Source organism: Triticum urartu, chromosome 4A (genome assembly GCF_056163025.1).
Source record: "Triticum urartu cultivar PI428250 chromosome 4A, HENAU_Tu73, whole genome shotgun sequence".
Classification (NCBI taxonomy): domain Eukaryota; kingdom Viridiplantae; phylum Streptophyta; class Magnoliopsida; order Poales; family Poaceae; genus Triticum; species Triticum urartu.
The window spans coordinates 545,664,856-545,736,944 of NC_141876.1; the positions used below are offsets into that span (position 1 = coordinate 545,664,856).

Below are 72,089 nucleotides of genomic sequence, written 5' to 3' on the forward strand. Positions count from 1 at the left end.
GCTCTGGTTTGTGAGAAGCATACACCCAAACCTGCACCAAATGGGGCAAAAAAATTACCACGGCTTGTTGATGCCGCTCCATGAATGCATGCCAAGTTTCATGAATTTCAGACGAGTTTTGGATTTACTAGAATTTAAAAACGAGGCATCTCAATGTTTTGCCGGCAAACAACGGTGCCCTGGTGTTTGAAATTCATTCTCATTTCTTGCATGGGACCTAAGCATGCACCCAAGGACATAGATTTGATTTGTCAACCAATTTATATGCACTGGAGCATGTGCATGTTGTTAAATTTTAATTATGCACATAAATGCATTGAAAACTCAATTAATGCATAAAAATGTCCAAACGAACCCCGAAAAATCACAAAAAATCACACAACACTCCTGTTGTTCTATGTTGATACGAGAAAAAAATTGAAAGCAATAAGAGGCAATGGATATCGTTTCGTCCCCAAAGGTGGGACGTTCCCTACCGAAAACTGTCATGCTTGTTGTGAGAAGCTCCGGTTTGTGAGAAGCATATACCCAAACCTGCCCCAAATGGGACACATTTTTTACCACGGCATGTTGATGCCGCTCCATGATAGCATGCCAAGTTTCATGAATTTCAGACGGGTTTTAGATTTACTAGAATTTAAAAACCAAGCATCTCAATGTTTTGTCGGCAATCAACGGTGCCCTGGTGTTTGAAATTCATTCCCATTTCTTGCATGGGACCTAAGCATGCACACAAGGACACAGATTTATTTTTTCATCCAATTTATATGCATTGGAGCATGTGCATGTAGTTCAAATTTGAATTATGCACATAAATGCATTGAAAACTCAGTTAATGCATAAAAATGTCCAAACGAACCTCGAAAAATCACAAAAATTCACACAACACTCCTGTTGTTCGATGTTGACATGAGAAAAAATTTGAAAGCAATAAGAGGCAATGGATATCGTTTCGTCCCCAAAGGTGGGACGTTCCCTACCGAAAACCATCATGCTTGTTGTGAGAAGCTCCGGTTTATGAGAAGCATGTACCCAAACCTACCCCAAATGGGACAAAAATTTTACCATGACATGTTGATGCCGCTCCATGATAGCATGCTAAGTTTCATGAATTTCAGACGGGTTTTGGATTTACTTGAATTTAGAAACCAGGCATGTCAATGTTTTGTCGGCAATCAACGGTGCCCTGGTGTTTGAAATTCATTCCCATTTCTTGCGTGGGACCTAAGCATGCACCCAAGGACATAGATTTGATTTTTCAACCAATTTATATGCACTGGAGCATGTGCATGTAGTTCAAATTAGAATTTTGCACCTAAGATGGCTAGAAAACCAATTTAATGTATAAAATGTTCAAACAAACCCTAAATAACTCCAATTCTTTTAAGACACACATATAGTTGCATGTTCACTCTAGATAAAAGGTCTAGCAATTCAAACACTATCCATTGCCGCTGTGACCCCATTATGTAATTCAAATCAAGATGAAAAATCAAGTAGATCGCACACAGTTTATTATCAGCAACCGTGTGAGATGCAACACAAAATATCCTGGAGCACCGTTGGTGTATAGTATGCCTATGGCTTACGCGAGAAGGTGTGTCGGCTACAGTCCACAGTCGGCATCTCAAGCACACTAGTTCGCTCCCCAAATATCAATTCATTGTTCAATCGTCGCCGGTGAAAGATGGGCATGTGGACCCGCGTCGTGAGGGAAACTTCAGTAGCCCACCCCGGCGAGAGCGCGGCCGCAGCCGCCATCCGCGTGCTAACAAGGTGCATGAGCGCGGCCGCAATCTGCGACCGGGCGGCAAAGGCAGCCCAAACGGCCGTTGTTGCTTCTCAGGTGGCGGCAGTAACATCTGCCTCGGGGATAGCAACTGGCGGGAGCGGCACAACAGTTGTCCGTTCCGCAGCGGCGGCCTTAGCCCTGATGGAGGCCGCCCACGACCATGTCGAGGCCGCCCATGCCCAGCTCCTGGCAGTCACCGCACAAATCGAACGAAGCTTCTCCGACAACGGTCGCCAACCCATGACCGAAGAGCTGGCAATCGCTGGGAGCGTTCGAGCAGCCGTCCGTTCCTTCGCCGCATACCTTGCGACGACGGAGCCCGTCCAAGCCCAGATCGCGTTCGCCCATGCCCAGCTCGTGGCAGCCTTTTCCAAAGAGATGGTGAGCGCGGATGGCGAGATGCTTGCCGAGTATGGTGCGATGGATGCCATGGAGCCCCTTCCCAAGGAGACCGTCGGGCGCGAGCTGGACATGGAGGCGGCGGCGGAGATCGGCGAGCACCAGCCATAGTAGTACTCTTTGTTTTGTTTAATGAAGAGCGTCGGTCTTTAATTTGTTAGAGTAATGTTTAGGTCAGCTAGCTCTGTTTAATTGCTGAACTTGCTCGATTAAGAAGTGTGGGTGCGTTGTAGTCTCCTTTGTGTATCCAAATTATGCAATGACGTGGATGACCACTGTAACCATGGAAATCCGAACCAAAATTTTTGACGTTCAAACTCATCACACACGGGTTAAGCTATCTGAATCATTTGTGATGTTCACATATCATACATAGTTCTGAATAAGGGACCGTGTCTGATGACACTTTGCGTGCCAGTTTTTTCGCTGAAGCGATTCCAAATTTTCGGCTTCTGCGGGAATATCTTGTTGGGGAACGTAGTAATTTCAAAAAAATTCCTACGCACACGCAAGATCATGGTGATGCATAGCAACGAGAGGGGAGAGTGTGATCTACATACCTTGTAGATCGACAACGGAAGCGTTTGGTTGATGTAGTCGTACGTCTTCACGGCCCGACCGATCAAGCACCGAAACTATGGCACCTCCGAGTTTTAGCACACGTTCAGCTCGATGACGATCCCCAGACTCTGATCCAGCAAAGTGTCAGGGAAGAGTTCCGTCAGCACGACGGCGTGGTGACGATCTTGATGTACTACTGCTGCAGGGCTTCGCCTAAGCACCGCTACAATATTATCGAGGACTATGGTGCTGGGGGCGCCGCACACGGCTAAGGAATAGATCACGTGGATCAACTTGTGTGTCTCTAGGGTGCCTCTGCCTCAGTATATAAAGGACCAAAAGGGGGGAGGCGGCCGGCCAAGGAGGGCGCGCCAGGAGAGTCCTACTCCCTCTGGGAGTAGGATTCTCCCCCCAATCCTAGTCGGAATAGGATTCGCGGAGGGGGGAAAAGAGAGAGAGAGAGGCCGGCCCCCTCTCCTTGTCCTATTCGGACCAAGGGAGGGGAGGGGCGCGCGGCCCATGTAGGGCTGCCTCTTCTCTTTTCCACTAAGGCCCATCATGGCCCATTTAGCTCCCGGGGGGTTCCGGTAACCTCCCGGTACTCCGGTAAAATCCCGATTTCACCCGGAACACTTCTGATATCCAAACATAGGCTTCCAATATATCAATATTTATGTCTCGACCATTTCGAGACTCCTCGTCATGTCCGTGATCACATCCGGGACTCCGAACAACCTTCGGTACATCAAAATGCATAAACTCATAATGTAACTGTCATCGTAACCTTAAGCGTGCGGACCCTACGGGTTCGAGAACAATGTAGACATGACCGAGACACGCCTCCGGTCAATAACCAATAGCGGGACCGGGATGCCCATATTGGCTCCTACATATTCTACGAAGATCTTTATCGGTCAGACCGCATAACAACATACGTTGTTCCCTTTGTCATCGGTATGTTACTTGCCCGAGATTCGATCGTCGGTATTCCAATACCTAGTTCAATCTCGTTACCGGCAAGTCTCTTTACTCATTCTGTAATACATCATCCCGCAACTAACTCATTAGTTGCAATGCTTGCAAGGCTTTAAGTGATGTGCACTACCGAGAGGGCCCAGAGATACCTCTCCGACAATCGGAGTGACAAATCCTAATCTCGAAATACGCCAACCCAACATTTACCTTTGGAGACACCTGTAGAGCTCCTTTATAATCACCCAGTTACGTTGTGACGTTTGGTAGCACACAAAGTGTTCCTCTGGCAAACGGGAGTTGCATAATCTCATAGTCATAGGAACATGTATAAGTCATGAAGAAAGCAATAGCAACATACTAAACGATCGGGTGCTAAGCTAATGGAATGGGTCATGTCAATCAGATCATTCACTTAATGATGTGATCCCGTTAATCAAATAACAACTCATTGTTCATGGTTTGGAAACATAACCATCTTTGATTAACGAGCTAGTCAAGTAGAGGCATACTAGTGACACTTTGTTTGTCTATGTATTCATACATGTATTATGTTTCCGATTAATACAATTCTAGCATGAAAAATAAACATTTATCATGATATAAGGAAATAAATAATAACTTTATTATTGCCTCTAGGGCATATTTCCTTCAGTCTCCCACTTGCACCAGAGTCAATAATCTAGATTACCCAGTAATGATTCTAACACCCATGGAGCCTTGGTGTTGATCATGTTTTGCTCGTGGAAGAGGCTTAGTCAACGGGTCTGCAATATTCAGATCCGTATGTATCTTGCAAATCTCTATGTCTCCCACCTGGACTAGATCCCGGATGGAATTGAAGCGTCTCTTGATGTGCTTGGTTCTCTTGTGAAATCTGGATTCCTTTGCCAAGGCAATTGCACCAGTATTGTCACAAAAGATTTTCATTGGACCCGATGCACTAGGTATGACACCTAGATCGGATATGAACTCCTTCATCTAGACTCCTTCATTTGCTGCTTCCGAAGCAGCTATGTACTCCGCTTCACATGTAGATCCCGCTACAACGCTTTGTTTAGAACTGCACCAACTGACAGCTCCACCGTTTAATGTAAACACGTATCCGGTTTGCGATTTAGAATCGTCCGGATCAGTGTCAAAGCTTGCATCAACGTAACCTCTTACGATGAGTTCTTTGTCACCTCCATATATGAGAAACATATCCTTAGTCCTTTTCAAGTATTTCAGGATGTTCTTGACCGCTGTCCAGTGATCCACTCCTAGATTACTTTGGTACCTCCCTGCTAGACTTATAGCAAGGCACACATCAGGTCTGGTACACAGCATTGCATACATGATAGATCCTATGGCTGATGCATAGGGAACATTTTTCATATTCTCTCTATCTTCTACAGTGGTCGGGCATTGAGTCTTACTCAACTTCACACCTTGTAACACAGGCAAGAATCCTTTCTTTGCTTGATCCATTTTGAACTTTTTCAAAATTTTGTCAAGGTACGAGGTTTGTGAAAGTCCAATTAAGCGTCTTGATCTATCTCTATATATCTTAATGCCTAATATGTAAGCAGCTTCACCGAGGTCTTTCATTGAAAAACTCTTATTCAAGTATCCCTTTATGCTATCCAGAAATTCTACATCATTTCCAATTAGTAATATGTCATCCACATATAATATCAGAAATGCTACAGAGCTCCCACTCACTTTCTTGTAAATACAGGCTTCTCCAAAAGTCTGTATAAAACCAAATGCTTTGATCACACTATCAAAACGTTTATTCCAACTCCGAGAGGCTTGCACCAGTCCATAAATGGATCGCTGGAGCTTGCACACTTTGTTAGCTCCCTTTGGATCGACAAAACCTTCTGGTTGCATCATATACAACTCTTCTTCCAGAAATCCATTCAGGAATGCAGTTTTGACATCCATCTGCCAAATTTCATAATCATAAAATGCGGCAATTGCTAACATGATTCGGACAGACTTAAGCATCGCTACGAGTGAGAAGGTCTCATCGTAGTCAATCCCTTGAACTTGCCGAAAACCTTTTGCGACAAGTCGAGCTTTGTAGACAGTAATATTACCGTCAGCGTCAGTCTTCTTCTTGAAGATCCATTTATTCTCAATTGCTTGCCGATCATCGGGCAAGTCAACCAAAGTCCATACTTTGTTCTCATATATGGATCCCATCTCAGATTTCATGGCTTCAAGCCACTTTGCGGAATCTGGGCTCACCATCGCTTCTTCATAGTTTGTAGGTTCATCATGATCTAGTAGCATGACTTCCAGAACAGGATTATCGTACCACTCTGGCGCGGATCTTACTCTGGTTGATCTACGAGGTTCAGTAGTATCTTGTTCTGAAGTTTCATGATCATCATCATTAGCTTCCTCGCTAACTGGTGTAGGTGTCGCAGAAACAGTTTTCTGTGATGTACTACTTTCCAATAAGGGAGTAGGTACAGTTACCTCATCAAGTTCTACTTTCCTCCCACTCACTACTTTCAAGAGAAACTCCTTCTCCAGAAAGTTTCTGAATTTAGCAACAAAAGTCTTGCCTTCGGATCTGTGATAGAAGGTGTATCCAATAGTCTCCTTTGGATATCCTCTGAAGACACATTTCTCCGATTTGGGTTCGAGCTTATCAGGTTGAAGCTTTTTCACATAAGCATCGCAGCCCCAAACTTTTAGAAACGACAACTTTGGTTTCTTGCCAAACCACAGTTCATAAGGCGTCGTCTCAACGGATTTTGATGGTGCCCTATTTAACGTGAATGCAGCTGTCTCTAGAGCGTATCCCCAAAACGATAGCGGTAAATCAGTAAGAGACATCATAGATCGCACCATATCTAGTAAAGTATGATTACGACATTCGGACACACCATTACGCTGTGGTGTTCCGGGTGGCGTGAGTTGCGAAACCATTCCACAATTTTTCAAATTTACACCAAACTCGTAACTCAAATATTCTCCTCCACGATCAGATCGTAGAAACTTTATTTTCTTGTTACGATGATTTTCAACTTCACTCTGAAATTCTTTGAACTTTTCAAACGTTTCAGACTTATGTTTCATTAAGTAGATATACCCATATCTGCTTAAGTCATCTGTGAAGGTGAGAAAATAACGATATCCGCCACGAGCCTCAATATTCATCGGACCACATACATCTGTATGTATGATTTCCAACAAATCTGTTGCTCTCTCCATAGTACCGGAGAACGGTGTTTTGGTCATCTTTCCCATGAGGCACGGTTCGCAAGTAACAAGTGATTCATAATCAAGTGGTTCCAAAAGTCCATCAGTATGGAGTTTCTTCATGCGCTTCACACCGATATGACCTAAACGGCAGTGCCACAAATATGTTGCACTATCATTATCAACTCTGCATCTTTTGGTTTCAACATTATGAATATGTGTGTTACTACCATCGAGATTCAACAAGAATAGACCACTCTTCAAGGGTGCATGACCATAAAAAATATTACTCATATAAATAGAACAACCATTATTCTCAGATTTTAATGAATAACCGTCTCGCATCAAACAAGATCCAGATATAATGTTCATGCTTAACGCTGGCACCAAATAAAAATTATTTAGGTCTAATATTAATCCCGAAGGTAGATGTAGAGGTAGCGTGCCGACTGCGATCACATCGACTTTGGACCGTTTCCCACGCGCATCATCACCTCGTCCTTAGCCAATCTTCGCTTGATCCGTAGTCCCTGTTTCGAGTTGCAAATATTAGCAACAGAACCAGTATCAAATACCCAGGTGCTACTGCGAGCATTGGTAAGGTACACATCAATAACATGTATATCACATATACCTTTGTTCACCTTGCCATCCTTCTTATCCGCCAAATACTTGGGGCAGTTCCGCTTCCAGTGACCAGTCTGCTTGCAATAGAAGCACTCAGTTTCAGGCTTAGGTCCAGGTTTGGGTTTCTTCTCTTGAGTAGCAACTTGCTTGCTGTTCTTTTTGAAGTTCCCCTTCTTCTTCCCTTTGCCCTTTTTCTTGAAACTAGTGGTCTTGTTGACCATCAACACTTGATGCTCCTTCTTGATTTCTACCTCCGTAGGTTTTAGCATTGCGAAGAGCTCGGGAGTAGTCTTGTTCATCCCTTGCATATTATAGTTCATCACGAAGCTCTTGTAGCTTGGTGGCAGTGATTGGAGAATTCTGTCAATGACGCAATCATCTGGAAGATTAACTCCCAATTGAATCAAGTGATTATTATACCCAGACATTTTGAGTACATGCTCACTGACAGAACTGTTCTCCTCCATCTTGCAGCTATAGAACTTATTGGAGACTTCATATCTCTCAATCCGGGCATTTGCTTGAAATATTAACTTCAACTCCTGGAACATCTCATATGCTCCATGACGTTCAAAACGTCGTTGAAGTCCCGATTCTAAGCCGTAAAGCATGGCACACTAAACTATCGAGTAGTCATCAGCTTTGCTCTGCCAGACGTTCATAACATCCGGCGTTGCTCCTGCAGCAGGCCTGGCACCCAGCGGTGCTTCCAGGATGTAATTCTTCTGTGCAGCAATGAGGATAATCCTCAAGTTACGGACCCAGTCCGTGTAATTGCTACCATCATCTTTCAACTTTGCTTTCTCAAGGAACGCATTTAAAATTCAACGGAACAACAGCACGAGCCATCTATCTACAAACAAGCATAAACAAGCAAGATACTTATCAGGTACTAAGTTTCATGATAAATTTAAGTTCAGTTAATTTACTTAAAGAACTCCCACTTAGATAGACATCCCTCTAATCCTCTAAGTGATTACATGATCCAAATCAACTAAACCATGTCCGATCATCACGTGAGATGGAGTAGTTTCATTGGTGAACATCATTATGTTGATCATATCTACTATATGATTCATGCTCGACCTTTCTCCGTGTTCCGAGGCCATATCTGTATATGCTTGGCTCGTCAAGTATAACCTGAGTATTCCGCGTGTGCAACTGTTTTGCACCCATTGTATTTGAACATAGAGCCTATCACACCCGATCATCACGTGGTGTCTCAGCACGAAGAACTTTCGCAACGGTGCATACTCAGGGAGAACACTTCTTGATAATTAGTGAGAGATCATCTTATAATGCTACCGTCAATCAAAGCAAGATAAGATGCATAAAAGATAAACATCACATGCAATCAATATAAGTGATATGATATGGCCATCATCATCTTGTGCTTGTGATCTTCATCTCCGAAGCACCGTCGTGATCACCATCGTCACCGGCGTGCCACCTTGATCTCCATCGTAGCATCGTTGTCGACTCGCCAAGCTTGTGCTTCCACGACTATCGCTACCGTTCAGTGATAAAGTAAAGCATTACATCGCGATTGCATTGCATACAATAAAGCGACAACCATATGGCTCCTGCCGGTTGCCGATAACTCGGTTACAAAACATGATCATCTCATACAATAAAATTCAGCATCATGTCTTGACCATATCACATCACAACATGCCCTGCAAAAACAAGTTAGACGTCCTCTACTTTGTTGTTGCAAGTTTTACGTGGCTGCTACGGGCTTAAGCAAGAACAAATCTTACCTACGCATCAAAACCACAACGATAGTTTGTCAAGTTGGTGCTGTTTTAACCTTCGCAAGGACCGGGCGTAGCCACACTTGGTTCAACTAAAGTTGGAGAAACTGTCACCCACAAGCCACCTCTGTGCAAAGCACGTCGGGAGAACCGGTCTCGCATAAGCATATGCGTAATGTCGGTCTGGGCCGCTTCATCCAACAATACCGCCGAACCAAAGCATGACATGCTGGTAAGCAGTATGACTTATATCGCCCACAACTCACTTGTGTTCTACTCGTGCATATAACATCAACATATAAAACCTAGGCTCGGATGCCACTGTTGGGGAACGTAGTAATTTCAAAAAAATTCCTACGCACACGCAAGATCATGGTGATGCATAGCAACGAGAGGGGAGAGTGTGATCTACATACCTTGTAGATCGACAACGGAAGCGTTTGGTTGATGTAGTCGTACGTCTTCACGGCCCGACCGATCAAGCACCGAAACTACAGCACCTCCGAGTTTTAGCACACGTTCAGCTCGATGACGATCCCCGGACTCCGATCCAGCAAAGTGTCAGGGAAGAGTTCCGTCAGCACAACGGCGTGGTGACGATCTTGATGTACTACTGCTGCAGGGCTTCGCCTAAGCACCGCTACAATATTATCGAGGACTATGGTGGCTGGGGGCGCCGCACACGGCTAAGGAATAGATCACGTGGATCAACTTGTGTGTCTCTAGGGTGCCTCTGCCTCAGTATATAAAGGAACAAAAGGGGGGAGGCGGCCGGCCAAGGAGGGCGCGCCAGGAGAGTCCTACTCCCTCTGGGAGTAGGATTCTCCCCCCAATCCTAGTTGGAATAGGATTCGCGGAGGGGGAAAAAGAGAGAGAGAGAGGCCGGCCCCCTCTCCTTGTCCTATTCGGACCAAGGGAGGGGAGGGGCGCACGGCCCATGTAGGGCTGCCTCTTCTCTTTTCCACTAAGGCCCATCATGGCCCATTTAGCTCCCGGGGGGTTCCGGTAACCTCCCGTTACTCCGGTAAAATCCCGATTTCACCCGGAACACTTCCGATATCCAAAAATAGGCTTCCAATATATCAATATTTATGTATCGACTATTTCGAGACTCCTCGTCATGTCCGTGATCACATCCGGGACTCCGAACAACCTTCGGTACATCAAAATGCATAAACTCATAATGTAACTGTCATCGTAACCTTAAGCGTGCGGACCCTACGGGTTCGAGAACAATGTAGACATGACCAAGACATGCCTCCGGTCAATAACCAATAGCGGGACCTGGATGCCCATATTGGCTCCTACATATTCTACGAAGATCTTTATCGGTCAGACCGCATAACAACATACGTTGTTCCCTTTGTCATCGGTATGTTACTTGCCCGAGATTCGATCGTCGGTATTCCAATACCTAGTTCAATCTCGTTACCGACAAGTCTCTTTACTCGTTCTGTAATACATCATCCCGCAACTAACTCATTAGTTGCAATGCTTGCAAGGCTTTAAGTGATGTGCATTACCGAGAGGGCCCAGAGATACCTCTCCGACAATCGGAGTGACAAATCCTAATCTCGAAATACGCCAACCCAACATTTACCTTTGGAGACACCTGTAGAGCTCCTTTATAATCACCCAGTTACGTTGTGACGTTTGGTAGCACACAAAGTGTTCCTCTGGCAAACGGGAGTTGCATAATCTCATAGTCATAGGAACATGTATAAGTCATGAAGAAAGCAATAGCAACATACTAAACGATCGGGTGCTAAGCTAATGGAATGGGTCATGTCAATCAGATCATTCACCTAATGATGTGATCCCGTTAATCAAATAACAACTCATTGTTCATGGTTTGGAAACATAACCATCTTTGATTAACGAGCTAGTCAAGTAGAGGCATACTAGTGACACTTTGTTTGTCTATGTATTCACACATGTATTATGTTTCCGGTTAATACAATTCTAGCATGAAAAATAAACATTTATCATGATATAAGGAAATAAATAATAACTTTATTATTGCCTCTAGGGCATATTTCCTTCATATCTACCTTCCCTTCCCGCCCCCTTACCAAAAGCCACATTTCCCCTGTTTCCACCTTCCTTTCCAAGTTGAAACCTTCAGTCCTTGCTTGTAGTGCCGCCTCCTCGTTGGCGACCCTCCTTCACGCTGCTCGGCCTCGTCTATCTAGGTAGGTAATCCACACCCGACCCCCATCCTCCTCCTCCTTCCACATTCCACATGCCCCGACCACCGGCGCGAGCGTGACACCTTCCACCCAAATCACCGACCCCTCCACCAAATAAGTGTCGCCCTAATCCATGGTGCACGCCGTATATCCAGGATCTCAAGGAGCATTTGGCAGCGATGAAGCAAATCGCAGCCACACGCGCGGATGAGGTCGCGATGGCTGCCATTCGTGCCGACCCCCGGATCTTGGAGGAGCACCTTGCCATTTGCTAGCTATGCCGATTAAGCATGCTCGGTTTACCCATTGCGCGTGCTACTCCTGCCTTTCCTTCACAAATTCTAGTGAATTATGCTATCTAATTTTACCATGCAATCTGTTGCTCTAGTGTATATGTTTTATATGTCGTGCAGTGTGGTGCTCACTTATTAACTGTTTTGTTAATTAGTTGTCATCTTCAGTTAATTGTTTGGTTCAATTCTGCAAATGTGATATTCAATTCTTCAGGCTGCAATTTTGTATTGTCTTCCATGTGAGAAATAAATCGAATTTATCTTTACAAAATACATGAGAAACGAATACAATTGCTATATTTCCAAGTTGTCAAGCATGCTTGGTTTGGTTATACATTGTGCAATGTGGTGCTCAGTTAACATTTGGTTCATTTGTGTAGTGGTGTTTAGTTAACTGTTTGGTTCAATTCTGCAATGCGATGTTCAATAGTTGTGGGTGCATTCTATTATTGTATACCATGTGAGGAATAAATTGAATTTGGCTATAGTAAATACATGAGAAACAAATACAATTGCTACAATTGGTTGTAGTTAACTGTTTGGTTAACTGTCTGATCTTCTATTAGGAGTATGTTATATTGTGCAATGTGGTGCTCAGTTAAAGTTTGGTTCATTTGTTGTGGTGTTTAGTTAACTGCTTGGTTCAATTCTACAATGCGATGTCCAATTGCCGCAGGTAGAATTTTGTATTGTTGTGCATGTGAGGAATAAATCGAATTTGGCTGCACTTAATACATGAGAAACATATACAAGTGCTATATTTCCTAGTTCTTAATCATGCTTGGTTTGGGTAAATGGGTTTTCCGTGTGGCTTGAATTAATATGATGAATCTGCATTGTGCTTATTTTTCATCAACATATTTTACTGATAGCATGCGAACCCTTACTTAACCTAGTGACTAATTACCTTATATGTGTTGCAGGGAAACAATGGGAAGCACTGAGGTTTACAATCGAGGTTAGCACGTGCATGGTCCGTTCTCTAATAGCACATTATTGTGCAATTGCAGGAACCATTCTAATATTTTGGTTGTTAACAATTTGGTCTCGCACATGTAGGTCCTGCTGTCATAGGTTTTGACCCACTGTTTGACCCTTTTTCATATGGGGAAATGAGTTGTCCATGAATATTAATCAAATCAAGAAACTCAGAAAGATTGTTAGGATAAAGAAATTAGCGACAAAAAACAACAAGGGTTCTCAGCTCCCTTCCTATCTGTGATGTGTAAATCAAATTCTCGTAGCAAAAGAACCCACCTAATGAGTCTACGTTTAGCATCTTTCTTTTCCATAAGATATTTAATAGCAGCATGATCGGTGTGAACAATTACTTTAGAATCAACTATGTAAGATCTGAATTTATCACAAGCAAACACAACAGCTAAAAATTCTTTTTCAGTAATAGCATAATTGCACTGTCTAAAGTTTTGCTAGCATAATGGATAACATTTAATTTCTTATCAACTCTTTGTCCTAGAAGAGCACCAACAAAAAATCACTAGCATCACACATAATTTCAAAAGGCAAGTTCCAATCAGGTGGTTGAACAATAGGTGCAGAAGTTAAGGCTTTCTTAAGTGTTTCAAAGGCTTCTACACAATCATCATAAAAAACAAATGGAACATCCTTTTGTAAAAGATTAGTAAGAGTCCTAGAAATTTTAGAGAAGTCTTTAATAAACCTCCTATAAAAACCATCATGACCAAGGAAACTATGAATATCTTTAATGTCTTTAGGACATGGCATTTCTCAATTGCATCAACCTTAGCTTTATCCACCGCAATACCTCATTCAGAAATTTTATGCCCCAAGACAATACCTTCATTCACGACAAAGTGGCACTTCTCCCAATTCAATACAAGATTAGTTTGTTCACATCTCTGCAAAACTCGATCAAGGTTGCTTAAGCAATCATCAAAAGAAGTTCCATAAATGGAAAAATCATCTATGAAAACCTCAACAATCTTTTCACAAAAGTCAGAGTGCATTGCATAAACCAAAAGGCATACGTCTATAAGCATAAGTTCCAAAAGGGCAAGTAAAGGTCGTTTTCTCTTGATCAGGCTGTGATATAGGTATTTGAGAGAAACGAGAATATCCATCAAGAAAGCAAAATTATGTGTGCTTAGATAGTCTTTCTAACATTTGATCAATGAAAGGCAGATGGTAATGATCTTTCCTAGTAGCTTTATTTAATTTTCTAAAATCAATTACCATTCTATAGCCAGTCACTATTGTTTGTGGAATAAGTTCATTTTTGTCATTAGGAACAACAGTAATACCTCCCTTTTTAGGAACACAATGAACATGACTTACCCATCTACTATCAGCTATGGGGTAGATTATACCTGCTTTCAGAAGCTTTAATATTTCAGTACGTACCACTTCCTTCATCTTAGGATTTAATCGTATTTGATGATCAACAACGGGCTTAGCATCAGGTTCCATATTGATCTTGTGTTGATAGATAGTGGGACTAATGCCCTTAAGATCATCAAGAGTATATCCAATAGATGCACGGTGCTTCCTCGAAGTTTTCAATAATCTTTTATCTTCATGCACTATAAGGTAAGTGTTGGGAAATGTTGCATGGAAAACAAAAAAATTCTACGCACACGCAAGATCTATCAAATAGGTGCGTAGCGACGAAAGGGGGAGTGTGTCTATGTACCCTCGTAGACCGTAAGCGGAAGCGTTTGACAACGTGGTTGATGTAGTCAAACTTCTTCGCGTTCCAACCGATCGAGCACCAAACGTACGGCACCTCTGCGTTCAACACGCGTTCAGCTCGATGACGTCCTTCGCCTTCTTGATCGAGCAAGACGACGAGGTAGTGGATGAGTTCTGGCAGTATGATGGCGTGGTGACGGTGATAGTGAAGCTATCTCTGCAGGGCTTCGCCTAAGCACTACGAAAATATGACCGGGTGTGTAAACGGTGGAGGGGGCACCGCACACGGCTAAGATAATATACTAGGTGTGCTAGGCGCCCCCCCTCCCATATATATATATATATATATATATATATATATATATATATATATATATATATATATATATATAGGACGGCAGTTTGGGACACCTAGGTGCCCAGGCTCCTCGCCTAGATGCCGTTGGATCACACTAGTTTTTGTTGATAAGATGTGTTTAAATTTTGCATGCATACCTGCATTACTATTTTCCTATTTGTTTGCATGGCATTACTGTTGCGGGAAGTAATAATGGTTGTCTAATTAATACGTGTCATTATTTATCCCTTCTTGATAGGAAATTGTAATTATTTATTTATCATAATTTTTGGCATGCATCATAGATGCAAGATAAATTAATTAGAAAAATACTACGCAACATTTTTACCACGTACACCAACACGTACACATTTTCATCGAGTATAACACCAACACATATATTTATTCTCGTTGGGTATAACACCAACACGTACATTTTTTTATTGGGTATAACAGCAACATGTGCATATTTTTATTAGGTATATACTCGTTAACTGGTATCGCGGTCTAATAAAATGTATATGTGGGTTTCTCGGGTACATTTACCACTTATTAAAAGGTGTGAAATTTATGGTTATATTCAAATAAAATTTACATCGAGTTATATATATTTATGTGAATATTTTCATTGGGTATAACACCAACGCGTACATATTCATGTGTATATTAACATCGAGGTATGTATATTCATGTGTATATTCACATTAAGGTATGTATATGTATGTGTATATTTCTATTGAATATAACACCAACACGTACTTATTAAAATCTATGACATTTATGTGTATATTTTTATCGAGTATAAAACTAAACGTACATATTTTCATTAGGTATAATACCCACTAACTGGTATCATGGTCAAAAAACATGTACACGTGGTTTTCTCTTTGTTACATGTGCGTATATACGCATTCAAGTGTGAGTGTTCAGATTATTTTTGTTTTGGAAAGAAATCATTAACTATTTAGGTTACTAGTGCATGCAAACAAAATATGAAAAGCCATTAATTGTCAATTGTATGCCATGCACTATTGGATATGAGTTACCATAACAGGCCTAGGTGCCCAGGCACCTAGGTGTCCTAAACAATTTACCTATATATATATAATATATATAGGTGGGGGGAGGGAGCAACTAGGAGGCGCCCCCAAGTAGGCCGAATCTTACTTGGGGTCTCTTCCCAAGTGCCCCCTCTCCTTATTTGGAGTGCGTGAGGAAGGAAGGAGGAGGTGGCGTCCCGCCCTTCCTTTCTGTCCTGAGGAGGGAAAGGCGGGAGGGGCCATCCCTCCCCTTTCCTTCCCCTAGGGCCGGCCAACCATGTGGAGAGGCGCACCAGCCCCCTAGTGGGCTGGTCTGTCCCCCCCCCCTTTGGCCCAATAGGCCCATACACTTACCGGGGGTGTCCGGAACCCCTTCCGCTGACCCGATGACTACCTGATGCACTCCGAAACTATTCTGGTGTCTGAATACCATCATCCTATATATCAAGCTTTACCTCTCGAACATTTTGAGACTCCTCATCATGTCTGTGATCTTATCCGGGACTTCAAACACATTCGGCCACCAAATCATATAACTCATATAACACTATCATCAATGAACATTAAGCGTGCGGACCCTACAGGTTCGAGAAATATGTAGACATGACCGGACACCTCTCCGGTCAATAACCAATAGCGGAACCTAGATGCACATATTGATTCCTACATATTCTACGAAGATCTTAATCGATCGAACTGTTATGACAACATACGTAATTCCCTTTGTCCATCGGTATGTTACTTGCCCCAGATTCGATCATCGGTATCTTCATACCTAGTTCAATCTCGTTACCGGCAAGTCTCTTTACTCGTTATGTAATACATCATCCTGCAACTAAATTCTTAGTTACTATGCTTGTAAGGCATCTTATGATGTGTATTACCGAGAGGGCCCAGAGATGCCTCTCTGATACTCGGAGTGACAAATCCTAATCTCGATCTATGCCAACTCAACAAACACCTTCGGAGATACCTATAGAGCATCTTTATGATCACCCAGTTACGTTGTGACGTTTGATAGCACACAAGGTATTCCTCCAGTATACGGGAGTTGCATAATCTCATACTCAAAGGAATATGTATTTGACATTAAGAAAGCAATAGCAATAAACTGAATGATCAATATGCTAAGATAATGGATGGGTCTTGTCCATCACATCATTTTCCTAATGATGTGATCCCGTTATCAAATGACAACTCATGTCCATGGTTAGGAAACCTTAACCATCTTTGATCAATGAGCTAGTCTAGTAGAGGCTCACTAGGGACACGGTATTTGTTTATGTATCCACACATGTATTTAAGTTTCCGGTCAATACAATTCTAGCATGAATAATAAAACTTTATCATGATTTAGGAAATATAATAATAACCATTTTATTATTGCCTCTAGGGCATATTTCCATCAGTTAGCACTAATAATAACAGGATATATCTTCTTTTGATCTAGATAAGCATATTTCAGAGTATCAGGTAATTGTTTTAATTCAAACACAGGATCACCCTTAGGTGGAGGAGGACCCCCTAGAGTTTCAACAAGAAAGTTATGTTTGAGAATATGTTGTTGTTCAAAGAACATCCTATCTATTTCATTTCTTTCATGCAAGTGCATATCATTTTCATGGTCAAGCAAATATTGTTCTAATAAATCAGTAGGAGGTATGGCAATAGAAGCAAGACCAATTATTTCATCCTTACTAGGCAATTCTTTATTACGAGGTAGCCTACGAAACTTAGAGAAATTAAACTCATAAGCCACATCACCAACATTAGCACTGACGGTTTCTTTCTTGCAATCTATCTTAGCACTAACAGTGTTCAAGAAAGGCCTACCAAAAATAACGAGACAAAAATCATCTTGTGGAGAACCAAGAACTAGAAAATCAGTAGGATATTTTATCTTTCCACACAAGACTTCAACATCTCTAACAATCCCAAGTGGTGTGATAGTATCTCTATTAGCAAGTTTAATAGTGACATCAATATCTTCTATTTCAGCAGGTGCAATATCATTCATAATTTCTTGGTATAGAGTAAAAGGAATGGCACTAACACTAGCACCCATATCACATAAGCCATGATAACAATGATCTAATATTTTAACTGAGACAATAGGCATGCCAACAACTGGTCTATTTTTGTCTTTAGTGTCGGGTTTGGCAATTCTAGCAGCTTCATCACAAAAGTAAATAACATGCCCATCAATATTATCAACCAAGAGATCTTTAACCATAGCAATACAATGTTCTACTTTAATTTGTTCAGAGGGTCTAGGTGCTCTAATATTACTTTTGTTAACCACGGTTGAGACTTTAGCATGCTCCTTTATCCTAACAGGGAAAGCTAGTTTTTCAATATAAGCAATAGGAACAACATGATCAACATTGTAAATGATAGTCTCATCCTTAACTATAGTTGGTTCTTTAATTTCTTCTTTAATAGGGGGATGATGTTTAAACCACTTCTCCTTAGGGAGATCAACATGAGTAGCAAATGATTCACAAAAGGAGGCTTCTATCTCAAAGTCAGGTCCATATTTAGTGCTAAACTTGTGAAAAGAATCGGTGTTCATAAAAGATTTAACACAATCAAACTCAAGCTTAATACCTGACTCTTTAACTTCATCGAGTTCCCAATCTTCAGAGTTGTGTTTAATACTTTCCAAAAGATCCCACCTGAAGTCAATAGTCTTCTTCATAAAAGAACCAGTACAAGAAGTATCGAGCATGGATTGATCATCACGAGAAAGCCGAGCATCAAAATTATGTATAATAATATCTCTCTAGAACTCATGATTGGGGCATGAATGTAACATTGATTTAAGCCTCCCCCAAGCTAGAGCGATACTTTCTCTTTCACGAGGCCAAAAATTATATGTGTGTGTGTGTAATTCCAATCCCGATGAACTAAATGCATCGGATAATTTTTTTTGGTGAAATTCCAATTCCAAGCTCCAATATCATCACATACCCTATACCATGTCAATGCTTTTCCCCCCAAAGAAAAAGTGAACCCTTCTTCTTAACTTCATCTCCATGTAAACCTGCAAGCTTAAATAATCTAGAAACTTCATCCACATAGATTAGGTGCACATCGGGATATTTCGTTCCATCTCCTGCATAAGGATTAGCTAGCAGTTGTTCTATCATACCCGAAGGAATCTCATAACTAATATTTTTAGTAGGTGAAGTAGGTTGAGGAGAAACTCTTTGTGTTTCCGGTCGAGGTGAAGATACCCCGAACAAACCCCTCAAAGGATGGTTTTCCATAGTAACAAGTGAAAGTAAATTTCAGCATGTAATATAAATTTTTCATTATCGATTTCCACTTACCAAGAGCGCTTCACTCCCCGGCAACGGCGCTAGAAAATAGTCTTGATGACCCACAAGTATAGGGGATCAATCCTAGTCCTTTCGATAAGTAAGAGTGTCGAACCCAACAAGGAGCAGAAGGAAATGACAAGCGGTTTTTAGCAAGGTAATTTCTGCAAGCACTGAAATTGTCAGTAATAGGTAGTTTGATAGCAAGATAATTTGTAACGAGCAAGTAACGGTAACGGTAAAAAAAGTGCAGCAAGGTAGCCCAATCCTTTTTGTAGCAAACGACAGGCCGGAACGGTCTCTTATAATAAGCAAAGCGTTCTTGAGGGCACACAGAAATTTCATCTAGTCACTTTCACCATGTTGGTTTGGTTCACGTTCGCTGCTTTGATAATTTGATATGTGGGTGGATTGTTCCTTGGGTGTTGTTCTTACTTGAACAAGCCTCCCACTTATGATTAACCCATCTCGCAAGCATCCACAACTACGAAAGAAGAATTAAGATAAAATCTAACCATAGCATTAAACAAATGGATCCAAATCAACCCCTTACGAAATAGCGCATAATTAAACTAGGGTTTAAACTTCTGTCACTCTAGCAACCCATCATCTAATAACTACTCCGCAATGCATTCCCTTAGTCCCAAAGATGGTGAAGTGTCATGTAGTCGACGTTCACATAACACCACTAAGGGAATCACAACATACACATCATCAAAATATCAAACGAATATCAAATTCACATGATTACTTGCAACATGACTTCTCACGTGGCCTCAAGAACAAGGGCAACTACTCACAAATAATATATGTTCTCAAGATCAGAGGAGTAATACATATCATAATGGATCTGATCATATAATCTTTCACCAAATAAACCGGCTAGCGTCAACTACAAGATGTAATCAACACTACTAGTCACCACACGTACCAATCTGAGGTTTCGATACAAAGATTGAACACAAGAGATGAACTAGGGTTTTAGATGATATGGTGATGTTGAAGATGTTGATGAAGATTGGCCTCCCAAAGATGAGAGGGTTGTTGGTGATGACGATGGCTTCGATTTCCCCCTCCCGGAGGGAAGTTCCCCCGGCGGAATCGCTCCGCGGGAGGGCAAAAGTGCTCCTGCCCAAGTTCCGCCTCGAGACGGCAGCGCTCCATCCAGAAAGTCCTCTCCTTATCTTTTATAGGTCAAAAGACCTTATGTACCAGAAGATGGGCACCAGAGGTGGCCTGGGCCCCCACTACCCACCAGGGCGCGCCTGGAGGGGGTGGCGCGCCGGCACCTGGGTGGCCTTCTCTGGTATTTCTTTATTCCAATATTTTGTATATATTCCAAAATAATTCTTCATGAAATTTCAGCTTGGAGATGTGCAAAATAGGTATCTCTGACGTAGCTTTTTCTGGTCTAGAATTCCAGTTGGCGGCATTCTCCCTCTTTGTGTAAACCTTGCATATTATCAGAGAAAAGGCATTAGAATCACTCCACAAAGTGTTATAATGAATAAAAACACTACAAATAACAGTAGGAAAACATGATGCAAAATGGACGTATCAGGTGCTGGCGGCTAGGGTTCTCTCTTCCCCTAGGTCCCTTCACGAAAGTGTCTTGTATAGACGTGGTGGAGCTATTGGTACTCCATACAGGCGCTCATGCGATGGAACACCGTCTTTTGGTCTACTCCGCCTAATGACTTGGGTTTCTTCATGGAAGTTGCTCCAATTGGCTTGATTTCAGTAATTCTCCTTGGTTTCCTTTCATATATGATATTTCCTACCAAACAATGGAGAAACAAATTTTCTTCCCTTTTGAAGGATTAGTGTTAGAAATATCCGAAGATTGATAGAAACCCGGTGAAAACCAAATAAGGCCATAAACCAATGGCGTGCAACCCCTCCCCCCCCCCCACACACACACACCCCATCTCCCCTTCTACCTCACTTCCCCGGTCGAGCAGCAGAAGGTCAGGCGGTCGCCTTATCCGCCACCGCCGCCAATGTGGTTCCTGATCTGCACCCTCATCACGTGGCGGGCGTGTCGGTTGCTTCCCACATTCACGCATGCCCAAAGAGGACAGAGCTCGCAGCGACTCAGCTGTGACGTACGGACGCCATGGAGCTCGCCAACAAGGTCCCCTCCCCTCTCTCGCCCCCTTCTCCTTTTTGATTCGATCTGGGTGTTGCACTGTTATTCCTCACACGGGCCTGATTTTCTTTTTTTTCATGTGGGTCATCATCAAGGGCGGCTCACGAGCTCGTCAAGGCCTCGAGCTTCTAGCTCGTCCTCTGACGCTCTCACAGTGAGTTCTGGCTCAACTCCCTAGTGGTGAAGATGGAGCAGCGAAACAGCTCCATCCAATGGTTGCTCAAGTGGGACAAGAAGCCTAGCCCTCCCCTATCCAACCTGCCATTGGAGTTCTGTGAGACCCTGGCTGTCATCAAAGCCGAGCGCGACAACCATGAGAGGGTCCTCGTCGACTTCAAGCGTGAGGGTCATGCCTACGTCCGGATCGATGTCTTCAATGATGGCGACCCAAGTACAAAACTCCATACGAGACATGCAATGTCTTTTCGACGGGCACCCCCGGCGAGTGTTGGCTCGACTCCCTGCTCACCTTCTTCGCCATCTACTATGTATGGAGAAAGAGAGAAAGGAGTTGGTTGATGCCCATGAGGTGTTAGATGTAATGCCACATAGAAAATGGAGGAGGAGAAGGACGAGGACAAGGAGGAAGACAAAGTCAATTCGCCCTCATGGCACTTTTTCTGCAACTCAACCTGACGGGTGGGCCCGACCAATTAGTGATGTCATCAAAGTCATTAGAATTTTCCATCCGTGTTTGTAGGCACTGTCAATTTTTTGGTGTCGTGGTTTTTGCAACGAATTGTAAAGTGTTGGTTTTTCGTTAATGATGCCGCTATTGTGATGGTTCTATGCATTTTACTCATGATACTAACATCACAACGAACACAAAATTAGTGTGCATCATCCCTCATATTACATTGTAGAGTAAGTCATGTATTCTCAAAAGAGAAAAAAGGAAATAAATAGTAGTAGATTCGCTAAAATCCGGTCTCGCAAATTTGATATAAGGGTTGCCTGTATAAAAATGTGGTAATGTGAGGCCTCCTGCGGAACAGATCATGTAAAATCGTCCCGTAAAACTGGACGATTCACGGTACCACAAATTTTACGGAGCTTTGCAAATTCATGATTTTCAACAATATAAACTTAACAAAATCACAATATAAATCAAACTTATAAATGGTTCGGAATGCAAATCACAATTCAATAATCATCTTCATTACAACAAATGTTTAAATTCAAATAATTAATACAACAAGAAATGGTCCACCAGGAAAATAGTTGTTCAAATCACACACAAATACATATAAAATTATTAAATAAAATGGGAGTCTATCTCCCATACAATTGTCATTGATGCTCAACAAGATCATTACGGAGCTGGTAGTGCATCGCATTGTTTTCAATCTTTTTATAGATCTCAAGAAATGCATTGATCTCATCCGGGTCCGTGGCAGGCTTCACATGGCTACCAACATTATCATAGTAAAACTAATTTTAAATCCCTCTCATCCTTAATAATCATGTTGTCTGGAATTACACATGCAGAGCTTGCAACACACCAAATACCCCTTCAATATCCTTTGGGCTTGCTCCTTGTGCTTGGGCAAAAAAAATATGCTTCTTGATTTTTCGGGTCACTTATGGTCTTGACAAATGTTGACCATGGAGGATAAATACCATCAGCAAGATAATACCCCATGGTATAATCATGTCCATTGACGATATAGTTGCAAGCCGGAGCTTTTCCACTAGCTACCTGAGCAAAAAGATGATATCGACGCAACATAGTGATATGATTGAAAGACCCTAGCAATCCAAAGAAACAATGCCAAATCCACAAAGTCGTGTGAAGCCACGGCTTCGAGCACAATAGTTGGTTTACGTTTGTGGCGGTGTATTACCTTGCCCAAGCCACCGGCCAGTTCTTCCACCTCCAATGCATGCAATCCACACTTCCAAGCATCGCTGGCCATCCTCTTGCTTCATTCATCGCCATCAACTTCTCTGTGCCCTCCTTATTTGGACCTTGAAGTTACTCTGGATCAATATCTTCCCAAACACCTGCATACATTTGAGGGTGGTATCTACACCTGCACACATTTGAGGGTGGTATCTTCTTCAATGCGAAGATACTCATTGATGTTGTCGTCCAGAATGACATGCAATCACTCGCATTGTCGCTGATATTTTTTGGTATGAACAAGCAAACCGGCAGCATTCCTCCAGCGAGTGAAGAAACAACAATTTTACTTGCAAGCTTCAACGGTGCGAACAAAAGAAGACGAGCCGGATATGTCGGTACGCCAGCAAGTAGTTGTGGCTGAGAGCTTGGTTGCATAGAATGCAAAACCGGACAACCATCAATTCGTGGCGTTTTATCTTCAGGCCCACTTCAAATTTGTCGACGAGATGCAACGACACTAACTGGTCAACATCGTCGTCCAAAATCATATCCTATATGTCGACAAATAATTCTACTGCAGAGAGTATAAATCAAGAGGCGCATGATCAAAAGAGGCGTCCCCATCCAATAATCTCAAGCACTATTTTCAGCGCACATGAACACGGCATGACAAATGCAAAGCTACTCAAAGCAACATCACAGAAAAAAAGATAAAGCTGGAAATAACGGGCAGAACGATTAACTGTGCATCACAATATTAACTTAAGAACATAGTTTTTCCGTGTACTGCGTACCGGAGCACAACATCTACGAACGCGAAAGGATTTAGCTATATAAATCATCATCGTCAGCTGCTGCAGCAGCGGAAGCAAAAGGGTCGGCCGCAGCGGCAGAGGAAGCGCCCGCAGCCTGCTGATCAGGGAAACGGAACTCGCTGCCGAATCCACGAGACTGCTGCAGAGTCTGGGCAAAGGCCTGGTACTTGCGGATGTCGGCGTCGCTCACGCTCCGGCGCGCATACTTCATCGACTCCTCGAAGTGGGCAGCCCTGATCTCAGCAACCTCATCAACATCGTCCTCCTCCATGGCTTCAGGGTTGTCCTTCCTCCGCCTATCCCTCTCGATGTCCTGGAAGGACAAGTTCCATTAGACCACAGGTATAAAACAAGAGGGTTGTATGCCAGAAAATTAAGAGATTCAAAAGGATTGATTTGCTAGTCCTACTGCACATCAATTAATAGAAATTACTGGTACCTTCTCGATGTTCTCCCTGATGGCATACTTGCAAGCACGCTGGCAAATTTCAGTGATATCAGCACCGCTGAACCCTTGAGTGTACTTGGCAAGAGCACTCAGATCAATATCCTTGGCCAAAGGAGACTTTCTGAGGCAAGCTTTGAAGATCTGGTGCCTTGACTCGACATCAGGAAGAGGGATGTAAATAAGCTGATCAAGACGCCCTGGCCTAAGCAGGGCAGGGTCTATGATGTCTGGCCTGTTGGTAGCACCAATGATGAAGACGGTTTTCTTAGCATTCATGCCATCCATCTCAGTCAGCAGCTGGTTCAGCACTCTATCAGCAGCACCTCCAGCATCCCCACTGCTGCTTCCTCTCTGTAATATGGTCATTGTTATCAGCCATTATGAAATACAAAGAAAAAACTCACACAAATTCACACACACACACACACACACACACAGAGAATGACTGACCTGGGTAGCAATAGAGTCAAGCTCATCAAAGAAGAGCACACATGGTGCTGACCCCCTAGCCTTGTCGAAAATCTCACGCACATTGGCCTCACTCTCACCAAACCACATGGTAAGCAGCTCAGGCCCCTTGATACTGATGAAGTTAGCCTGGCACTCATTTGCAATTGCCTTGGCCAATAAGGTTTTACCACAACCAGGAGGGCCATAGAACAAAACACCCTTGGAAGGAGACATGCCAAACTTCTCAAATTTCTCCGGATGCTCCACAGGGTATTGAACAGTCTGCAAGAATTTCATTTTTGTTATACAACCTACAGCTAGAACACAGCAAATTTAAGAATAGAGATAAACATAACAGCAGCAAAATACCTCCTGCAACTCCCTTTTGACATTCTCCAGCCCACCAATATCTTCCCAAGAAACATTGGGAACTTCAACAACCTGATTTTCAGAAGATAAAAGGTGAGCTCTACAAAACATGCATATACAAAACAAAATTGTCAAATAAAGTCAAAGAGATGCTCACAGTTTCACGGAGAGCAGACGGGTTGCTTGTCGTCAGGGCGGTCTTGAAATGGTCATTTGTCACAGCCATAGAGTTGAGTATCTCAGCATCTATTGTCTCGTCCTCAAGATCAATAATATCCATCTTCTCACGAATGCATTGGAGAGCAGCCTCGGTGCAAAGAGCAGCAAGATCAGCACCAACATACCCATGAGTATCCCTTGAAATATGTTCCAGTTCCACCTGCAATACAATTAGCAATGTCAATCAAGAAACGATTTCATCAAATTGAGCAATCACCCAGAAAGATATTGCATTCAAGGATTATTAATGAAGATCACTTACATCTTCAGCCAACTTCATGTTTTTGGTGTGAATCCTGAGAACCTCAAGGCGCCCAACTTCATCAGGGACTCCAATGTCGATCTCGCGGTCAAACCTACCAAATCTTCTGAGGGCAGGATCAATACTGTTTGGGCGGTTTGTAGCACCCATGACAATAACATGTGCACGGGATTTAAGCCCATCCATAAGAGTCAACAGCTGTGAAACAATACGCCTTTCAACTTCTCCATTGGTCTTCTCTCTCTTCGGGGCTATTGAATCAATCTCATCAATGAAGATGATTGATGGTGCATTCTTCTCTGCTTCTTCAAATGCCTTCCTGAGATTGCTCTCGCTTTCTCCTGCTAACTTGGACATAATTTCTGGGCCATTAATCAGAAAGAAGAACGCACCCGTCTCATTGGCAACAGCCCTTGCAATAAGGGTCTTCCCAGAGCCAGGTGGTCCAAACAGCAATATGCCCTTTGGAGGCTTCACGCCGATAGACTTGAAAAGTTGAGGGTGACGCAGTGGGAGTTCAACCAGTTCTCTGATCTGGGCCATTTGCTTCCTGACTCCACCTACATCATCGTAGCCAACATCATCAAGCCTCTCCTCATCCTCCCTCTTAACAGGCTCACCATCACAGAAGATCTCAGTGTCTGGTGCAACAATGCAATACTCTGCCGGGTCAGTCTCAATAACCTTGAACTCCACACTTCTCATACCACCCCTCACAAGGAAAAGGTCTCCCTTTCTCAAAGGACGGTAAGCTTCAAGGAAGTATGCTGAAAAGCATAAGACAAAGACAATATTAGTGAAAGGTTCTTGGATGCAACGAAGTAAGGATAGCAGATTGTAGACAGTAGATCATCCCAACAAAACAAAGGCATACCATGGATTCTTATATTCTAGTTTAAGTGTAGCATAAGGTACAGTGAATTAATGTATCATGATAATAGTTCAGTGGATAGCAGATTGTAGATCATCCCAACAAAATATGGCAAGGCATTTCAAGGTTTCTTATCGGTAGCAGCGTCAAAAAAGTGTAGCATAGGTACAATGGATTTCTTTATTTCAATGAAGATAGTTCAGGGTAGACACAAATACTATATCATGGGGAAAAACACTATCCGTTTACACTTATAAACAAAGGTGTTGGCTTTAAAAGACTGTATAAACAAAGTTGTGAACAGCACACCAGAAAAACCCAGATGATATGCTAAGCACTGGAGGTTAACTAACTTAGGTCATGACAAAAGATAGGGAGAATATTAAAGTGATAAAGAAATCTCACGTTTCAAGAACGCGTCAAACAAGTTTCCAGTAATGCCTTCTACTGTGTCATCGATAGGAAGTGTGTGCACCCGCTTCCCGTATTTGACATCAGGGCATTGGTGAACAGACACCACGTCACCAAGTCGCACTCTCAAGTTCTTCCTGACGGTCTTGTTCATTCTGATCTTTGGCTCCTCACAAGTGTCATCTGCAAGCACAATGCAGATTGTGTCCTTCCTTTTCTTACCCTGTAAGACAGTGATCCTAAATGTCAGGAGGCATGAATGAAGAACTAGTAGCTCGCTGCTAAAATAATAATAATTATCATATAGCGCCAATACAGAGAAGCATCCAAACTTCAAACATGTTCCAATCTACTCCCTCCGTTCCGAATTACTTGTCGCAGGTATGGATGTATCTAGATGTGTTTTAGTTCTAGATACATCCATTTCTGCGACGAGTAATTTGGAATGGAGGGAGTACATCTTGCCCCACAGAATCATAGAAGGTTATGATTATAAAAATACCAACTGCAGTACACATTGCGGTGTCCATGGTAAACAAAAATACACATCAATCAATATATTACCATATTCCAAACAGGGGGTACCTCAATTACATCACGCAATGGTACTGTAGTGCTTAGGAAATACTAGTGCATAAAGGAGAAAGCTTTTAACTCCCAGGAGTCCACAGTTATTAACTCCAAATCCATTGGTATTAATTAAGCAACCTAATCGCATCAACCAGCTAAGATACATACTAGATATATGCAGCTATCCAGACCCCAGTAAGTAAAGCAGTGTGGCCAACCACACCTTAAACTCTGTCTGGCCAGTAGAGAAGCAGCTAAGTAAATAATACACTAAGAGGAAGTGATTAGAAACAACCGAGGCCCTGGGATGTGGCGCGTACCTTAAGAAGGACCGTGTCGCCGCGGAAGAGCTGGAGCTTCTCCATGGTGTCGGGGTGGAGGGCGACGACGGAGTTGTCATCGTTGGTGGCCTCGTCGACGACGAGGCGGTTAGGGGACTTCTTCCGCTCTAGAATCGCCGTCGAGTAGTCCTTCTTCGACTTGCTGCGGCCGCCCCAACAACAAAAACGAAAAATCAGCAAAACAATCGGCCAGATCGGAAAGCGCAGGAGAACCGAGGAGCCCTAGATCGGCGCGGGATCTTACGGATCGGAGGAGGAGGCCTCGCCCTGCGGCGTCGGGGCGGCCATGCGGGCGGATCCGGGGTTCGCCGGCGCCGCTAGGTCTCTCGGCGGGGCTGCTGCTGCGGGGGGTTGCGGATATCCTTCGTTCCGCCTTGGGAAGTGAAGGAGGTGGGCGAGAGAGAGGGGATTACTTCGCCATTATTTATAGCTTCTTTCGTGCGCGGAGGGGTTTGGGATTTTCTCCCCTCGGCGACTCGGGCTCCGGTGCGGGAGTTGTACACGGACGCCATGACGTGCGGGTCCGGGACGCCCGGGGCCCGCCTGGCGGGCTCTGTGACGGCTCCGGGCCTGGGTCGCGCGGGCCGCGCCGGAAGGCTCTGGAAGGCGTGGTCGTCTCGTGTGTGCGCGAGGAAACAGTGGTTGGTTGGGTGATGGCGATCGGATGGATGGGAGGGAGATGATCTCGGTTGACAAGTTTGGTAATCTTGAGAGCATCTCCAAGATGATGTATAATAACTCCCGCAAAAAAAGAAAGAGATAATGTATAATAAGGCATTCAAAAGAAGTTTTATTAGGGCATCTGAAATTTTTTCTCTCGCAAGAGATGATGTAAAACTGGTGCTCACAAAACTGTCGTTTGGTGTATTTGAAGTTTCTTATTTTTGCGAAAAGGATTAGATATATTATAAAGATTCAGCGGAGGTACAAAACACCTCAAACATAATAAAAAATAGTCCATGAACCACCGAACGACCATTGTTGCCGCCAGAACGAGCCGCCGACATGTCGCTGTCGCCGCTCTCATACTGGGGCCAGCCTGACCTTGTCGATGACAGCCGGGAAGTTTTTCAGCTATGAATAATATCAAACACATTTGAAATGAATCCAAAACACAAATAGTAATACTTAATTATTACATGGTCAATCAATCTTTAACATAAAAAGTCTACACCAACTTCATCAAACTTAACACAAAGTTCATCACACGTGACATGAAACATATAGATGAAACTAGTGGTTTTGTTGTCCATTCTATACCCACCACTCATTGATGAGATCTCTTTGAAGATCTCCATGCTTATCCAAATCTTGAATGGCATGGTACACTTCTATTGGAGATATGCCCTAGAGGCAATCATGTATGATGATATTTTCTAATGTGTTTATCCATGGCTTGATAATTTACAAGTATTCGCAAAGTGTTTTTACTTGGTTTTCACCAGACTCATACCGCTTCTCGATTATTTATAACGCTAATCCTTCAAAAGAGAATAAATTTCTTTTTTTCATTGTTTGGTAGGAAGGAGACCAAGAATCACGCCAAATCAAGTCAAATGGAGCAACTTTCATGTTGAAGGCCAAGCCATTAAGCAAGACAGAACAAAAGATGACCTTCCATGCGAGCGCACCCGCTCGCATGGATGGTCGTATGAGGCACTAGTAGCTCCACCACATCTATACAAGACACTTCCGTGAAGGGAGAGAGGACATCAGAGAACCCTAGCCGCCGCCACCGCAACCAGAACAGAGAGAGAAGGGATCCGGAGAACCACCAAAGATCTTCTTAGTTTTGGTCCTTTCATCTCCACCATCATTTTCACCCTTCACTATTGTAAGAGGAATTCCAAGTTGTAAGAACGACTTGTAAACTCTATTCATACTCATCTGGAGTCAAGGTTGTTTGAATCATTCATTTCATTGTGGATCTTCCTTTTGTTATTGATATGGTTCATGTTGGTTCATTATCATTCATTTCATTGTGGATCTTCCTTGTTGTTATTGATATGGTTCACGTTGGTTCATTATCCAAGATGATTGGTTATTCTCTTATGATGCATGAGTAGTTCCCCCTAGGCGTGGGAGATGTAGGTGAGTGGTAGGATTCATTTGTGCTTGATCTATATGACGTCATTTATGTTTGTAATCTTATGATCTATCTAGTAAGTTGTTATACTGTGGTGAACTCTATGTGTTTTGTCCAGTTTAAGGGCACACGCACCATTATCTCAAGACCTACACAGCTAACACATATTGTTTAGGAAATCTGCGACCTCTGACGTGATAGGTGGAGACATCTATGAGGACCGAAGACAATATGAGATAACAGTGATCCATTAAACTTAATGCTTGGTTCCGGTCTAAGGACCTTAATCGTGGAGACGACCACTCTATGGCAATGGCGAAGAAGGACCCTAGAATGGAACGTAATCCCGTGAGGAGGAGTTCCATGACCTTAGGGTGATTCACATATTGAATAAACAAATCAAACAATATAATCATGATACAAGGTAACTGGCACACTTGATATACAACATGAACTGAATTCTCTCCATGCCTAACCTTTCCATTGCAGGAAACACAACTTTAGTTTTCATTTTATTTATGTTCTTTACTTTAAAGTGTTATTACTCTCGTTGATATGAACTCATCCTATTTACTACTCTGGTTTATTTGTTATCTTGGGACAGTAACAGTGTTTGCAGATCACAAACAAAATACTTCACATAAGAATTGTGACAACGTGTGTGTGATGGATATGCTACTTATAAATACTCTCATTTTCTCTTATTGGGGCGATAACTAATTGGGATGCTTCCACAAAAGTGCTACACCACCCCGTGTGTCTTGCAGGCCATCAAGCATTTTCTCGCACCGTTGTTAGGGAGCTAAGCACAGATTATTTGTTTCATAACTATTTTGCAGATGTTGTTATTGTAGATGCTTCCTATTTCCTGTTTTCCTTAGGAGCAACAAGCTTCATTAACAGAAAAATACAAAAAGAATAAGACTATTGAGCTTAACACTTTGTTTTGTGGAAATGTTGACTACTCAGCCACCAAAAAAATCTATGAGAGCACTATGTCTCCATTCATGGGCTCAAGAACACCCATAGTTTATCCTACCAACTATGCAATTGCGTATTCAATTGACTATGATGTTATTGTTGGGAAACGTTGCATGGAAAACAAAACAAAATTCCATGCACAATCAAGATCTATCCATGGAGATGCATAGCAACGACAGGGGAGAGTGTGTCTACGTACCCTCGTAGACCGTAAACGGAAGCGTTTATTAACGCGGTTGATGTAGTCGAACTTCTTCACGGTCCAACCAATCGAGTACCAGACGTACGACACCTCCGCGTTCAGCGCACGTTCAGCTTGGTGACGTCCTCGCCTTCTTGATCCAGTAAGACGCCGAAGCAGTGGATGAGTTCCAGCAGCACGATGGCGTGGTGACGGTGATGGTGATGCTACCTCCGCAGGGCTTCGCCTAAGCACTCCGAAAAAATGACCGAGGGACGAAACTATGGAGAGGCGTGATACGTCTCCATCGTATCTACTTTTCCAAACTCTTTTGCCCTTGTTTTGGACTCTAATTTGCATGATTTGAATGGAACTAACTCGGACTGACGATGTTTTCAGCAGAATTGCCATGGTGTTATTTTTGTGCAGAAATAGAAGTTCTCAGAATGACCTGAAACTTCACGGAGATCATTTTTGGAATAAATAAAAAATATTGGCGAAAGAAACAACCGAAGGGGACCCACACCCTGTCCACAAGGGTGGAGGGCGCGCCCTCTATCCTTGTGGGTCCCACAGACCTCCACCGACCTCAACTCCAACTCCATATATTTATGTTCGGGGAGAAAAAAATCAAAGAGAAGGATTCATCATGTTTTACGATATGGAGCCAACGCCACCGCCTGTTCTTCCTCGGGAGGGCAGATCTGGAGTCCATTTTGGGTTCCGGAGAGGGGGAATCGTCGCCATCGTCATCATCAACCATCCTCCATCACCAATTTCATGATGCTCACCGCCGTGCATGAGTAATCCCATCGGTAGGCTTGCTGGACGGTGACGGGTTGGATGAGATTTACCATGTAATCGAGTTAGTTTTGTTAGGGTTTGATTCCTAGTATCCACTATGTTCTAAGATTGATGTTGCTATGACTTTGTTATGCCTAATGCTTGTCACTAGGGTACGAGTGCCATGATTTCAGATCTGAACCTATTATGTTTTTATGAATATATTTGTGTTCTTGATCCTATCTTGCAAGTTATAGTCACCTACTACGTGTTATGATCCGACAACCTTGGAGTGACAATAGTCGAGACACTTCCCGGCGATGACCGTAGTTTGAGGAGTTCATGTATTCACTAAGTGCTAATTCTTTGGCCCGGTACTCTATTAAAAGGAGGCCTCAATATCCCTTAGTTTCCAATAGGACCCCGCTGCCACGAGATGGTAGAACAAAAGATGTCATGCAAGTTCTTTTCCATAAGCACGTATGACTATATTCGAAATACATGCCTACATTATATTGATGAATTGGATCTAGTTCTGTGTCACACTATGTTGTAACTGTTGAATGATGAATGCCATCCGACATAATTATCCATCATTGATCCATTGCCTACGAGCTCATTTCATATTGATCTTTGCTAAGTTACTTTTCCGTTGCCATTGTTACGATTACTACAAAACTGCTACTGTTACTTTTGCCATCGTTACCGTTACTTCCATACTACTTTGCTACTAAATATTTTGTTGTAGATATTAAGTCTTTCAGGTGTGGTTAAATTGACAAGTCAGCTGCTAATATTCGAGAATAATTTTTGATTCCCCTTATGTCGAATCAATAAATTTGGGTTGAATACTCTACCCTCGAAAACTGTTGTGATCCCCTATACTTGTGGGTTATCAAGACCTTTTTATGGCGACGTTGCCGGGGAGCATAGCTCTATTCTCTGAGTCACTTTGGATTTAATCTATTGATAACTATGAGGAATTTGAAAGATCAAAGAACCAAGATTTTCCCCTCAACTATGAGGGAGGGTAAGGAACTGCCATCTAGCTCTGCACTTGATTCACCTTCTATTTTTTGAGTAAACTTGCGACACCTACACCTGCTACTGATTCTGATATGTCGCATGTTATTAATGATGCCACTCCTACTATGCATGATGCTTATGATGAAAATACTTCTCTGCTTGATAATACTGTGCCACTTGGTGCATTTCTTGATGAACAACTTGCTAGGGTTAGAGAGAATGAAATTACTGAAACTGATGATACTATTGAAACTGAAGATTATGATTCTCCCCCTAGATATGAATTGCTTGTTGTACCTGGGGGTTAGATTATTAATGAGGAAACTGCTAGAGACTTTCTTGCTTGTAATTAATGATAGAGATGATTTTAACAAACTGCTAGCTGAAAGGAAAGTCTTTGAATGTTAGAATGCATTATGACCCTGTGTTTGCTACTTCACCAATATTTGTTACTGATAAGGATTATGAATTCTCTGTCGATCCTGAGTTAATTACTTTGGTAGAATCTGATCCTTTCTATGGTTATGAATCTGAAACTGTTGTGGCACATCTTACTAAATTGAATGATATAGCCACCCTATTTGCTCATGAGGAAAAAATTCACTATTACTATATTCTTAAGTTGTTTCCTTTCTCTTTAAAGGGTGATGCTAAGTTATGGTTTAATTCTCTTGCTCCTGGTTGTGTGCGTAGTCCCCAGGATATGATATACTACTTCTCTCAAAAATATTTTCCTGCTCATAAGAAACAAGCTGCCCTACGGGAAATAACTTTGTGCAAATTGAAGAAGAGAGTCTCCCACAAGCTTGGGGGAGGCTTCTCCAATTACTTAATGCTTTGCTGATCATCCTATCAAGAAAAATGAAATACTTGATATCTTTTATAATGGATTAACTGATGCTTTCAGAGACCACCTGGATAGTTGTGATGGTTGTGTTTTGCTACCTCTTGAGCATGCGTTGGTTTTCCCTTGAAGAGGAAAGGGTGATGCAGCAAAGTAGCGTAAGTATTTCCCTCAGTTTTGAGAACCAAGGTATCAATCCAGAAGGAGATAACGCACAAGTCACCTAGTACCTGCACAAATAATCAAGAACCTTGCAACCAACACGATAAAGAGGTTGTCAATCCCTTCACAGTCACTCACAAAAGTGAGATCTAATAAAGATAGTAGAGTAAATATTTTTGGTATTTTTGTTGTATAGATTGGAAAGTAAAGATTGCAAAATAGTAAACGAGATGCGATGTAAATAAAAGAGATGCAATATAATAAGAAAGAGACCCGGGGGCCATAGGTTTCACTAGAGGCTTCTCTCAAGATAGCATGTATTACGGTGGGTGAACAAATTACTGTCGAGCAATTGATAGAAAAGCGCATAGTTATGAAGATATCTTAGGCAATGATCATGAATATAGGCATCACGTCCGTGTCAAGTAGATCGAAACGATTCTGCATCTACTACTATTACTCCACACATCGACCTCTATCTAGCATGCATCTAGAGTATTAAGTTCATAAGAACATAGTAAAGCATTAAGCAAGATGACACGATGTAGAGGGATAAACTCAAACAATATGATATAAACCCCATCTTGTTATCCTCGATGGAAACAATACAATACGTGCCTTGCTGCCCCTACTTTCATTGGGAAAGGACACTGCAAGATTGAACCCAAAGCTAAGCACTTCTCCCATTGCAAGAAAGATCAATCCAGTAGGCCAAACTAAACCAATAATTCAAAGAGACTTGCAAAGATATCAAATCATGCATATAAGAATTCAGAGAAGAACCAAATAATATTCATAGATAATCTTGTTCATAAACCCACAATTCATCGGATCTCGGCAAACACACCGCAAAAGAGTATTACATCAAATAGATCTCCAAGAACATCAAGGAGAACTTTGTATTGAGAATCAAAGAGAGAGAAGAAAGCCATCTAGCTAATAACTATGGACCCGAAGGTCTGTGGTAAACTACTCACACTTCATCGGAGAGGCAATGGTGTTGATGTAGAAGCCCTCCGTGATCGATTCCCCCTCCGGCAGATCGCGGGAAGAGGCCCCAAGATTGTGACGCCCCGGATTCAATCGTACACTAATCATACACGCAAACGTGTACGATCAAGATCAGGGACTCATGGGAAGATATCACAACACAACTCTACAAATAAAATAAGTCATACAAGCATCATATTAAAGCCAGGGGCCTCGAGGGCTCGAGTACAAGAGCTCGATCATAGACGAGTCAGCGGAAGCAACAATATCTGAGTACAGACATAAGTTAAACAAGTTTGCCTTAAGAAGGCTAGCACAAACTGGGTACAAATCGAAAGAGGCACAGGCCTCCTGCCTGGGATCCTCCTAAACTACTCCTGGTCGTCGTCAGCGGCCTGCACGTAGTAGTAGGCACCTCCAGTGTAGCAGGAGTCGTCGTCAACGGTGGCGTCTTGCTCCTGGACTCCAACGTCTGGTCGCAACAATCGGGTATAGAAGGGGGAAAAGGGGGATCAAAGCAACCGTGAGTACTCATCCAAAGTACTCGCAAGCAAGGAGCTACACTACATATGCATGCATTGGTATCAAATGGAAAAGGGGTATCATATGTGGACTGAACTGCAGAATGCCGGAATAAGAGGGGGATAGCTAGTCCTATCGAAGACTACGCTTCTGGCCACCTCCATCTTGCAGCACGTAGAAGAGAGTGTTGGGGAACGTAGTAATTTCAAAAAAATTCCTACGCACACGCAAGATCATGGTGATGCATAGCAATGAGAGGGGAGAGTGTTGTCTACGTACCCTCGTAGACCGTTCACGGAAGCGTTATATCAATGCGGTTGATGTAGTCGTACGTCTTCACGTCCGACCGATCCAAGTACCGAAAGCACGGCAGCTCCGAGTTCTGCACACGTTCGGCTCGGTGACGTCCTCGCCTTCTCGATCCAGCAAGAGGGGCGAAGTAGTAGATGAGTTCCGGCAGCACGACGGTGTGGTGACGGTGTTGGTGAAGAACAATCTCCGCAGGGCTTCGCCTAAGCACTACGAAAACTATGACGGAGGATAAACTAGAGGGGACGGGGTTGCCGGCACACGGCTTGGTGTTTCTTGATGTGTCTTGGGTGCTAGCCCTACCCCTCTATTTATATGTTGAGCCTTGGGGTCGAAACTTGGAGTAAAAGCCTCCACAAAGTCGGTTTCACCCGAAAAGCAAGAGTCCTCGGACTCCAGGGCCAGACGCCAGGGACCCTGGCGTCTGGCCCCTGGACTCCGCAAAACTTCCTTTTGCGCTTTCCAAAAACCTTGTGGGCTTTCCCCTTTGGCCCAAATAAAGTGTTCTCGTACCCAAACATTTCGGGAAACATCTGGAACCCCTTCCGGTGATTTCCGGAACCCTTCCGGTGACCAAACACTATTATCCCATATATCAAACTTTATCTCCGGACCATTCCGGAGTTCCTCGTCATGTCCGTGATCTCAGACTCCGAACAACATTCGGTCATCAACATACATAACTCATATAGTACTATATCGTTAACGAACATTAAGCGTGCGGACCCTACGGGTTCGAGAACTATGTAGACATGACCGAGACACCTCTCTGGTCAATAACCAATAGCGGGACCTGGATGCCCATATTGGCTCCTATATATTCTACGAAGATCTTTATCGGTCAGACCGCATAACAACATACATTGTTCCCTTTGTCATCGGTATGTTACTTACCCGAGATTTGATCGTTGGTATCTCAATACCTAGTTCAATCTCGTTACCGGCAAGTCTCTTTACTCGTTCCATAATACATCATCCCGCAACTAACTCATTAGTTGCAATGCTTGCAAGGCTTATAGTGATGTGCATTGCCGAGTGGGCCCAAAGATACCTCTCCAACAATCGGAGTGACAAATCCTAATCTCGAAATACGCCAACCCAACAAGTACCTTTGGAGACACCTGTAGAGCACCTTTATAATCACCCAGTTACGTTGTGACGTTTGGTGGCACACAAAGTGTTCCTCCGGTAAACGGGAGTTGCATAATCTCATAGTCATAGGAACATGTATAAGTCATGAAGAAAGCAATAGCAACAAACTAAACGATCGAGTGCTAAGCTAACGGAATGGGTCAAGTCAATCACATCATTCTCCTAATGATGTGATCCCGTTAATCAAATGACAACTCATGTCTATGGTTAGGAAACTTAACCATCTTTGATCAACGAGCTAGTTAAGTAGAGGCATACTAGTGACACTCTGTTTGTCTATGTATTCACACATGTATTATGTTTCCGATTAATACAATTCTAGCATGAATAATAAACATTTATCATGAAATAAGGAAATAAATAATAACTTCATTATTGCCTCTAGGGCATATTTCCTTCAGTCTCCCACTTGCACTAGAGTCAATAATCTAGATTACACAGTAATGATTCTAACACACATGGAGCCTTGGTGCTGATCATGTTTTGCTCGTGGAAGAGGCTTGGTCTACGGGTCTGCAACATTCAGATCCGTATGTATCTTGCAAATTTCTATGTCTCCCACCTGGACTAAATCCTGGATGGAATTGAAGCGTCTCTTGATGTGCTTGGTTCTCTTGTGAAATCTGGATTCCTTTGCCAAGGCAATTGCACCAGTATTGTCACAAAAGATTTTCATTGGACCCGATGCACTAGGTATGACCCCTAGATCGGATATGAACTCCTTCATCCAGACTCCTTCATTTGCTGCTTCCGAAGCAGCCATGTACTCCGCTTCACACGTAGATCCCGCCACGACGCTTTGTTTAGAACTGCACCAATTGACAGCTCCACCGTTTAATATAAACACGTATCCGGTTTGCGATTTAGAATCGTCCGGATCAGTGTCAAAGCTTGCATCAACGTAACCATTTACGTTGACCTCTTTGTCACCTCCATAAACGAGAAACATATCCTTAGTCCTTTTCAGGTATTTCAGGATGTTCTTGACCGCTGTCCAGTGATCCACTCCTGGATTACTTTGGTACCTCCCTGCTAGACTTATAGCAAGGCACACATCAGGTCCGGTACACAACATTGCATACATGATAGAGCCTATGGCTGAAGCATAGGGAACATCTTTCATCTTCTCTCTATCTTCTGCAGTGGTCGGGCATTGAGTCTTACTCAACTTCACACCTTGTAACACAGGCAAGAACCCTTTCTTTGCTTGATCCATTTTGAACTTTTTCAAAACTTTGTCAAGGTATGTGCTTTGTGAAAGTCCAATTAGGCGTCTTGATCTATCTCTATAGATCTTGATGCCCAATATGTAAGCAGCTTCACCGAGGTCTTTCATAGAAAAACTTTTATTCAAGTATCCCTTTATGCTATCCAGAAATTCTATGTCATTTCCAATTAGTAATATGTCATCCACATATAATATCAGAAATGCTACAGAGCTCCCACTCACTTTCTTGTAAATACAGGCTTCTCCAAAAGTCTGTACAAAACCAAATGCTTTGATCACACTATCAAAGCGTTTATTCCAACTCCGAGAGGCTTGCACCAATCCATAAATGGATCGCTGGAGCTTGCACACTTTGTTAGCTCCCTTTGGATCGACAAAACCTTCCGGTTGCATCATATACAACTCTTCTTCCAGAAATCCATTCAGGAATGCAGTTTTGACATCCATCTACCAAATTTCATAATCATAAAATGCGGCAATCGCTAACATGATTCAGACAGACTTAAGCATCGCTACAGGTGAGAAGGTCTCATCGTAGTCAATCCCTTGAACTTGTCGAAAACCTTTCGCAACAAGTCGAGCTTTGTAGACAGTAACATTACCGTCAGCGTCAGTCTTCTTCTTGAAGATCCATTTATTCTCAATTGCTAGCCGATCAACGGGCAAGTCAACCAAAGTCCACACTTTGTTCTCATACATGGATCCCATCTCAGATTTCATGGCTTCTAGCCATTTTGCGGAATCTGGGCTCACCATCGCTTCTTCATAGTTCGTAGGTTCATCATGATCTAGTAGCATGACTTCCAGAACAGGATTACCGTACCACTCTGGTGCGGATCTTACTCTGGTTGATCTACGAGGTTCAGTAATAACTTGATCTGAAGTTCCATGATCATCATCATTAACTTCCTCACTAATTGGTGTAGGTGTCACAGAAACCGGTTTCTGTGATGAACTACTTTCCAATAAGGGAGCAGGTACAGTTACCTCATCAAGTTCTACTTTCCTCCCACTCACTTCTTTCGAGAGAAACTCCTTCTCTAGAAAGGATCCATTCTTAGCAACGAATGTCTTGCCTTCAGATCTATGATAGAAGGTGTACCCAACATTCTCCTTTGGGTATCCTATGAAGACACATTTCTCCGATTTGGGTTCGAGCTTATCAGCTTGAAGCTTTTTCACATAAGCATCGCAGCCCCAAACTTTAAGAAACGACAACTTTGGTTTCTTGCCAAACCACAGTTCATAAGGCGTCGTCTCAACGGATTTCGATGGTGCCCTATTTAACGTGAATGCGGCCGTCACTAAAGCATAACCCCAAAACGATAGCGGTAAATCAGTAAGATACATCATAGATCGCACCATATCTAGTAAGGTACGATTACGACGTTCGGACACACCATTACGCTGTGGTGTTCCGGGTGGCATGAGTTGCGAAACTATTCCGCTTTGTTTCAAATGTACACCAAATTCGTAACTCAAATATTCTCCTCCACGATCAGATCGTAGAAAAATTATTTTCTTGTTACGATGATTTTCAACTTCACTCTGAAATTCTTTAAACTTTTCAAATGTTTTAGATTTATGTTTCATTAAGTAGATATACCCATATCTGCTTAAATCATCTGTGAAGGTGAGAAAATAACGATATCCGCCACGAGCCTCAACATTCATTGGACCACATACATCTGTATGTGTGATTTCCAACAAATCTGTTGCTCTCTCCATAGTACCGGAGAACAACGTTTTAGTCATCTTGCCCATGCGGCACGGTTCGCAAGTACCAAGTGATTCATAATCAAGTGATTCCAAAAGTCCATCAGTATGGAGTTTCTTCATGCGCTTTACACCGATATGACCTAAACGGCAGTGCCACAAATAAGTTGCACTATCATTATCAACTCTGCATCTTTTGGCTTCAACATTATGAATATGTGTATCACTACTATCAAGATTCATCAAAAAATAGACCACTCTTCAAGGGTGCATGACCATAAAAGATATTACTCATATAAATAGAACAACCATTATTCTCTGATTTAAATGAATAACCATCTCGCATCAAACAAGATCCAGATATAATGTTCATGCTCAATGCTGGCACCAAATAACAATTATTTAGGTCTAAAACTAATCCCGAAGGTAGATGTAGAGGTAGCGTGCCGACCGCGATCACATCGACTTTGGAACCATTTCCCACGCGCATCGTCACCTCGTCCTTGGCCAGTGTTCGCTTAATCCGTAGTCCCTGTTTCGAGTTGCAAATATTAGCAATAGAACCAGTATGAAATACCCAGGTGCTACTGCGAGCTCTAGTAAGGTACACATCAATAACATGTATATCACATATACCTTTGTTCACCTTGCCATCCTTCTTATCCGCCAAATACTTGGGGCAGTTCCGCTTCCAGTGTCCAGTCTGCTTGCAGTACAAGCACTCAGTTTCAGGCTTAGGTCCAGATTTGGGTTTCTTCTCGTGAGCAGCAACTTGTTTGCTGTTCTTCTTGAAGTTCCACTTTTTCTTCCCTTTGCCCTTTTTCTTGAAACTGGCGGTCTTATTGACCATCAACACTTGATGCTCCTTCTTGATTTCTACCTCCGTAGCCTTTAGCATTGCGAAGAGCTCGGGAATCGTCTTATCCATCCCTTGCATGTTATAGTTCATCACGAAGCTCTTGTAGCTTGGTGGCAGTGGTTGAAGAGCTCTGTCAATGACACTATCACCAGGAAGATTAACTCCTAGTTGAGTCAAGTGATTATGATACCCAGACATTTTGAGTATATGTTCACTGATAGAACTATTCTCCTCCATCTTGCAGCTATAGAACTTATTGGAGACTTCATATCTCTCAATCCGGGCATTTGCTTGAAATATTAACTTCAACTCCTGGAACATCTCATATGCTCCATGACGTTCAAAACGTCATTGAAGACCCGGTTCTAAGCTGTAAAGCATGGCACACTGAACTATCGAGTAGTCATCAGCTTTGCTCTGCCAGACGTTCATAACATCTAGTGTTGCTCCTGCAGCAGGCTTGGCACTTAGCGGTGCTTCCAGGACGTAATTCTTCTGTGCAGCAATGAGGATAATCCTCAAGTTACGGATCCAATCCGTGTAATTTCTACCATCATCTTTCAACTTTGCTTTCTCAAGGAACGCATTAAAATTCAATGGAACAACATCACGAGCCATCTATCTACAATCAACATAGACAAGCAAAATACTATCAGGTACTAAGTTCATGATAAATTTAAGTTCAACTAATCATATTACTTAAGAACTCCCACTTAGAAAGACATCCCTCTAATCTTCTAAGTGATCACGTGATCCAAATCAACTAAACCATAACCGATCATCACGTGAAATGGAGTAGCTTTCAATGGTGAACATCAATATGTTGATCATATCTACTATATGATTCACGCTCGACCTTTCGGTCTCAGTGTTCCGAGGCCATATCTGCGTATGCTAGGCTCGTCAAGTTTAACCTGAGTATTCTGTGTGTGCAAAAACTGGCTTGCACCCGTTGTAGATGGACGTAGAGCTTATCACACCCGATCATCACGTGGTGTCTGGGCACGACGAACTTTGGCAATGGTGCATACTCAGGGAGAACACTTTTATCTTGAAATTTAGTGAGAGATCACCTTATAATGCTACCGTCAATCAAAGCAAGATAAGATGCATAAAAGATAAACATCACATGCAATCAATATAAGTGATATGATATGGCCATCATCATCTTGTACTTGTGATCTCCATCTCCGAAGTACCGTCATGATCACCATTGTCACCGGCGCGACACCTTGATCTCCATCGTAGCATCGTTGTCATCTCGCCAATCTTATGCTTCCACGACTATCGCTACCGCTTAGTGATAAAGTAAAGCATTACAACGTGATTGCATTACATAAAATAAAGAGACAACTATATGGCTCATGCCAGTTGCCGATAACTCAAAACATGATCATCTCATACAATAAAATTTAGCATCATGTCTTGACCATATCACATCACAACATGCCCTGCAAAAACAAGTTAGACGCCCTCTACTTTGTTGTTGCAAGTTTTACGTGGCTGCTACGGGCTTAGCAAGAACCGTTCTTACCTACGCATCAAAACCACAACGATAGTTTGTCAAGTTGGTGCTGTTTTAACCTTCGCAAGGACCGGGCGTAGCCACACTCGATTCAACTAAAGTTGGATAAACTGACACCCGCCAGCCACCTGTGTGCAAAGCACGTCGGTAGAACCACTCTCGCGTAAGCGTACGCGTAATGTCGGTCCGGGTCGCTTCATCCAACAATACTGCTGAACCAAAGTATGACATGCTGGTAAGCAGTATGACTTATATCGCCCACAACTCACTCGTGTTCTACTCGTGCATATAACATCAACGCATAAAACCTGGCTCGGATGCCACTGTTGGGGAACGTAGTAATTTCAAAAAAATTCCTACGCACATGCAAGATCATGGTGATGCATAGGATTGAGAGGGGAGAGTGTTGTCTACGTACCCTCGTAGACCGCTCGCGGAAGCGTTATATCAACACGGTTGATGTAGTCGTACGTCTTCACGTCCGACTGATCCAAGTACCGAAAGCACGGCACCTCCGAGTTCTGCACACGTTCGGCTCGGTGACGTCCTCGCCTTCTCGATCTAGCAAGAGGGGCGAAGTAGTAGATGAGTTCCGGCAGCACGACATCGTGGTGACGGTGTTGGTGAAGAACAATCTCCGCAGGGCTTCGCCTAAGCACTACGAAAACTATGACGGAGGATAAACTAGAGGGGACGGGGTTGCGGGCACACGGCTTGGTGTTTCTTGATGTGTCTTGGGTGCTAGACCTACCCCTCTATTTATATGTTGAGCCTTGGGGTCGAAACTTGGAGTAAAAGCCTCCACAAAGTCGGTTTCACCCGAAAAGCAAGAGTCCTTCTCGGACTCCAGGGCCAGACGCCAGGGTTCCCGGTGTCTGGACCCAGACGCCAGGGACCCTGGCGTCTGGCCCCTGGACTCCGCAAAACTTTCTTTTGTGCTTTCCAAAAACCTTGTGGGCTTTCCCCTTTGGCCCAAATAAAGTGTTCTCATACCCAAACATTTCGGGAAACATCCGGAACCCCTTCCGGTGATTTCCGGAACCCTTCCGGTGACCAAACACTATTATCCCATATATCAAACTTTATCTCCGGACCATTCCGGAGTTCCTCGTCATGTCCGTGATCTCATCCCGGACTCCGAACAACATTCGGTCATCAACATACATAACTCATATAGTACTATATCGTTAACGAACATTAAGCGTGCGGACCCTACGGGTTCGAGAACTATGTAGACATGACCGAGACACCTCTCTGGTCAATAACCAATAGCGGGACCTGGATGCCCATATTGGCTCCTACATATTCTACGAAGATCTTTATCGGTCAGACCGCATAACAACATACATTGTTCCCTTTGTCATCGGTATGTTACTTACCCGAGATTTGATCGTTGGTATCTCAATACCTAGTTCAATCTCGTTACCGGCAAGTCTCTTTACTCGTTCCATAATACATCATCCCGCAACTAACTCATTAGTTGCAATGCTTGCAAGGCTTATAGTGATGTGCATTGCCGAGTGGGCCCAAAGATACCTCTCCAACAATCGGAGTGACAAATCCTAATCTCGAAATACGCCAACCCAACAAGTACCTTTGGAGACACCTGTAGAGCACCTTTATAATCACCCAGTTACGTTGTGACGTTTGGTGGCACACAAAGTGTTCCTCCGGTAAACGGGAGTTGCATAATCTCATAGTCATAGGAACATGTATAAGTCATGAAGAAAGCAATAGCAACAAACTAAACGATCGAGTGCTAAGCTAACGGAATGGGTCAAGTCAATCACATCATTCTCCTAATGATGTGATCCCGTTAATCAAATGACAACTCATGTCTATGGTTAGGAAACTTAACCATCTTTGATCAACGAGCTAGTCAAGTAGAGGCATACTAGTGACACTCTGTTTGTCTACGTATTCACACATGTATTATGTTTTCGGTTAATACAATTCTAGCATGAATAATAAACATTTATCATGAAATAAGGAAATAAATAATAACTTTCTTATTGCCTTTAGGGCATATTTCCTTCAGAGAGTAGATGGTAAGTTCTCCAAGTAACATCGCATAGCATATCCCTACCCGGCGATCCTCCCCTCGTCGCCCTGTTAGAGAGCGATCACCGGGTTGTATCTGGCATTTGGAAGGGTGTGTTTTATTAAGTAACCGGTTCTAGTTGTCATAAGGTCAAGGTACAACTCCAAGTCGTCCTATTACCGAAGATCACAGCTATTCGAATAGATTAACTTCCTTGCAGGGGTGCACCACATTTCCCAACACGCTTGATCCCCTTTAGCCGGACACACCTTCCTGGGTCATGCCCGGCCTCGGAAGATCAACACATCGCAGCCCCACCTAGGCACAACAGAGAGGTCAGCACGCTAGTCTAAATCCTATGGCGCAGGGGTCTGGGCCCATCGCCCATTGCACACCTACACGTTGCGTACGCGGCCGGTAAGCAGACCTAGCCTCCCTAATACAAGAGCAAGCGTTCCAGTCCAATTCGGCGCGCGCTGCTCAGTCACTGACGTCACGAAGGCTTCGGCTGATACCACGACGTCGAGTGCCCATAACTGTTCCCGCGTAGTTGGTTAGTGCGAATAGGCCAGTGGCCAAACTCAGATCAAATACTAAGATATCGTTAAGCGTGTTAATTTAATTAACCACGGACGCCAACCAGGGCCAGGCCCACCTCTCTCCTGGGTGGTCTCAACCTGCCCTGTCGCTCTGCCACAAAGTAACAGTCGGAGGGCCGTCGGGAACCCAGGTCCACCACTACCTAGATGGAACCACCTGCCCCTTCAGCCCCCACATCGGAATCACTTGCGGGTACTCTATGAGTCGACCCGACTTTAGTCACCACAAGTATCATACATTATGTATAAAAAAATAAACCCGTGATCACCTCCCGAGTGATCACGACCCGATAGTATAGCATGGCAGACGGACAAGAATGTAGGGCCACTGATGGAATACTAGCATCCTATACTAAGCATTTAGGATTGCATGTAAAGGTAACAACAGTAGTAGCAAGGACAGGCTATGCATCAGAATAGGATTAACAAAAGGCAGTAACATGCTACACTACTCTAATGCAAGCAGCAGAGAGAAGAATAGGCGATATCTGGTGATCAAGGGGAGGGGGGCTTGCCTGGTTGCTCTGGCAAGAATGAGGGGTCATCTTCGATGTAGTCGAACACACGGACATCGACAGCGGTCTCAAGGTCTACCGAAAAGAAGTAACGGAGGGGGAACACAAATAAATGATAGAGCAATCAAAGCAACACAAAGCATAACATGGCAATACGCGATGCTAGGGGTGACCTAACACAGTATTAGGCGATACCGGCGAAGGGGGGAAAACATCCGAGAAAGTATTCCTGGTGTTTCGTGTTTTCAGACAAACGGACAAGAGGGAGAAGGTTGCAAGTCCGCTATGCTAGGGACGCATGGCGAACGAACGGACTGCGTATTCTGATTCATCTCATCATTCTGAGCAACTTTCATGCATAAAGTATTTTCATCCGAGTTACGGATTATTTTCTATGAATTTCCAAAGTTTTAGCAATAATCTGAAATTTTTGGATTTATTTTAAATTCGAGTTGACCAAGTAAACTTGACTGGTCAAATGTAAAATAGTGCAGGGGGGTCCCACATGGCATAGACTATAACTAAACAAATAAATAAAAACTAACCTAATTAAATGGGCCCACATGTCATCTACTACTAGAGAAATTTAGCACTAGTTAATTCTAGCTACACCTAGTGATACTAATCTAAGCAGTACTAATCTAAGCAAGGGACGGCTACACACTCACACACACACACAGACACACACACACACACTGCACACATTCAGGCGCGCACACACTGCACACACTCAGGCGCGCACACACACGGGAGCAGCGTAGAGCAGTGGCAATGTCCGCAACACAGCAGCGGTATCCAGTGGCAGCGGCAACACGACGCAGCGGGAGGTAGCAACTCGCAGTGCAGTAAACAGCAGCAGTACGCCGCAGTAAGAAGCAGGCGGGGACATGCTACCAGGGCTCGGCAGTGGGCGCGCGCGGCCTGGCGGCAGTACCAGCAGTACAACGGCGGCGGAGCAGCACGAAGCAGCAGCGGGCAACAACGGTTGTGGGCGCGAGGAGCGTTGAGTGGAGGCGGATGCGGGCGGCCGGAGGCTAGCGCGGGGAGCGGCGGTCAGAGGCGGTAGCGGCCAAAGCAAGCAGCAGCATCAGTGCTGGTACCAGCGGGCAGCAGACGCGGCGCGCGGTGAGCGCGACCCATCGGAAGGCAAGGCGCGGGCGACACGCGAGGAACACGGGCATGGCGTGGCCAAGGAGTGACCCAGGGCAGCTAGGACGCAGCGGGAGCGCGACCACGTGCGGTGAGTGTGCGGGGAGCAGAGCTTCGGCTACGGCGACAACTGACGGGCACGGGAGCGGTGGTAAACTATACAGGTCGAAAGGATAAGCGAGGGAATCGACAGAGGGGCTCACCCCGGTGCTCGTGGATGACGTTGGGAGGTCGGGGGAGCTCGGGAGGCGGCAAATCTGACGACGAACGGCGGCGGCCGTGGCGGGGAAGACGGCTCGATCCACGCGTATGGTGCGGCTCCGGTTGAACGGACACACGGGGATGACGGAGTCGACAACGAGGAAGTCCATGGACAACCTCCCGGTCACCGGGGAGGCCAATGGCCGCCGGGACGGCGACGACGCATCGACGACACCTCGAACACGAGGTTCACAGGAGAAGCGCGAGTGGGAGAGGGGAATATCAGGGCTAGGGTTCGTCAACGAGGTCGGGGTAACACTTATACACCTCCAGGAGCGCTCGGATGATAGACACGAGGCAATTCGGGTATGGACGGCGTGTGCGCGCGAGCACAGAGCCATGGCGTCCCTGCCTCGGCCTTCCTCCTATAGGTGAAGTAGGAGAGACCGGTGGTGGGCCGCGTAGTGCTACTGTAGCACTGGGCCTATACTGCATAGTGGTCATTGCCTCCTTTTTTGTATAGACTGTTTTGTATTTCTTTCCTGTTTTTCATTATTTTTATAGTAAATGAATTTAGTTATAAGTGGAATTTTGCACATAATTACTAGGTAGGATTTTGAAGCAGCATACAAGGTCTCAATTTATTTGGAAAAGTTTCACCATTTCTTTAAATTGTAACGGGTAAATTAAATGCTACTTGTCCAAATTTAAATAGGTTAATGGCATTGTAGGTGCTCAAATAATGTTGGATCATACATGACAATTAGTTTGTGAATATTTGCAACCCAATGATTTTTTTTATTTTTTTGAAACTATTATTTGACTTGTTATTTGAATTTGTATTTGAACTCAGTTTGAAGCAAGTTGGGTTTAGCAAAATTTTAATTATGATGACCTGGCATCATTAACATGGGTTTACTGTAGCTTAACTATCGGGGTGTCACAAATCTCCTCCACTACAAGAAATCTCGTCCCGAGATTTAAGAGCTGAAGTAAGAGGGGAAGTCCTGGTCACGAAATTGTAGCGAATCTTCTCGATCTTGGTTGCTCTTCCCGAAGAGGTTGACCCCTAGCGTCGATGTCTTCATTCCTATGCATCAATGCATCATGATCAAGTTGTCGTCCTATCTTCGGGGTCTTCATCGTACTTACGGAAAAGATAAGGGGGTGAAACTCGGGAAGAACGGAGCTCAACACATGTTAGGTACCTAGGGGCTATCTCAGTGAACGAGGCATAGAGGCATATCTCGAGTTGAAATTCAAGAAAGTCATCGGGAGCAAGGTAAGAAGGTGCAATACAAAGTTTCAAGCACACAAGCAATCGTTCGTTGCCTGAAACGAAGTGTGGAAGCAGTTCATAGCAATGGGAATAAGTATTGCGTTTGATACCAAAATAGATCACTAGGCAGGTGGCTCGTGAATTACATACGAAGTCAAGCGCGAGGAATAACTTTGGAAACTGGGGGGTGTACAATAGAGTCAGGTTTTGATCCTGTGGAACTGTTGGTTACGGGCCCACCATGTGGGTTAAAAGTAGAAGGAGCGATGCCATCTTGCACGGTCATGATAGCAAGGCATGTCAGAGGGTAGCTTGTCAGTTATGTCGGCAACAACGTCGGTACCAAGGGCGAGGAGCAAAGAGAACCATTTTCCTGCTCATTGAACGAGGCAGACCAATAGGCAAAGTTCTCGTCCATCGATGGTTATCAGAATGTCATCAACAAAAGTAACAGGGTCTTACTGATACAGTGTTACAACGAGGTGCTTACCTAACCAGGAAATTATCACTGCTAAGCTAAGTAGATTACAAGAAAGGGTAAACAAAACAATGGAAAGGAAAAGGTGTTTAAACACATATTTCAGGGGTATATCCTTCCCAAGGACAAGCAAGCATGAAATCGATGACATGATTTAAAGTAGAAAACCCTTTAGGTAAGGGGAGGGAAATTTCATGACATTACCCATACAACGATGTTTGGATAATTGATAAAGAAAATTTAGCATTTCGTCAACTGTTCTTATGGAAGATCGGAGTACCACGTACTTGCTTCAAGATAGCATTGACATGGTCATCATGTAAGGGTCAGATTTTGGATACACAAAGGATCCATCAGGAACAACTTATAGAATAAGTCTTACGATTTCCTCATGGAAGAATCGCTAAGCTTGCTAAAAAGGGAACTATAACAATAGGTCCTCCGGCCAGGGGTGATAGGCATGACATCACCTTACCGATATATAAGGACCAACGTTATAACTCTTGGAAATAAGTCCCAACCATCATATCTGACAGAGGTTCAGTTCTGATTGGTGTCAGGATACCTCAGACAAATGATGCCTGAGAAGGAAGGGGTGCAACACAATTTGACGGGATGGAGTTGCAAGATTCCTGGGAAATGAACTATGGAAGCAAGTTCCGAATCATGAGTTCATCATTTAACCAAGGAGAGGACGAGGAGGTGGCTGATGGACTCAGCAACAATTCATTGGGATTTCCAAAAGATGGATTTCCACAATTATGTGAACAAGGAGATAACATTTGTCGGATCAAATGATAAAATGAGGTATGCTCAAGGAAAACACACACTATTAAACATTGGTTGAAAAGCGCACCCGAGATATGGGCTTAGGTAGTACGATCAATGTTAGAACGGTGATTTGATAACCAATGGTCTAAGAATGAAATATCGACCATTAACTTGAAAGCAATAGGGTTGCTAGAAGTTTTGAAGTCGCACATCATAGTTCAATTGTCGGTTTTCCGGTTAGAAACAACACGGGGACCAAGGAGCGAACGGATATGGCAAGGAGTATCACTTGTATCAAGAATTCTTAAGAGGTGGTGAAATTCTCACGACATTCTTGACATAAAAGATGGTAATACTCGAAGGTAAAGAACAAATGCTGGATAGCAAGGATCTCAAGGTATATCACGAAACACGAACAAGTTTGTGTTGAACGGAAGGCAATAAAGTGGTTGATGATAACACAAATCATCGAGGGCAAGGATGGTACTTCTCATCATGAATTCAATTGATATCCTGGAAGAATTCAAAATGTTGATGATGATCACGACAAATTTTCTCGAGAGGCTCCACGGAGGGGAAAATGAACAACGACTACATCAAGAAAAAGGACTAATGCAGCAAAAGACTATTGGAACCATAGATACGACACCAACTCGGAATCAAGCTTGCTGTTCGAGGTGAAATGATAAGACAAGGAAGATCGATGTAAGCTTAGCTCATTGCCGAAAGTGGTGCTCCGGGGATAAGGACCAGGTAGCACAGTTAAAATCAGCACGATACTGATATAGCCGATCAGGCTAGAAATGACATGATCGAGTACAAACTCGTAAGTAAAGAAGATTACTAATAATTGCTTAATTGCGATGCGGACTCGATTCAGCCATCGGTGTCCTCAGTTGACAAACAACCCAAAACCCATGAAGTGGCAAAATACAGGGTAAGGTAGTACTTCATCAAAAGTTCATAAGATGTAGTGCAGTGGCATGATATCCTCGAGATACCAGGGGTAATACTCGAAGGTAGATCATAATAGAGGTTGGGCATGCGTATTGACCTGGAGAAGACAAGACTTGTCCAAGAAATAGGACCAAATAAGAAGAACCATGGTCTGAACCACGGTTGCGAAGGATCAATTCACTGATACCAGATGATATTATATCAACTAAATAGTTACTATTACAAGAAGCTTCCATGGTAAGTTCCACATCGGGTCCATGGGCATGAACACAAAGGTTCAAGGTCGACTTCCACTTCTCTAATGCATAACCTTCCATTCACTTCTCACTTTCGATGAAGTCGTAGTGTTGAAATTCTATCTGGCAAAACACAAGAAGAGTATGACTCATGAAGACCCTCGGGTTCACACGGTTTAGGGAAGGCATAGGTTCAACCCATATGGGCTTCTTAGAAACATATACCACAAGTTTCAAGAGTAAAAATCTCCAGCTCAAAAGAAGAGCATGGTTGACAAAAGTAGGGGATACAATATACCAAAGGCATTATGTATCTGATGAAAGGCTCACAAGGTTAATGAATATGAAGGACAGTGTCGGACAAAATACGACAAAGGGTCTGGCGGTCCACAAGGGATCTGATGTGAGCATCGATACTCAACCAGAGGAAGAAAGAATGCAAGGAGATCAGATTAAAGAAACAACTGACTAACTCAAAGCTCAAATGCAAAGGAATTATTAATTCCAAGACAAGGGGTCCGAAGCAATGCTCTGATTAGGGATGGATAAGATGAATAGCCTTAGGGGTACAATCGACGCCAATTTGATTGGTTGAGATCCAGCTCATGTTTAATATGGCGTCTAAGCTGGAAGAAAGAATCCTAAGATTCTTCTGAGGATTGCAAGCAATCGCAACATATTGAATCAATGGACTCAAAATTATAATGACAATGGATGTCAACAAGATTACTAGACTTATGGGATTAATCGTAATGCTTGTAAGCAAGAATTTCAAAAGAAATAGGTTGTTGAGGATCTTCGAAAGATCAAATGGCAATTCGAAGACTTCTATGGAATACATTGTTCAACTAGGGATGAGCAGATACTCGATAAGTACGAGAATTTATCTGTAGGGGTATTCAGGTGGTAAAGAAATGCAAGGCGGTAGGCACAAAGGATTCTCAGACTTTCGGAGAATTTTTCAGGGTATCAAGTAATCTCAAGGGCAACTGGGGATGAAGATATGAACGACAAGTGTAAGTAGTTATCCACAAGGATTTATTGATGAAAGGGAATTGCAAAAGCGATGGCACAAGTCTCGAGAGAACATCATAGAGTATCTTCAGAATCTTCTGGTGCAGCAGGCGATCATCTGGAATGAGGGGCTCTCCGGGAGAAAGTATTATCGAGAACCTAAAGTTAGATTTAGTAAAACCATTTTAACCTGAATAAAAGAGAGATCAGAGTCCCAGAGTATAGACGAGGAATAAAAGATCCTACTACCACCCAAATGGCGACGTGGGCCCATAAGACACATAGCCATGTTAGTAAAAGTTTTGCAATGTCTAGACTCGACTTCGGCCAAGGAGTGTGGAAGGGGGATTCCTACAGGCAGTCGGCTCTGATACCAACTTGTGACGCCTCCAATTCAATCGTACACTAATCATACACGCAGACGTGTACGATCAAGATCAGAGACTCACGGGAAGATATCACAACACAACTCTACAAATAAAATAAGTCATACAAGCATCATATTACAAGCCAGGGGCCTTGAGGGCTCCAATACAAGAGCTCGATCATAGACGAGTCAGCGGAAGCAACAATATCTGAGTACGGACATAAGTTAAACAAGTTTGCCTTAAGAAGGCCAGCACAAACTGGGATACAAATCGAAAGAGGCACATGCCTCCTGCCTGGGATCCTCCTAAACTACTCCTGGTCGTCGTGAGCGGCCTGCACGTAGTAGTAGGCACCTCCAGTGTAGCAGGAGTCGTCGTCAATGGTGGCGTCTTGCTCCTGGACTCCAACGTCTGGTTGCAACAATCGGGTATAGGAAGGGGAAAAGGGGGAGCAAAGCAACCGTGAGTACTCATCCAAAGTACTCGCAAGCAAGGAGCTACACTACGTATGCATGCATTGGTATCAAATGGAAAAGGGGTATCATATGTGGACTGAACTGCAGAATGCTGGAATAAGAGGGGGATAGCTAGTCCTATCGAAGACTACGCTTCTGGCCACCTCCATCTTGCAGCACGTAGAAGAGAGTAGATGGTAAGTTCTCCAAGTAACATCGCATAGCATATCCCTACTCGGGGATCCTCTCCTCATCGCCCTGTTAGAGAGCGATCACCAGGTTGTATCTGGCACTTGGAAGGGGTGTTTTATTAAGTAACTGGTTCTAGTTGTCATAAGGTTAAGGTACAACTCCAAGTCGTCCCGCTACCGAAGATCACGGCTATTCGAATAGATTAACTTCCCTGCAGGGGTGCACCACATTTCCCAACACGCTCGATCCCCTTTGGCCGGACACACCTTCCTGGCTCATGCTCGGCCTCGGAAGATCAACACGTCGCAGCCCCACTATAGGATCGAAAGTATGTCTAGAGGGGGGGTGATTAGACTACTTTACCAAATAAAAATCTAGCCTTTTCCCAATTTTAGTTCTTGGCAGATTTTAGCTATCTTAGCACAAGTCAAGCAATCTCCACACAATTCAAGCAAGCATGCAAAAGAGTATATGAGCAGCGGAAAGTAAAGCATGCAACTTGCAAGAATGTAAAGGGAAGGGTTTGGAGGATTCAGACGCAATTGGAGACACGGATGTTTTTGTCGTGGTTCCGATAGGTGGTGCTATCGTACATCCACGTTGATGGAGACTTCAACCCACGGAGGGTAACGGTTGCGCGAGTCCACGGAGGGCTCCACCCATGAAGGGTCCACGAAGAAGCAACCTTGTCTATTCCATCACGGTCGTCGCCCACGAAGGACTTGACTCACTAGCGGTAGATCTTCATGAAGTAGGCGATCTCCTTGCCCTTACAAACTCCTTGGTTCAACTCCACAATCTTGTCGGAGGCTCCCAAGTGACACCTAGCCAATCTAGGAGACACCACTCTCTAAGAAGTAACAAATGGTGTGTTGATGATGAACTCCTTGCTCTTGTGCTTCAAATGATAATCTCCCCAACACTCAACTCTCTCTCACAGGATTTGGATTTGGTGGAAAGAATATTTGAGTGGAAAGCAACTTGGGGAAGGCTAGAGATCAAGATTCATATGGTTGGAATGGAATATCTTGACCTCAACACAAGTGTAGGTGGTTCTCTCTCAGAAAATGTGTATTGGAAGTGTAGGTATGTTCTGATGGCTCTCTCTTCGAATGAAGAGTGGGTGGAGGGGTATATATAGCCTCCACACAAAATCTAACCGTTACCCACAATTTGCCAAACTCGGTGGGACCGAATGGTTAAACTCGGTCAGACCGATTTAGCAAACCTAGTGACCGTTAGGATTTTCTGTGGGACTGAGATGCAACTCGGTAGGACCGATATGGTTAGGGTTAGGGCATAACGTAATCTCGGTGTGACCGATTACACAAACTTGGTGGGACCGATTTTGGTAATAAGCTAACTAGACAGTTGGTCAGGTAAACTCGGTGGGACCGATTCGCTCATCTTGGTGAGACCGAAATGTTACAGAAGGGAAACAGAGAGTTTACATTGCAATCTCGGTGGGACCGATCGCTCATCTCGGTAAGACCGAAACGTTACGAAGGGAAACAGAGAGATTACAATCCCATCTCGGTGAGACCGAGATCCCTATCGGTGAGATCGATTTGCCTAGGGTTTGTGGCAGTGGCTATGACATTTGAAACTCGGTGGCACCGGATAGAAAGAATCGGTTGGGCCGAATTTGACTTTTGGTTTAGGTCATATGTGGATGTGGGAAGGTAGTTGAGGATTTTGGAGCATATCACTAAGCATTTTGAGCAAGCAAGCCATTAAGAAACACCTCATCCCTCCTTGATAGTATTGGCTTTTCCTATAGACTCAATGTGATCTTGGATCACTAAATATAAAATGTAGAGTCTTGATCTTGAAGCTTGAGCCAAACTTTTTGTCCTTAGAATTTTGAGGGATCCACTTTCCTCATCCATGCCATGCCATTCATTGAGCTTTTCCTGAAATATTAATCTTGGAATAATGTTAGCTCAATGAGCTATATGTTGTTAGGAATTACCAAAACCACCCAGGGATAGTTGCACTTTCACCCACCTAGGCACAACAGAGAGGTCAGCACGCCGGTCTAAATCCTATGGCGCAGGGGTCTGGGCCCATCGCCCATTGCACACCTGCACGTTGCGTACGTGGCTGGTAAGCAGACCTAGCCTCCCTAATGCAAGAGCAGGCGTTCCAGTCCAATCCGGCGCGCACCGCTCAGTCGCTGACGTCACGAAGGCTTCGGCTGATACCACGACGTCGAGTGCCCATAACTGTTCCCGCGTAGTTGGTTAGTGTGAATAGGCCAGTGGCCAGACTCAGATCAAATACCAAGATCTTGTTAAGCATGTTAATTTAATTAACCATGGACGCCGACCAGGGCTAGGTCCACCTCTCTCCTGGGTGGTCTCAACCTGCCCTGTTGCTCCGCCACAAAGTAACAGTCGGGGGCCATCGGGAACCCAGGTCCACCACTACCTGGATGGAACCACCTGCCCCTTCAGCCCCCACATCGGAATCGCTTGCGGGTACTCTATGAGCCGACCCGACTTTAGTCACCACAAGAATCATATATTATGTATATAAATATAAACCCGTGATCACCTCCCGAGTGATCACGACCCGATAGTATAGCATAGCAGACGAACAAGAATGTAGGGCCACTGATGGAATACTAGCATCCTATACTAAGCATTTAGGATTGCAGGTAAAGGTAACAACAGTAGTAGCAAGGACAGGCTATGCATCAAAATAGGATTAACGGAAAACAGTAACATGCTACACTACTCTAATGCAAGCAGTAGAGAGAAGAATAGGCGATATCTGGTGATCAAGGGGGGGGCTTGCCTGGTTGCTCTGGCAAGAAGGAGGGGTCATCTTCGATGTAGTCGAATAGACGGACATCAGTAGCGGTCTCGAGGTCTACTGAAAAGAAGTAACGGAGGGGGAACACAAATAAATGATAGAGCAATGAAAGCAACACAAAGTATAACTTGGCAATACGCGGTGCTAGGGGTGACCTAACGCAGTATTAGGCGATACCGGCGAAGGGGGGGGGGGAACATTCGGGAAAGTATTCCCGGTGTTTCGTGTTTTCGGATAAACGGACAGGAGGGGGAAGGTTGCAGGTTCGCCATGCTAGGGATGCGTGGCAAACGAACAGACTGCGTATTCTGATTCGTCTCATCGTTCTGAGCAACTTTCATGTATAAAGTATTTTCATCCGAGTTACAGATTATTTTCTATGAATTTCCAAAGTTTTAGCAATAATCTGAAATTTTTGGATTTATTTTAAATTCGAGTTGACCAAGTAAACTTGACTGGTCAAATGTAAAATAGTGCAGGGGGTCCCACATGGCATAGACTATAACTAAACAAATAAATAAAAACTAACCTAATTAAATGGGCCCACATGTCATCTACTACTAGAGTAATTAAGCACTAGTTATTCTAGCTACACCTAGTGATACTAATCTAAGCAAGGGCCGGCTACACACTCACGCACACACACACTGCACACACTCAGGCGCACACACACAACACACACTCAGGCACACACACACGGGAGCAGCGTAGAGCAGTGGCAATGGCCGCAACACAGCAGCGGTATGCAGTGGCAGTGGCAACACGACGCAGCGGCAGGCAGCAGCTCGCAGTGCAGTGATAACCCACAAGTATAGGGGATCAATTGTAGCCTCTTTTGATAAGTAAGAGTGTCGAACCCAATGAGAAGTTAAAGGTAGAACAAATATTCCCTCAAGTTCTATCGACCACCGATACAACTCTACACACACTTGACGTTCGCTTTACCAGAAACAAGTATGAAACTAGAAGTACTTTGTAGGTGTTGTTGGATAGGTATGCAAGATAATAAAGAGCAAGTAAATATAAAGTAGGGGCTGTTTAGATGAAGACACAACTAAATTAGTTTTAGTAAAGAGCTTTTGTCAACAAGAAGGTTATTTGTCCCTAGGCAATCGATAACTAGACCGGTAATCATTATTGCAATTTTATTTGAGGGAGAGGCATAAGCTAACATACTTACTCTACTTGGATCATATGCACTTATGATTGGAACTCTAGCAAGCATCCGCAACTACTAAAGATTCATTAAGGTAAAACCCAACCATAGCATTAAAGCATCAAGTCCCCTTTATCCCATACGCAAACAACCTACTTACTCGGGTCTGTGCTTCTGTCACTCACGCCGCCCACCATAAGCAAATCATAAGCATATTGCAAACCCTACAGCGGAAATCCCTCATGCTTGCGCGACACGGAGAGCACCATAGGACAGCACCAATAATAAACCATACAACTCAAACCAATCACGATCATCAAATGCCATTAGGACAAAACAGATCTACTCAAACATCATAGAATAGCCATACATCATTGGGAAATAATATATTGCGCTGAGCACCATGTTTAAGTAGATATTACAGCGGGTAAGAGAGAGGTTACACCGCTGCATAGAGGGGGGAAGAGTTGGTGATGATGGCGGTGAAGTTGTTGGTGAAGATGGCGGTGATGATGATGGCCCTGGCAGCGCTCCGGCACCACCGGAAGCAAGGGGGAGAGGGGCCCCCTTCTTCTTCTTCTTCCTTGACCTCCTCCCTAGATGGGAGAAGGGTTTCCCCTCTGGTCCTTGGCTCCCATGGCGTGGGAGGGGCGAGATCCCCTCCGAGATTGGATCTGTCTCTCTGTCTCTCTCTGTTTCTGCGTTCTCAGATTCTTCCCTTTCACCGTTTCTTATATTCCCGGAGATCCGTAACTCCAATTGGGCCGAAATTTTAACACGATCTCTATCCGGAAATTAGCTTTCTTGCGGCGAAAGAAGGGCACGAACCGCCTTACAGGGTGGCCACGAGGGCCAGGGGCGCGCCTGACACCCTGGGGCGCGCCCCCTACCTCGTGGGCCCCTCGAGCATCGTCTCGCGTGGATTCTTCTTCCCAAAAATCATATATATTCCAAAAAAAAAATCTCCGTCAGTTTTTATTCCGTTTGGACTCCATTTGATATGGATATTCTGCGAAACAAAAAACATGCAACAAACAGGAACTGACACTGGGCACTGGATCAATATGTTAGTCCCAAAAATAGTATAAAAAGTTGCCAAAAGTATATGAAAGTTGAATAATATTGGCATGGAACAATCAAAAATTATAGATACGACGGAGACGTATCAGCATCCCCAAGCTTAATTCCTGCTCGTCCTCGAGTAGCTAAATGATAAAAAAGATAATTTTTGATGTGGAATGCTACCTAGCATAATCTTGATCATATGTCTAATCATGGCATGAATATTAAGATACGAGTGATTCAAAGCAATAGTCTATCATTTCACATAAAAATAATAATACTTCAAGCATACCAACCAAGCAGTTATGTCTTATTGAAATAACATAGCCAAAGAAAGCTCATCCCTACAAAATCATATAGTCAGGCTATGCTCCATCTTCACCACACAAAGCATTCACATCATGCACAACCCCGATGACAAGCCAAGCAATTGTTTTGTACTTTGACGTTTCTCAAACCTTTTCAACTTTCACGCAATACATGAGCGTGAGCCATGGACATAGCACTATAGGTGGAATAGAATATGATGGTGGGGGTTATGTGGAGAAGACAAAAAAGGAGAAAGTCTCACATCAACTAGGCGTATCAACAGGCTATGGAGATGCCCATTAATAGATATCAATGTGAGGAGTAGGGATTGCCATGCAACGGATGCACTAGAGCTATAAGTATATGAAAGCTCAAACTGAAACTAAGTGGGTGTGCATCCAACTTGCTTGCTCATGAAGACCTAGGGCATTTGAGGAAGCCCATCGTTGGAATATACAAGCCAAGTTCTATAACGAAAATTCCCACTAGTATATGAAAGTGATAACTCAAGAGACTCTCTATATGAAGAACATGGTGCTACTTTGAAGCACAAGTGTGGTAAAAGAATAGTAACATTGCCCCCTTTTTTGCGGGCTTCTTTGCCCCCCTTTTTTTATTTAGGCTTCTTTGGCCTCTTTTTTTGTTTTTTTTGGGCAATGCTCTAATAATGATGATCATCACACTTTTATTTACTTACAACTCAATATTACAACTCGATACTAGAACAAAGATATGACTCTATATGAATGCTTCCGGCGGTGTATAGGGATGTGCAATGATCTAGCGTAGCAATGACATCAAAAAACGGACACGCCATGAAAACATCATGCTAGCTATCTTACGATCATGCAAAGCAATATGACAATGAATGCTCAAGTCATGTATATGATGATGATGGAAGTTGCATGGCAATATATCTCGGAATGGCTATGGAAATGCCATAATAGGTATGTATGGTGGCTGTTTTAAGGAAGATATATGGTGGGTTTATGGTACCGGCGAAAGTTGCGCGGTACTAGAGAGGCTAGCAATGATGGAAGGGTGAGAGTGCGTATAATCCATGGACTCAACATTAGTCATAAAGAACTCACATACTTATTGCAAAAATCTATTAGTCATCGAAACAAAGTACTACGCGCATGCTCCTAGGGGGATAGATTGGTAGGAAAAGACCATCGCTCGTCCCCGACCGCCACTCATAAGGAAGACAATCAATAAACACCTCATGCTCCGACTTCGTTACATAACGGTTCACCATACATGCATGCTACGGGACTTGCAAACCTCAACACAAGTATTTCTCAATTTCTCAATTACTCAACTAGCACGACTCTAATATCACCATCTTTATATCGCAAAACTATTGCAAGGAATCAAACATATCATATTCAGCGATCTACAAGTTTTATGTAGGATTTTATGACTAACCATGTGAATGACCAATTCCTGTCATCTCTCTAAACAGATATAAGTGAAGCAAGAGAGTTTAATTCTTTCTGCAAAAGATATGCCCACGCTCTAACAAATATAAGTGAAGCAAAAGAGCATTCTACAAATGGCGGTTTTCTATGTAAAGAGAAACAGGCAATCCAAACTTCAAATGATATAAGTGAAGCACATGAAGCATTCTATAAGGCCCATACTCAAAAGATATAAGTGAAGAGCATAGAGCATTCTATAAATTAACCAAGGACTATCTCATACCAGCATGGTGCATAAAAGAAAAATGAACACTAAATGCAAAAGACGCTCCAAGATTGCACATATCGCATGAACGAAACGAATCCAAAAACATACCGATACTTGTTGAAGAAAGAGGGGATGCCTTCCCAGCATCCCCAAGCTTAGACGCTTGAGTCTCCTTGAATATTTACTTGGGGTGCCTCGGGCATCCCCAACCCTGAGCTCTTGCCTCTCTTCCTTCTTCTCACATCGATACCTTCTCGATCATCGAACACTTCATCCACGCAAAACTTCAACAGAAAACTCGGTAAGATCCGTTAGTATAATAAAGCAAATCACTACTCTAAGTACTGTTGCAAACCAATTCATATATTTTTTCATTGTGTCTACTGTAATATAACTTTTTCATGGCTTAATCCACTAATATAAATTGATAGTTTCATCAAAACAAGCAAACTATGCATCAAAAACAGAATCTGTGTAAAACAGAACAGTCTGTAGTAGTATGAACATTCACCATACTTATGATACTTGAAAAATTCTACAAAAATTAGGAAAAATAAAAAAATTGTATAGGAAGACATTGCAAAAAGAATCATAAGCATTTGACGTTCCAGCTAAAAATGTAAAATCGCGCACTACAGCCAAAGTTTCTGTCCTGCACCGTACAAACCATCAAGCAAATGTAAACATCCTAAAGGCAAACCTTGGCACATTATTTTTATAATACAATGAAATTGTACAAGGGGATAATTATTTTTGTTGAAAGGTTTCTGTAATTAAGATTCACAAAGTTTCCATGGGCATGAACAAAGTTCAAGGACGTCCCCCACTTTCACAATGCTCGTCTCTCTCACTTTCACTTTTCTTTTTGAAAAAGCTTTGGGTTCCCCTCTTTATTTTTGTTGTTTTTAAACTATATGCAAGCACTCAACAGAAATGACTCTCTAAAACTTCCGGGTTGTCTCCCTGGCAGCGCTTTCTTTAAAGCCATTAAGCTAGGCATATAGTGCTCAAGTAATGGATCCACCCGGATCCCAAGGTATATCAAAGCCAATTTTAATTAACAATGATTTAGCATTTATTAGTGAGCACAAAGTAACATGTATCATGTAACAACGAAGTCTAACTCTCTTCCTATGCATCGGCATGTCATAAAAGAACAATTCATGCACACATAGTAAAGGCCAATGCATAGTATAAACAGTTTCTTGCAATTTTTTCGTATTGGAAACATAGAGAGGTGGAGATATAGTTCCTCTCTCATAATAATTGCAAGTAGGAGCAGCAAGCACATGCATATTATATTCATCAAAATCATCATGTGTAATAGTAAAAGTCAACCCATCAATGTAATCCTTAATAAGTGCAAACTTATCTGATATAGTGTAATCGGGAGAATTCAAAAAGATAATAGGACTATCATGCGTGGGTGCAATAGCAACAATTTCATGTTTAACATAAGGAACTATAACAAGTTCATCTCCATAAGCATCATTCATATTGGCATCTTGGCCACAAGCATAGCAAGCATCATCAAAAAGGGATATTTCAAGAGAATCAATGGGATCATAACAGTCATCATAGCAATCATCCTTCGGTAAGCACGAAGGGGAATTAAACAATGTATGAGTTGAAGAGTTACTCTCATTAGAAGGTGGGCACGAGTGATCAATCCGCTCTTCCTCCTTTTGTTCTTCTCTCTCCTCCTCATCTTTTTCATCCAATGAGCTCACAGTTTCATCAACTTCTTCTTCCATAGATTCCTGCAAAATATTAGTCTCTTCTTGGACAGCGGAGACTTCCTTAATAAGTGCATTAATTTCATAATTGTATTCATAATTATCATAGCAATATTTGAGGATAGCTAAATTTTTAGATCTATAACAAGCATCATCAATATCATCAAACTCTTTTAAACATAGATTCAATTTTATAAGCACCCATAAAAGCAACAAAATCTTCTATTTGTTCCACATCATAGTAATCATATATACCTCTAGCATAAGAAGCCAAGGTTTCATTATCATTAAATTTGCATGAAAAGGGGAGGTGTGGAGAATTCATCCTAGAGCAACAAGTATAATCTTATTCCGAGCATAGTTGTCTAGCATACCACTTCAATATATAAATTTGATCCCATAATAGTTTCCCTTTTTGTGTCAAGCGATAATCCCTAAAGTATTCACGTTGATCCAACGTTACTCCCATTACATAATTGAATGGGGTTTTCTCAGGATTATTAAAGTAGTACATAATATCTTTCACATAACCAACATCGAGGGTTTTAGGAGGTTCCCCATCTCCATGAGCAGAAAGTACACCTAATTTTTTTGGTATTTCGTGTTCCATATCCATAACTAAAGATAAAGAACAACTAAGAATAGCAAATAAAAATTACTTAGTGATAAAGCAAACAAGCACACACGAGAATATTCACCCCACGCTATTGCTCCCCGGCAACGGCGCCAGAAAAAGGTCTTGATAACCCACAAGTATAGGGGATCAATTGTAGCCTCTTTCGATAAGTAAGAGTGTCGAACCCAACGAGGAGCTAAAGGTAGAACAAATATTCCCTCAAGTTCTATCGACCACCGATACAACTCTACGCACACTTGACGTTCGCTTTACCGGAAACAGGTATGAAACTAAAGTACTTTGTAGGTGTTGTTGGATAGGTATGAAAGATAATAAAGAGCAAGTAAATATAAAGTAGGGGCTGTTTAGATGAAGACACAACTAAATTAGTTTTAGTAAAGAGCTTCTGTCAACAAGAAGGTTATTTGTCCCTAGGCAATCGATAACTAGACCGGTAATCATTATTGCAATTTTATTTGAGGGAGAGGCATAAGCTAACATACTTTCTCTACTTGGATCATATGCACTTATGATTGGAACTCTAGCAAGCATCCGCAACTACTAAAGATTCATTAAGGTAAAACCCAACCACAACATTAAAGCATCAAGTCCCCTTTATCCCATACGCAAACAACCTACTTACTCGGGTTTGTGCTTCTGTCACTCACGCCACCCACCATAAGCAAATCATAAACATATTGCAAACCCTACAGCGGGAATCCCTCACGCTTGTGCGACACGGAGAGCACCATAGGACAGCACCAATAATAAAGCATACAACTCAAACCAATCACGATCATCAAATAGCCATTAGGACAAAACAGATCTACTCAAACATCATAGGATAGCCATACATCATTGGGAAATAATATATAGCGTTGAGCACCATGTTTAAGTAGAGATTACAGCGGGTAAGAGAGAGGTTACACCGCTACATAGAGGGGGGAAGAGTTGGTGATGATGGCGGTGAAGTTGTTGGTGAAGATCGCGGTGATGATGATGGCCCCCGGTGGCACTCCGGTGCCACCGGAAGCGAGGGGGAGAGAGCCCCCCTCCTCCTTCTTCTTCCTTGACCTCCTCCCTAGATGGGAGAAGGGTTTCCCCTCTGGTCCATGGCCTCCATGGCGTGGGAGAGCCCCTCCGAGATTGGATCTGTCTCTCTGTTTCTGCGTTCTCAGATTCTTCCCTTTCACCGTTTCCTATATTCCCGGAGATCCGTAACTCCGATTGGGCTAAAAATTTAACACGATCTCTATCCGGAAATTAGCTTTATTGCGGCGAAAGAAGGGCACCAACCACCTTACGGGGTGGCCTCGAGCATCGTCTCGCGTGGATTCTTCTTCCCAAAAATCATATATATTCCAAAAAAATCTCCGTCAGTTTTTATTCCGTTTGGACTCCGTTTGATATGTATATTCTGCGAAAAAAAACATGCAACAAACAGGAACTGGCACTGGGCACTGGATCAATATGTTAGTCCCAAAAATAGAATAAAAAGTTGCCAAAAATATATGAAAGTTGAATAATATTGGCATGGAACAATCAAAAATTATAGATACGACGAAGACGTATCATGCAGTAAGCAGCAACAGTATGCCGCAGTAAGCAGCAGGCGGGGACAGGCTACCGGGGCTCGTCAGCGGGCGCGTGTGGCCTGCCGGCAGTACCAGCAGTACAGCAGCGACAGAGCAGCACGAAGCAGCAGCGGGCAACAGCGGTTGTGGGCGCGAGGAGCGTTGAGCGGAGGCGGATGCGGGCGGCCGGAGGCTGGTGCGGGGAGCGGCGGTCGGAGGCGGTAGCAGCCAAAGCAAGCAGCAGCATCAGCGCCGGTACCAGCGGGCAGCAGACGCGGTGCGCAGTGAGCGCGACCCATCGGAAGGCAAGGCGCGGGCGACGCGCGAGGAACAGGGGCATGGCGTGGCCAAGGAGTGACCCAGGGCAGCTAGGACACGGCGGGAGCGCAACCACGGGCGGTGAGCGTGCATGGAGCAGAGCTTCGGCTACGGTGACAACTGACGACCACGGGAGCGGTGGTAAACTATATACAGGTTGAAAGGATAAGCGAGGGAATCTTCTGAGGGGATCACCCCGGTGCTCGTGGACGACGTTGGGAGGTCGGGGGAGCTCGGGAGGTGGCAAATCTAACGACGAACGGCGACGGCCGTGGCGGGGAAGATGGCTCGATCCATGCGTATGGTGCGGCTCCGGTTGAACGGACACACGGGGATGACGGAGTCGACGACGAGGAAGTCCCTGGACAACCTCCCGGTCGCCGGGGAGGCCAATGGCTGCTGGGACGGCGACGACGCATCAACGACACCTCGAACACGAGGTTCACAGGAGAAGCGCGAGTGGGAGAGGGGAATATCGGGGCTAGGGTTCGTCAACGAGGTCGGGGTAAGACTTATACACCTCCAGGAGCGCTCAGATGATCGACACAAGGCAATCCGGGCATGGACGGCGTGTGCGCACGAGCACAGAGCCATGGCGCCCCTGCCTCGTCCTTCCTCCTGTAGGTGAAGTAGGAGAGGCCGGTGGTGGGCTGCGTAGTGCTACTGTAGCACTGGGCCAATACTGCATAGTGGTCATTGCCTCGTTTTTTGTATAGACTGTTTTGTATTTCTTTCCTGTTTTGCATTATTTTTATAGTAAATGAATTTAGTTATAAGTGGAATTTTGCACATAATTACTAGGTAGGATTTTGAACAGCATACAAGGTCTCAATTTATTTGGAAAAGTTTCACCATTTCTTTAAATTGCAACGGGTAAATTAAATGCTACTTGTCCAAATTTAAATAGGTTAATGGCATTGTAGGTGCTCAAATAATGTTGGATCATACATGACAATTAGTTTGTGAATATTTGCAACCCAATGATTTTTTTTATTTTTTTGAAACTATTATTTGACTTGTTATTTGAATTTGTATTTGAACTCAGTTTGAAGCAAGTTGGGTTTAGCAAAATTTTAATTATGATGACCTGACATCATTAACAGGGGTTTATTGTAGCTTAACTATCGGGGTGTCACAAAGATGGGATCTCACGGGTACAGAAGGTTGCAGCAGTGGAAAAGTGGTTTTGTGGCTCTTTGGGATCGATCTAGGGTATAAGAGTATATATAGGTGACATGTCTCCAACGTGTCTATAATTTTTGATTGCTCCATGCTATATTATCTACTGTTTTGGACATTATTGGGCTTTATTATCCACTTTTATATTATTTTTGGGGCTAACCTATTAACCGGAGGCTCAGCCCAGAATTGCTGTTTTTTTGCCTATTTTAGGGTTTTGAAGAAAAGGAATATCAAACGGAGTCCAAACGGAATGAAACCTTCGGGAACGTGATTTTCTCACCGAACATGATCCAGGAGACTTGGACCCTACGTCAAGACACAAAAGAGGAGGCCACGAGGTAGGGGGGCGCGCCTACCCCCCAGGCGCGCCCGCCACCCTCGTGGGCCCCCTATTGTTCCACCGACGTACTCCTTCCTCCTATATATACCTACGTACCCCCAAACGATGAGATACGGAGCCAAAACCCTAATTCCACCGCCGCAACTTTCTGTATCCACGAGATCCCATCTTGGGGCCTGTTCCGGAGCTCCGCCGAAGGGGGTATCCATCACGGAGGGCTTCTACATCATCACCATAGCCCCTCCGATGAAGTGTGAGTAGTTCACCTCAGACCTACGGGTCCATAGTTATTAGCTAGATGGCTTCTTCTCTCTTTTTGGATCTCAATACAATGTTCTCCCCCTCTCTTGTGGAGATCTATTTGATGTAATCTTCTTTTTGCGGTGTGTTTGTTAAGATCGATGAATTGTGGGTTTATGATCAAGTCTATCTATGAACAATATTTGAATCTTCTCTGAATTCTTTTATGTATGATTGGTTATCTTTGCAAGTCTCTTCGAATTATCAGTTTGGTTTGGCCTACTAGATTGATCTTTCTTGCAATGGGAGAAGTGCTTAGCTTTGGGTTCAATCTTGCGGTGTCCTTTCCAAGTGACAGTAGGGGCAGCAAGGCACGTATTGTATTGTTGCCATCGAGGATAACAAGATGGGGTTTTCATCATATTGCATGAGTTTATCCCTCTACATCATGTCATCTTGCTTAAGGCGTTACTCTGTTTTCATTAACTTAATACTCTAGATGCATGTTGGATAGCGGTCGATGAGTGGAGTAATAGTAGTAGATGCAGGCAGGAGTCGGTCTACTTGTCTCGGACGTGATGCCTATATACATGATCATGCCTAGATATTCTCATAACTATGCTCAATTCTGTCAATTGCTCAACAGTAATTTGTTCACCCACCATAGAATACTTATGCTCTTGAGAGAAGCCACTAGTGAAACCTATGGCCCCCGGGTCTATCTTCATCATATCAATCTTCCAATACTTAGTTATTTACTTTGCATATTTATCATAAAAATACCAAAAATATGATCTTATCATATCTATCAGATCTCACTCTCGTAAGTGGCCGTGTAGGGATTGACAACCCCTTATCGCGTTGGTTGCGAGGATTTATTTGTTTTGTGCAGGTACGAGGGATTCACGCGTAGCCTCCTACTGGATTGATACCTTAGTTCTCAAAACCGAGGGAAATACTTACGCTACTCTGCTTCATCATCCCTTCCTCTTCGGGGAAAAACCAACGCAGTGCTCAAGAGGTAGCAAGAAGGATTTCTGGCGCCGTTGCCGGGGAGTCTACGCAAAAGTCAATATACCAAGTACCCATCACAATCCCTATCTCCCGCATTACATTATTTGCCATTTTCCTCTCGTTTTCCTCTCCCCCACTTCACCCTTGCCATTTTATTCGCCCTCTCTCTCTCTATCCTCCCCCTCTTTCTCTATTTGCCTCTTTTTGCCCGCTTGCTTTTTGTTTGCTTGTGTGTTAGTTTGCTTGCTTGTTGCGATGGCTCAAGATAACACTAAATTGTGTGACTTTACCAATACCAACAACAATGATTTTATTAGCACTCCGGTTGCTCCTCTTACCGATGCTGAATCTTGTGAAATTAATACTGCTTTGCTGAATCTTGTCATGAAAGATCCGTTTTCCAGCCTTCCTAGTGAAGATGCCGCTACCCATCTAAATAGCTTCGTTGATTTGTGTGATATGCAAAATAAGAAAGATGTGGTTAATGATATTGTTAAATTGAAGCTATTTCCTTTTTCGCTTAGAGATCGTGCTAAAGCTTGGTTCTCGTCTTTGCCTAAAAATAGTATTGATTCATGGAATAAGTGCAAAGATGCTTTTATCTCTAAGTATTTTCCTCCCGCTAAGATCATCTCCCTTAGAAACGATATTATGAATTTTAAGCAACTTGATCAGGAACATGTTGCACAAGCTTGGGAGGGGATGAAATTAATGATACGTAATTGCCCTACTCATGGTTTGAATTTGTGGATGATATACAAAATTTCTATGCCGGATTGAATTTTGCTTCTAGAAATCTTTTAGATTCGGTCGTGGGAGGCACTTTTATGGAAATCACTTTAGGAGAAGCTACTAAACTCCTAGATAATATTATGGTTAATTATTCTCAATGGCATACTGAAAGATCTACTAATAAAAAGGTGCATGCGATAGAAGAAATTAATGTTTTGAGTGGAAAGATGGATGAACTTATGAAATTATTTGCTAGTACAAGTGTTTCTTTTGATCCTAATGATATGCCCTTGTCTACTTTGATTGAGAATAATAATGAATCTATGGATGTGAATTTTGTTGGTAGGAACAATTTTGGTAACAACGCGTATAGAGGAAATTTTAATCCTAGGCCTTATCCTAGTAATCCCTCTAATAATTATGGTAATTCCTACAACAATTCTTATGGAAATTATAATAAGATGCCCTATGATTTTGAATCTAATATTAAAGAATTTATTACTTCGCAAAAGAATTTCAATGCTTTGATTGAAGAAAAATTGCTTAAGATTGATGAGTTGGCTAGGAAAGTTGATAGAATTTCTCTTGATGTTGATTCTTTGAAACTTAGATCTATTCCACCTAAGCATGATATCAATGAGTCTCTCAAAGCCATGAGAATTTCCATTGATGAGTGCAAAGAAAGAACCACTAGGATGCGTGCTAAGAAAGATGCCTTTATAAGAGCATGTTCTTCTAGTTCCTATGAAAATAAAGATGAAGATCTAAAAGTTATTGATGTCTCCCTTATTAAATCTTTGTTTTTAAATATGAATCTTAATAATGATGGGACTGAATATGATCCACCTTTACCTAGAAGGCGTTCCAAGAATTCGGAGTTTTTAGATCTTGATGCTAAAATTGATGAAAGTGGGATCGAAGAAATTAAAACCCTAGATGTTGCTAAACCCACTATTTTGGATTTCAAGGAATTTAATTATGAAAATGCTCTTTGATTGATTGTATTTCCTTGTTGCAATCCGTGCTAAATTCTCCTCATGCTTATAGTCAAAATAAAGCGTTCACTAAACATATCATTGATGCCTTGATGCAATCTTATGAAGAAAAACTTGAATTGGAAGTTTCTATCCCTAGAAAACTTTATGATGAGTGGGAACCAACTATTAAAATTAAAATTAAAGATCACGAGTTCTATGCTTTTTGTGATTTGGGTGCTAGTGTTTCCATGATTCCAAAGACTTTGTGTGATTTGTTAGGTTTTTGTGATTTTGATGATTGCTCTCTAAACTTGCACCTTGCGGATTCCACTATTAAGGAACCTATTGGAAGAATTAATGATGTTCTTATTTTTGCAAATAGGAATTATGTGCCGATAGATTTTATTGTTCTTGACATAGATTGCAATCCTTCATGTCCTATTATTCTTGGTAGACCTTTCCTTAGAACGATCGGTGCAATTATTGATATGAAGGAAGGAAATATTAGATTCCAATTTCCGTTAAGGAAAGACATGGAACACTTTCCTAGAAATAAAATTAAATTACCTGATGAATCTATTATGAGAGCCACTTATGGATTGCCTACCAAATATGGCAATACCTAGATCTATCCTTGCTTTTTATGCCTAGCTAGGGGCGTTAAACGATAGCGCTTGTTGGGAGGCAACCCAATTTTATTTTTATTCCTTGATTTTTGCTCCTGTTTAGTAATAAATAATTTATCTAGCCTCTGTTTAGGTTGTGTTTTGTGTGTTTAATTAGTGTTTGTACCAAGTAGAACCGTTGGGAAGACTTGGGGAAAGTCTTGATATCTTGCTGTAAAAAACAGAAACTTTAGCGCTCACGAGAGCTGCTGCCATTTTTATTTGGAAAGTGATATTTAGTTAATTATTTTTGGAGATGATTAATAGATAAATTCCTCAAGTCCAGCAATTTATTTTAGAATTTTTGGGGTTCCAGATCTTGCGCTAGCTACAGATTAGTACAGACTGTTCTGTTTTTGACAGATTCTGTTTTTTGTGTGTTGTTTGCTTATTTTGATGAATCCATGGCTAGTAAAATAGTTTATAAACCATAGATAAGTTGGAATACAGTAGGTTTAACACCAATATAAATAAATAATTAGTTCATTACAGTACCTTGAAGTGGTCTTTTGTTTTCTTTCGCTAACGGAGCTCACGAGATTTTCTACTTTAAGTTTTGTGTTGTGAAGTTTTCAAGTTTTGGGTAAAGATTTGATGGATTATGGAACAAGGAGTGGCAAGAGACTAAGCTTGGGGATTCCCATGGAACCCCCAAGATAATCTAAGGACACCTAAAAGCCAAAGCTTGGGGATGCCCCGGAAGGCATCCCCTCTTTTCGTCTACTTTTATCGGTAACTTTACTTGGAACTATATTTTTATTCACCACATGATATGTGTTTTGCTTGGAGCGTATTGTATTGTTTGAGTCTTTATTTTTTAGTTTACCACAATCATCCTTGCTGTAGACACCTTTTGATAGAGCCATACATGATTTGGAATTTGTTATAATACTCTATGTGCTTCACTTATATCATTTGAGTTATATAGTTTTGCTCTAGTACTTCACTTATATCTTTTAGAGCACGGTGGTGGATTTGTTTTATAGAAACTATTGATCTCTCATGCTTCACTTAGATCATTTTTAGAGTCTTAAATAGCATGGTAATTTTCTTAAATAATCCTAATATGCTAGGTGTTCAAGATGAATAAAACTTTTCTTATGAGTGTTTTGAATACTAAGAGAAGTTTGATGCTTGATGATTGTTTTAAGATATGGAGGTAATAATATCAAAGTCGCGCTAGTTGAGTAGTTGTGAATTTTAGAAATGCTTGTGTTGAAGTTTGCAAGTCCCGTAGCATGCACGTATGGTAAACGTTGTGTAACAAATTTGAAACATGAGGTGTTATTTGATTGTCTTCCTTATGAGTGGCGGTCGGGGACGAGCGATGGTCTTTTCCTAACAATCTATCCCCCTACGAGCATGCGCGTAGTGCTTTGGTTTTTGATGACTTGTAGATTTTTGCAATAAGTATGTGAGTTCTTTATGACTAATGTTGAGTCCATGGATTATATGCACTCTCACCCTTCCATCATTGCTAGCCCCTTCGGTACTGTGCATTGCCCTTTCTCACATTGAGAGTTGGTGCAAACTTCGCCGGTGCATCCAAACCCCATGATATGATACGCTCTTTCGCACATAAACCTCCTTATATCTTCCTCAAAACAGCCACCATACCTACCTATTATGGCATTTCCATAGCCATTCCGAGATATATTGCCATGCAACTTTCCACCATTCCGTTCATCATGACACATTCATCATTGTCATATTGCTTAGCATGATCATGTAGTTGACATACTATTTGTGGCAAAGCCACCGTTCATAATTCTTTCATACATGTCACTCTTGGTTCATTGCATATCCCGTTACACCGCCGGAGGCATTCATATAGAGTTATATCTTGTTCTAAGTATCGAGTTGTAATCATTGAGTTGTAAATAAATAGAAGTGTGATGATCATCATTCATAGAGCATTGTCCCAAATAAAAAAATAAAAAAAGAAAGGCCAAATAAAAAAGAGGGGCCAAACAAATAATATATATATATATAAAGAAGGGACAATGCTACTATCCTTTTTCCACACTTGTGCTTCAAAGTAGCACCATAATCCTCATGATAGAGAGTCTTTTGTTTTGTCACTTTCATATACTAGTGGGAATTTTTCATTATAAAACTTGGGTTGTATATTCCAACAATGGGCCTCCTCAAGTGCCCTAGGTCTTCGTGAGCAAGCAAGTTCGATGCACACCCACTTAGTTTCTTTTGTTGAGCTTTCATACACTTATAGCTCTAGTGCATCCGTTGCATTGCAATCCCTACTCCTTGCATTAACATGAATCGATGGGCATCTCCATAGCCCATTGATTAGCCTCGTTGATGTGAGACTTTGTCCTTTTTGTCTTCTCCACATAACCCCCATCATCATATTCTATTCCACCCATAGTGCTATATCCATGGCTCGCACTCATGTATTGCGTGAAAGTTTATAGGTTTGAGATTACTAAAAGTATGAAACAATTGCTTGGCTTGTCATTGGGGTTGTGCATGATGAGAGCATTCTTGTGTGACGAAAATGGAGCATGACTAAACTATATGATTTTGTAGGGATGAACTTTCTTTGGCCATGTTATTTTGAGAGGACATAATTGCTTAGTTAGTATGCTTGAAGTATTATTATTTTTATGTCAATATGAACTTTTATCTTGAATCTTTCGGATCTGAATATTCATACCCCAATTAAGAAGAATTACATTAAAATTATGCCAAGTAGCACTCCACATCAAAAATTCTGTTTTTATCATTTACCTACTCGAGGACGAGCAGGAATTAAGCTTGGGGATGCTTGATACGTCTCCAACGTATCTATAATTTTTGATTGCTCCATGCTATATTATCTACTGTTTTGGACATTATTGGGCTTTATTATCCACTTTTATATTATTTTTGGGACTAACTATTAACCGGAGGCCCAACCCAGAATTGCTATTTTTTTTTGCCTATTTTAGGGTTTCGAAGAAAAGGAATATCAAACCGAGTCCAAACGGAATGAAACCTTCGGAAACGTGATTTTCTCACCGAACATGATCCAGGAGACTTGGACCCTACGTCAAGACACAAAAGAGGAGGCCACGAGGTAGGGGGGCGTGCCTACCCCCCAGGCGCGCCCTCCACCCTTGTGGGCCCCCTGTTGCTCCACT

At 42.9% G+C, this 72,089-nt stretch overlaps 1 protein-coding gene across 1 annotated transcript; it reads right to left on the minus strand.

The window, feature by feature from the left end:
* Window positions 1-23,848: 23,848 nt before the first annotated feature.
* Window positions 23,849-28,361, minus strand: LOC125552658 (cell division cycle protein 48 homolog). Its single transcript, XM_048716288.2, has 9 exons — window positions 28,148-28,361; window positions 27,883-28,045; window positions 26,987-27,215; window positions 25,711-26,477; window positions 25,387-25,608; window positions 25,230-25,301; window positions 24,861-25,142; window positions 24,402-24,761; window positions 23,849-24,275 (listed from the first exon to the last, which is right to left on the minus strand). Exons 1-9 carry the CDS (start codon window positions 28,189-28,191, stop codon window positions 23,973-23,975), a joined length of 2,442 nt encoding a protein of 813 aa, XP_048572245.2. The 5' UTR covers window positions 28,192-28,361; the 3' UTR covers window positions 23,849-23,972.
* Between the last annotated feature and the right edge of the window lie 43,728 nt (window positions 28,362-72,089).

Bases quoted from the DNA above. Each gene is read 5' to 3' on its own strand.
- LOC125552658 (XM_048716288.2), bottom strand. From the start codon at position 28,191: ATGGCCGCCCCGACGCCGCAGGGCGAGGCCTCCTCCTCCGATCC. The intron at 25,609-25,710 runs GTAAGTGATCTT...ATTGTATTGCAG, and splicing joins ACATGAAGTTGGCTGAAGAT to GTGGAACTGGAACATATTTC. The intron at 25,302-25,386 runs GTGAGCATCTCT...TCTGAAAATCAG, and splicing joins CGTCTGCTCTCCGTGAAACT to GTTGTTGAAGTTCCCAATGT.